This window comes from Carya illinoinensis, chromosome 15 (genome assembly GCF_018687715.1).
Source record: "Carya illinoinensis cultivar Pawnee chromosome 15, C.illinoinensisPawnee_v1, whole genome shotgun sequence".
Classification (NCBI taxonomy): Eukaryota; Viridiplantae; Streptophyta; class Magnoliopsida; order Fagales; family Juglandaceae; genus Carya; species Carya illinoinensis.
This window is the reverse complement of record NC_056766.1, coordinates 18,493,107-18,545,000: the sequence shown is the minus strand read 5'-3', so window position 1 is coordinate 18,545,000 and position 51,894 is coordinate 18,493,107. Positions and strand designations below refer to the sequence as shown.

The window sequence follows — 51,894 nt, the reverse complement described above, 5'->3', positions numbered from 1 at the left end:
TACAGCAATTTTAATGCCACAAGTATGAGCATATTGCCAAGAAAGAGCTATGATTTGAATCATGTGAGTTTCTCTTTTAATGTTCTTTTCACTAAGTATTTTCCCAGTTTGATTTAATTTCCCATATCCAGTTCTTCCTTAACCCTCACCCTGTGGCCTATCATTACAACCTTAATAAAGACCTTTTGATCTTTGATTTTGGTGTTGACTACATTAGTGGAGAGGATTTCTGAAAATTGGACTTATGGGGTTAAGTTTTAAGAGAATTCTTTTGATTTTAGTTGTTCTACTTTTATCTGAGTTTGCAGGTGGTTTGAGGTTAAATTGACTATATCACACACACACTCAAGGTCTTAGCTTTAGGTTGAAGTAAACGCCTAACTCTTGCTTGACAAATTGCAAAATTTTTGATTAATTTTCTTGCTATCTTTGATGTTAAAAGAGTAAGATACTAGAGATGAAATCTAAATTCATAAAAGCTTGGTGAGTGATGATACTTCTCTTTGGGGTCGAGTTGATATTGCCTAAACTATCATTTGTTTTTCTTTTTGTTTGAGGACAAACAAAGTTGTAAGTTTGGGGGTATTTGATGGCTTGCAAAATTTCATATTGCAGATTTTACAAGTTCGCTCGAGCGGAGGCTTTTGGCCGCTCGAGCGAATTCAGGCAGATTCAAACGCTCGACTGCCGCTCGACAGGGAGCTCAAGCGGGTTGCTGAAAAATGAAGATCGCTCGAGCGGAGACATTTGCCGCTCGAGCGAAATCAGGCAGAGTCGAACGCTCGATGTGCGCTCGATAGGACGCTCGAGCGAAATCAGGCAGAGTCGAACGCTCGACGCGCGCTCGACACCCCGCTCGAGCGAACATCGTATTTTGACAGATTTTAGGTTTTCCGCCGTGGGACCATATAAAAGGCCATTCTTCACTCTAGAGCCGCGGTTTTTGACTGGAGAACACTCTTTGGGAGAGAAAAACATAGCTAGAGGGATTCAAATCATTTGTTTTGGAGACGGAATTCCAATTTATTGCACGTACGTTGGATTCATACACGAGCACGGACGGGAGAAAGGCGTTGAATCGTTCTCTTGAGCTTTTGACGACCAGTTGAGGCTGCAAGGAGGATTTTTCAGTGTTTATTTTCTTCTTCCCATCTTCTCAGAACAATTATGGTGAATTCGTTTATGTTGAATTCCAATTCTAGCATGAGCTAAATTTTCTTCTTTCTAGGAAAACGATGTAACCTAATTCCGAACTATGCTTGTTTGTCCATGCTAATTTAATGCAATTCTCTATTTGTTTATCTGATTTATTCTGAGTTTAATGCTTCTAATTAACTGGCCATTGATTAGATGATTATTAATCTTGTGATTTGCTATCGAAAGAGGGAATCATAGGGTAGATCTTGGATATTTCAGCATAGGTAAGTATAGAGATCGAAAGACTTGTATGAACCTGTGTAGTAATTAAATCATTGGTCTTATTGCGTTCTTGATTATTTAATTTGCATACTCTTGTGTGAATTGATAAACTAGAATCAATTCCAATTGACTATCGAAAGAGGCTTTTGGATGAATTAGAGATTTGCTAATAGACAAAAGAGGTTTAAGTTAAATTAGCTGGATGAGAAAAGCATAGTGAAGAATTATGGTGAAATCGATTTCCTAGAAGGTTTCTTCCCCATTGAATTTGATCTTTGAAAGTCAGTTTTATTTTCTTTGCTTATTTCTCTTTGAGTTGATCTAAGTTTATTTGCAACTACAAAAACCTTAGCGATTCCTCTAGATAAAATTGAGATTAGTAAAATTTTGGTATTTGGCAAGAGTAAGGTACCAATCCCTGAGGACGATACTCTACTTATTACTTTACTATAAAACTACGATACTGTGCACTTGCAGTTTTGCACCGGTCAGGTTCCATCTTTCTTCTTAACAAATAAAACTGGTGCACCCCACGGCGACGTACTAGGCTGAATAAATCCCTTCTCTACTAACTCTTGCAACTGAGTCTTCAACTCTTTCAATTCAGCCGGTGCCATGCGATAAGGAGCTTTATGCACAGGAGCCGCTCCAGGTTCCAAGTCTATAACAAACTCCATCTCCCGAACAGGAGGTAGTCCGGACAAGTCATCCACAAACACATCGGGGATTTCTTCCACAACTGGAATGTCTGCCAAAGACTTCTTCTCAGACGGCGTGGACACCATCTGCACCAAGAATGCATCCGCTCCCCATGCAATCTCTCGTCTTGCCTGAATCGCCGATATAATTATCGGTTTCTCTTTTAATCTACTCCCCACAAATTCCAGACAATCACCATCTGGAAGCTGAAAGCTAATTATCCGACTTCTGCAATTAATACTCGCAGAATATCGGTATAGCCAATCCATCCCGAGGATGATATCAAAACCCAACAGCTTGAACACCACCAAATCAGCATCCAAGAATCTTCCCTCAAAATTTAACGGGCATCCCAAAGCAACCTTGTAACACCACACCATCTCACCATTGGGTAGAGCCACTACCATAGCCTTCGGCAACGGTTCCGTGACCAAGTTACACACCCGAGCAAACGTGGAAGACACAAACGATCGTGAAGCATCGGAATCAAACAAAGTACAAGCATAAAACTCATACAAACGGACTCTTCCTGAACCAAACACACAACCCATGAAATCCAAAAAAAACAACGAAGAAACCAAATGCACCAAAAATTAAATCCAACTTAAAAATTAAATTAATCCATACTTGTGATTACTCCAGCATCATGGGTCGCTGGTGCCTCATCATCCACCTCTCCGGGTGTGACAGCATAAACCCGGGCTTGGACTGCTTGTCTCGGGTTGGTTCTTCCACCGTGTCTACCTCCACGGCTTCCTTGAACTCTGACGGGGCAATCCCGAGCAATATGTCCCACTTGGCCGCACCGATAACATTGGGGTCCGCTACTCGTCCGACACTCGCCCTCATGAGCTCTATTACAAGCTCCACAAACAGGCATACGTCCTCCCATGCGAACACTTGAGGATGCTTGAGGTCGAGCCCCGGTCCGCTGAACAAACTTCTGAGGCGAACCCGAGCTGCTTCCTTCACCAGATAAACTCCGCCTCTTTTGCCCTGGAGGGGAGCCCATACTCAGATTATTTTCCCGCTCTATAAGGGTGGCCACATCCACTAACTCCTGAAAAGTGGATATCCGATGGCTGACCACCATACGGCGTATGTCATGACGCAGCCCCTCCTGGAAACGATCTGCTCGCATCTCCTCAATGGCGACAAGGTGAGGAGCAAACCGCTCAAGTTCTATGAACCTCCGGGCGTACAGCTCCATTGTCGCGCCCCCTTGGACCAGATTGGAGAACTCTCTTGCCTTTTGCTTCCTTACCGATGCAGGAAAGAAGCGGTCATTGAACTCCTTCTTGAAACGCTGCCAGGTCACCGCAGCGAAAGATCCCAGTTCAGATTCCAACAGCACCCTCTTGGTATCCCACCAATCAGAAGCGGTACCTTGCAAGAGATAGCTGGCGTAAAGTACTTGCTGTGCCTCAGTGCACCCACACACCTCAAAAGTCTTCTCCAGATCTTTGATCCATTTTCCAGCCTGAAGTGGATCCTCATTTCCAGTGAAGTGTGGAGTCCTATGCGCCAGGAAGCGCTCATAGGTGCATCCGGCTTGCACCATGCTACTGGACCCTCCTAGATACATCCAAGGCCCTCCCTGATATGGCCAGGGACCTCCTGGTTGTGGCCAATACCCTCCTTGTTGCGGACAAGGCTCTCCTGACGGTGGATAAGGCCCTCCTGATGATGGACAAGGCCCTCCTGATGGTGGCCAAGGACCCCCTTGTGGTGGCCAAGGTCCTTGTGGTGGCCAAGGCCCTGCCTGTTGAGACCTCGCACTCTGTTGCATCAACTCCGTCATCTACCGAATTGCTTCGGCTATGGAGTCATCCCTGGAGGTATTGTCCCGTGGCTCTTGAGTATTTTTCCTTGGTCTCCCTGGTCTCCCCATATTTCTGTCACAACACCACTCTTGACCCTCCTTTAAGAAAACAAATAAAACCATCATAAAACCAACAAAAACAAAACAGCACTACACAGCAAGAAACAAAAGAAACCAGCATGCCAAAACATAACTAAATAAATAAAAACAAACAAACAAGCTCACACAAATAAAACAAATAAAACAACTATACTCAACATAATTTTCAAAACACAACTTTAAAAACATTCTAGTACTACCTACGGGAAATGTGGTTTTACCCAGAGCCAAACCGCTCTGATACCACCTGTGACGCCCCCAAATCTCCACGCCCGAACAAGGGGAAATTGAGACGTCCGGATGGTGACAACCCGAGTCACCATCCCATCGACGGGTGCCGAGTGTGTGCAAGGCAACATATGTGTACAGAGAAACACGCAGCGGATAACGAAAGTCGTAACTAAGTACCAGAATTTTTCTTAACGTAATACAAGCTGTTTAAAACATACATAGATAAAATATTACAAAACACAAATACAGTTTTAACAAATATAAAACACCGCATCAGCAGCCCGGCGGAGCCGCATCCTCGGGCTCAGCCTCCTCCTCTTCGACCTCTAACTCTGCACCAAAGGCTACGGAACCAAAAATGGTACCGCAGGTAAGTAAAACCCAAACACTACCAGATAAAAACACATAAAACTCAAACAAGATGCATGATACATGCCCAATGCACAAAGCCCATAAAACACAAGTTTTCCACACACGCCAAAAACCCATTTGGCCCAAAAACACATCATTTACGAAAAAACACGCCAAAAGTCACATTTGGCCGCCAAAAGTCCATTTGGCCAAATATCTCGCCAGAAGTCCATCCGGCCCAATATCTCGCCAGAAGTCCATCTGGTCCACGCCAAAAGTCCCATTTGGCCTCACAAACCATTATCCAATTTTAACCGCGTGCACCATGACCTCCCCTAGGGGTCATCCGCACACCCTGGCTCCAGTGCCACACCGCAGAGTACTACCGCGCGTGTGACACCTAACAAGCGATGCCCAGTTCCGCGTCCCGCGCGTGCGTAGCCAAGCATCCTCTAGCCCTCGCCAGCGAAGGGCCACGGAGTCGGTGAGTAGGGCGATGCCCGGTTCCGCGCCCGGCGCGTTCGTAGCCAAGCATCCCCTAGCCCCGCTCCCGTCATCGCTCTCGACAACTCAGGGGACATCACTCAGTTTATTCCGCTCCCGAGTGACCAGAGGAGCTCCACCGAGATAATAACTCATCCCGGCTTGGGCTCGTGATACACACGCACCCGTAAAACCACTCACGCCAATACACAGGCTTTTCACACAATTCCACAAACACACGTGCATGCACCATGCAATGCCATAACAATGCATAATAAAATAAACCAACAATCATAAATCAAATAAACAGGCAACTCCGTCCTCCATCCATCCGACCCCCGAAATTCCTCGGACTCAGTCCAGAATCAACAACCAAAAACAGTAAATAATTGAATGAGCAATATATATTAAAATCTAAAAATAGGGTTTGGAAAATACTTACAGCGCTATATGGCAATTTTAGAAAACAGCAACATCACAGTGAAAATTCACTGTGGCCGTGGGTCTGAAAAACCCACTTTTGAACGGGGACAAACTAGGACACGAGATTGATAGGGGGTGGTCAAGGGATGGTTGTGAAGCTATTGGAAGTGATGAACGGCCGTGGGCGGCGGCGGAATCGCCGGAAAATGGCCGAAATACCCAAATCGGAAAGCAAGCTCGTAGGAGCTGCTCCGGTGGTCGTTGGAGGCCGGAAATGGGTGGGTTAGGACGGCAAGGGACCGGTGATGAAGTGGTGAAGAAATGGTGGCCGGAGGTGGAGCGACGGCGGCGGATCGGAGCCAAAACCGTGCGGCTTTGTTGGGCTTTTTCCGGCCAAATGGCCGGCCAGTTGGGGGTGAGCTTGGGTGGGGTGGTGCGCCGGAGGGAGGGGAAGAGAATGGGACCGGTGGGAGGCCGAGTGGTGGCTGGACGGCGGCGGTCTGAGCTGTTGAAGGGACGTCCGGCGTGAGGGAGAGGGAGGAGAGAGAGAGAGCTCGGGGGGGTGTTCGGACGCGGGGGAGGGAAAAGAAAAAGAAAAAGAAGAAAAAAAGAAAAAGAAAGGAAAAAAAAGAAAAGAAGGGAAAAAGAAAAAAAAGGAAAAAAAAAAGAGAAAAAGGAAAAAAAAGATGTGAAAAGAAATGAGGTCCAATCCTCACTCCGGGAAAACGAAACAAACCGCCGAAAAAGATTAAAAACCACAAAACATCTAAAAGAAATAAAACACAACCTCCAATAAATTAAAAACCAATTTTAAAACGCAACTAAATTAAAATAAATAACTGATATATTAATTAAAATAAAAACAATTATTTAAGCAAAAATACACTTAAAAGCGGGTCATCACATTAGGAATTATCAAACAATCACATTCTTGAACAACAATATTAGGAAAAATAAAAATCTTTACGAAGTGAAAAATCATATATTGAAATGTTTGTGAAAAACAAAAATATACTTCTATAATTTATTAATACAATCCTAATTTAGAGATTTCTTTTGACACATTAAGTTTTTATCAAAAGAAATGATATTTATAATTATTGGATATTAAGTCATGCACACTCTTTATAAAAAAAAAAAAAAAAGTAAATCTGAGATTTACATGATAAAAAAAAATTTAAACGGTAAGCCTTACTTTTTTTTCAAATGAAATATGCATGAATTATACGTTTTAAAACTGTATTTGCCATTACTCTTTTATTAATAATAGTACAATAAATTCTTCCCTCCACAAGGGCTAGTAACTAGGCTCATCAGGCTGGTTTGGATAGTGGGTTGAGTTAAAATGAAAATTTAAAATATTATTTTTTAATATTATTATTATTTCAAAATTTGAAAAAGTTGAATTGAGATTTGAAAAAGTTGAATTGTTTATTATATTTTGTGTTGGAAGATAGAAAAGTTATAATGATTAGATGAGATAAGTCGAGTTGAGTTGAGTTAGGTTAACTAACCAAACTAGTATGGCATTGTAAACTTTGAACGTAAGAGACCTTAAGAAAGCGGGAATTATGACCAAAATTCTAATGACAAGCCCAAACTATATAAATATTGTAGCTACCTTATAGCCTAAGTGTAATAAGTGCTGTTAGCATCCGTGTGACATATATGATAAGAGGAAAAATTATATATTCAAGCCAATGTATAAAGCATAATGGGTAAAGTATTTATATAATATAATTTGATTTGAAAATTAAATTTTAAAATTGGAACTTTATGAATCAAATCTTACCATTTATATGATCTCGATGATGTGTTCTACACACTTATTTCAAAATATAATAACTTATGAAGAGATCGCCTGTTAACACAAGAAATGGAGTGACCACGACCTAAGTAACATATGAACGATTTTCTAAGACATGTGATGGAATTTGCAGGATAACTAGAGGGGCATCCTCTTCTAGGAATGGGCCGAACCCCTAAGCCATAAAATCCCATAAACCCAAGATCACCGACCCATTTAGAGAAGAATCAAGGTTATAACCAGCAGACGTGTTGGCATAGAACTCTAGTCCAACCATCGTTAATAACAAGTTGATAAGATTATTGCAAACTATTCTCAACAGGATAAGGGCCTGGATTGCTTGCCTAGGATAATACTCTGGCCTAGCACAGCAGCAAGTTCAAAGTGCTAACAATTTGCAACCTAACCTGGATTGGAGGGATTAAGCCGCTAAGCAAGCCATATCACTTAAATGCTTGCTTTATATATACGAGAGGGAAGCACACACCCGAGGTAACTTCTAAGTTATTATTTTCCTAGAGATATAATATCATATGCATGTTATCCTCTCTTAACTATCGAAGGTGTCCCGCATCATCTTGAGCCCATCTTTGGTTTTCCTAGTTTAGTAGATCTTTGGACACCATTGGCAGTAGTGCGAAATATAATGTTTGGGAAAGTGGTCTCTTTATTGCATTGGTACATTTATGTAGGTGGTTTACACGAAATACTTCCTAAGGTACTCAGCATTCCATGGATGAGGCAGCTCTTTCCCTTGGGTGTCTTTAAGGCGATATAATCCCGACTTATGGCAGGCTGTTACCATGTATGGTCCTTCCCATCTCGAGCCAAGCTTTCCTTATTTTGGTGTGGTTGTTCCTATTTCTTTTAGGACCAAGTCTCCTCCCTTAAATGATCTAGGCCTCACTCTTATATTAAAGTATTGATATGTCTTTCTCTTATTAGCTATCATCCTAACTTCTACCTCATCTCTCATTTTGTCTAGCAGGTCAAGGTTCTGTTCTAGCCCTTTGTTGTTCTACTCTTCATCGAAGTGCTGGACCCTATAGCTTGGCATTCTCACTTCTATTAGTATCGCTAGCTCTCTTCCATAAGTAAGGGCAAAGGGCATTTCTCCCATTGGGGTTTTGGCGGTTGTTCTATATCCCATAAAACTCCTAGGAGTTCCTCAGCCTAGGCTCCCCTTTGATCTCATGTTTCTTCTTTAGGATACTCATTAATGCCTTCTTAGTTGCCTCGACTTGCCCATTGGCTTGAGGGTGTCCTAGAGAAGAACACTTGAACTTGTTTCCCAATCCGGCGCACCAATTTCGATAGTGGTTCGAATGGAACTACTAGCCTTTGTCCGATTGCTTTGCAGTATCCCGACTCAACATACGATAACCTTCCATAGAAATCTGGTGATACTATTTTTCACGATGGTCGCTAGGGCCTCTGTTTCCACCCACTTTGTGAAAAATCCACAGTGAAGACGAAGAACTTTACTCCTTCCTTGCCTGGGGGCATGAGTCTGATGAGATCGACCCTCCATTGTGTGAAAGGCCATGGGGACGTTATCGATGTTAATTCTTCATGCGGGATGTTGCACTAGAGCATGTAGTTGATGAATTCCTCCACGTCCTTAAGGGCGCATGGCCAATAATATCTTGCTTTCATGACTTTTTCCGCTAGGGCTCTTCCACCTGAGTAATTCTTGCACACTTCTTCGTGTATTTCTGCTATGACTTATTGCACTTTTCTCGGTGAGATGCACCTCATGAGAGGCATGGAGAAGCCTCACTTATACAACACTCGATTTATCAAGGTGCATTGGACTCTCTATTCTTCACCTTTCTAGCCTCCCATTTCTCTTCGGGAAGCTCCTCGGTGGATAGGAAATTGGTCACATCAAGTGACCATTGCAGAGTTTCTAATCTTACCTCCAAGACTTCAAGCCTAACAGTTGGGGCTCCTATCATCCTAGTGGTCACTTTTTTCGGCCTTCCAATTGTCTTTTCAAGAGATTCAGCTGATACGAAAATATCGGAAGTGATTGCGCCTTTCCCACATTTGCTACAGATACTTCTTAAGTTTTCCCCCCATTACTTGGTTGACCACCACTTAAAGTTTGCCTTTATATCGACCTCTTTGGTGCCCATGGCCTCCACCATGGCGAGTTCTACCAGCATCCAGCATGGTCTAGTAGTCTAGTTTGTTGTTAGTAGTTCTGAACTCGAAGACCATCGCATAATAACTTTCTTCGTTGTTGCTTGCTACTATGTATACGCCTACTCCCTTGCTAGTGTGACAAGAATAGTCATTGATGTAGACTTGCCAGGGCTTCCCAACAGGGGCTCTTTGTACTTTGTTAGATAAGTTGATCAACTCAACTATGAAGTCATCTAATATTTTCTCCTTTACTATTTCCTGGAGAAGATAGTCGATATCAAGCTCACTTAACTCGATCAACCAATTTACTATGCAGCCAAATGTATCTGGCTGTTGTAGTATTTTTTTTTTTTGAATAGTGCTTACCACCAATGCTTCCGAATGCCAGCATCTTTATTCTGAGGATCCTGGTTTCAGCTCCCCTCAGGGCTTGACTCGTGTAGCAGATTGGTCTCTGCACCTTTTCCTCTTCTCGAGCTAGGGCAACCTGTAACAGCCCGCTAGAAATTTAACGGTGAAATTTCTATTGGCTTTAAGAATCTCGTGAAGACCCGATAAGTTTTTACTAATCTATTAATCGTATAGTTGATGTTATTACTCACTATGGTATCAGAAGTATGTTTTTGATTATTGGAGATAGTTAGAAAGTTTTAATAGGACACATGGAAAGATTTTAGCCACCTTACTCTTCTAAGTATACTCTCCACTTTTGGAAAATAGCCTAAGCTGATTTTGTGGATATTATTGGATAAAAATAAAAATAAAAAGAAATATCTTGAGGTAATTTTCATGAATATTATTAGGTAAAAATATTTTGAGTTGATTTTTATAGATATTATTAGATAAAAATATCTTAAGTTGATTTTTGTAGATATTATTGGATAGAATATTATGAGATAATCTTTTATAGATATTTTGGGTAGGAGAAAACTACACTCAACTCTCAACTCCAGCCTTATCATCTTCCTTATCTCGTCCATAAGTAGCTCCAGCCATCACCTACAAACTTATCTTCATTTACATGTTTCTTTAAAAGAATATCAAATACTTTCTCTCGGATAGTTTTTAGGAGTTCTATTGCACACCCATTTCGAAGTTTTTGTAAGTATTTTATCATAAAGTCTCCTTCATATAAGTTGTTCCTTTTTGAGTCTAGTTTATATGGATATTTTATTTGCCTCATTTGAAGATCATTTGGTCAGTCAAATATTATATAAACTATAGAAAGGTCATTCTGAGAGATAAACTGGAGAATATGTTATAGTTTGGAGTTTTTGACCAAGCTAATGGATAGATATTGGTCCGAAATTTTTATGGAGTATTGTTAACATGTATATGTGACTATTGGTTGAGGATTTTTGCATGATTAAAGGTTTTGATGAAAGATTTTCTTAGATTTAGAAACTTAGAAACTAGAAGAAAAAAAACAGTTTCTGCTTTGAGAAAGTTTAACTTTTTGGTGGTCTAAACCTATTCTAATGACTTTAATAATTTTATTGGAGGATCCTAAGCATCTTATATACATGTTATATTATTATTTTGAAGATATTTGATATTAGTTTCAAAGATATGAAAATTTATACAAAGAGATATTCAGATAAGCCAAAGTGTGGATATTCTTGGCTAAATTTATATTTTGGTTAATTTCTAACCATGTGATCTGGAATTAGAAACTTATATATGTTTTAGGACATCTTTTTAAACCATGTGATGGTTTGGTTTGAAGATCATATATTTATAAGTCATAGATCAAGAGATTTATCAAAACTAGTTGAGGAAAAAGTTTCTGTTTTTGGACTAAGTGTAAAACCAAAAACCCCAAATGTTATTTTGTGATTTTGGTGACTTTAGTTTGATAATTTAAAGCATGGTTGATGTTAGGATGATATTATGAATATGTTAGAAGTAAGATTTGATTTTTGAAATTCTTGGAGATGTTTTGATTTAAGGTCAAAACTTGTGATTCAAGTGCTTGGATCTTTTTACAAAAAAGTTTGGTGTTAATTATTAGTTTTTTCTAAATGGATGTTTTAAGTATGGTTTTGAACTTAGGATTGGAAGATATTTGTTGCAAAATTTTGGTTTAAGCATGAGTTTTGAAGTTGGAAGGAATTGCAACAAAAATCAAGGGAAATGACCTATGGATGTTTCGGCCATAGTGTGTTTTTCATAGTTGTGTTTTGTTTTAAATTTTTCTGAGTTGATATTTAACTTTAGGACAAAATTTACATGAGGAATGTAAATTTTGGAAACTTTTGGAGTTAGTATGCAAAATCCTTAAGTTATGGGTAAAACGGTCATTTTCTCACATGTAGAGAGTAAAATGAAAATTTTACTCTTTAAGTTAGTATTTTCCATATTTTAAATTATTAGTGATTTAGTTCTAACTTTTAGAATCACTAATTACAGTTCCTCGTGATCGCACTTGAAGTTTTATAAGAAATGCAGAGATCAAGGTAAGTTAGCTTTTAACTTACTAGCAGTCTACTGTGTATGTGTGCTAAGTAAATGAACTACAGTGTATGTATGTGTGTTATCATATATGTCATGTCATGCCAAGTTATCACGTAATTGTCTATTATACAGAATTTATTCTGTCATCAATTTTTTATCTGTTACATAATATATTCTGTCATGTATTACTGTACCTTACAAGTACGTCATGCTAAGTATGCCATCTATTACATGTATGTCAAGTCATGTAATATTCACTGTTGCAAGTATGTCATGTTAAATATGTTGTCTATTATATGTTATGTCATGTTACGAAATGTTTCTATCTCAAATTGGTCTTGTATTTCAAGTTATGTTCAAGTCACGTTATGTTACGTCAGGGTTTCAGTCATTTCGTATTCTAGTCACGTTTCATCTTGATTACTTATGTATGGGATCACAGCAATTGTGGCGCATACTGTGACGCCCCCAAATTCCGTTTGGGATCGGATGGACATTTGAAGCGTCGAGACATGCAACACAAGGTTACCTGCCCCCGTTCATGACATATAAGATGCAATGTTCCTAACATGCATCTAACATTATGCAATATTCGCAGCGGATAATTTTTTTTTCTTTAGCAATACTATGCACCAAATTGAAAATATCCCAAATGCTTAAAACATACTTCATACATAAAGACCCATTGAGTAGATCACAACACTAGTCCAAAATGGTTATGACTCAAAAAATACTAAAGATGCAACTCCATTGTACAAGTAGTAATTTACTTTAACTACTATATTAACATTGACGTCGCACCGTCGCTTAGTCAATTGTGTCTAGTTGATCAGCTCCTGATTCTCCTTCAGATCCTGTAACAAGATCTACCATTCGGGGGAAATGGTAGTTAGGACTACCAAAGTGAGATTTGATTACAAATCTCAGTAAGTTAACAAAAAACTTCCACACAAGCTAATGATGCATACATGACAGTAAAAGCATAAATGCATAATCAAATTCATAAGTAATTAAAGCATAACTTGGCGTACAACATAGCATAATTGACATAACTTAAATTGAAACATGAACTGAACTTGACTTGACATGAACTTGATCTGAAACTTGACTTAACATGAAAAATACATACTCCACAGTTGTTGTGGCCCCATGTATTCTACACAAACTTGACTTAACATGAAAAATACATAACTACACAAACTTGACTTAACATGAAAAATACATACTCCACAGTTGTTGTGGCATTCTACGTGTAAATACATACTCCACAGTTGTTGTGGCCCCATGTATTCTACGTGTAAATACATACTCCACAGTTGTTGTGACCCCATGTATTTTACGAAAATTTATTCTTTAACTGCTTAAATACATACTCCACAGTTGTTGTGGCTCCATTTATTCTACGTGTCACAATTGCTGTGTCTCACGTAGTATATGCGTCACAATTGTTGTAACCCCATACATAAGTAATTAAGATGAAACGTGACTGGAATACGAAATGACTGAAGCCCTGACGTAACATAACGTGACTTGAATATAACTTGAAATACATGACCAACTTGAGATAGAAATATTTCGTAACATTGCATAACATATAATAGACAACATATTTAACATGACATACTTGCAACAGTGAATATTACATGACTTGACATACATGTAATAGATGACATACTTAGCATGACTTACTTGTAAGGTACAGTAATACATGACAGAATATATTATGTAACAGATAAAAATTGACGATAGAATAAATTCTGTATAATAGACAATTATGTGATAACTTGGCATGGCATGACATATATGATAACACACATACATACACTGTAATTCCTTTACTTAGCACACATACACAGTAGACTGCTAGTAAGTTAAAAACTAACTTACTTCGATCTTTGCGTTTCTTATAAAACTTCAAGTGCGATCACGAGGAACTGTAATTAGTGATTCTAAAAATTAGAATTAAATCACTAATAATTTGAAATATGGAAAATACTAACTTAAAGAGTAAAATTTTTATTTTACTCTCTACATGTGGGAAAACGACCGTTTTACCCATAACTTAAGGATTTTGCATACTACCTCCAAAAGTTTCCAAAATTTACATTCTTCATGTAAATTTTGTCCTAAAGTTAAATATCAACTTAGAAAAATTTAAAACAAAACACAACTATGGAAAACACATTATGGCCGAAACATCCATAGGCCATTTCCCTTAATTTTTGTTGCAATTCCTTTCAACTTCAAAACTCATGCTTAAACCAAAATTTTGCAACAAACATCTTCCAATCCTAAGTTCAAAACCATACTTAAAACATCCATTTAGAAAAAACTAATAATCAACACCAAATTTTTTTTGTAAAAAGATCCAAGCACTTGAATCACAAGTTTTGATCTTAAATCAAAACATCTCCAAGAATTTCAAAAATCAAATCTTACTTCTAACATATTCATAATATCATCCTAACGTCAACCATGCTTTAAATCATCAAACTAAAGTCACCAAAATCACAAAATAACATTTGGAGTTTTTAGTTTTACACTTAGTCCAAAAACAGAAACTTTTTCCTCAACTAGTTTTGATAAATCTCTTGATCTATGACTTATAAATATATGATCTTCAAACCAAACCATTTCATGGTTTAAAAAGATGTCCTAAAACATATATAAGCTTCTAATTCAAGACCACATGGTTAGAAATTAACCAAAACATAAATTTAGCCAAGAATATCCACACTTTGGCTTATCTGAATATCTCTTTATATAAAATTTCATATCTTTGAAACTAACATCAAATATCTTTAAAATAATAATATAACATATATATAAGATGCTTAGGATCCTCCAATAAAATTATCAAAGTCATTAGAATAGGTTTAAACCACCAAAGAGTTAAACTTTCTCAAAACAGAAACTGTTTTTCCTCTTTCAGTTTCTAAGTTTCTAAATCTAAGAAAATCTTTCATCAAAACCTTTAATCATGCAAAACTCCTCAACCAATAGTCATATATACATGTTAAAAATACTCCATAAAACTTTCAGACCAATATCTATCCATTAGCTTGGTCAAAAACTCCAAACTATAACATATTCTCCAGTTTATCTCCCAGAATGACCTTTCTATAGTTTACACAATATTTGACGGACCAAATAATCTTCAAATGTGGCAAATAAGATACCCATGTAAACTAGACTAAAAAAGGAACAACTTATATGAAGGAGACTTTATGATAAAACACTTACAAAAGCTTCTAATTGGGTGTGCAAAAGACCTCCTAAAAGCTGTCCGAGAGAGAATGTTTGATATTCTTTCAATAGAAAGTGTAAATGAAGATAATTTCGTGGGGAGAGATGGCTGGAGATACTTATGGATGAGATATGGAAGAGATGAGGCTGGAGTTGAGAGTTGAGTGTAGTTTTCTCCTACCCAAAATATCTATAAAAGATTATCTCATAATATTCTATCCAATAGTATCTACAAAAAAATCAACTTAACATATTTTTATCTAATAATATCTATAAAAATCAACTCAAAATATTTTTACCCAATAATATTCATAAAAATTACCTCAAGATATTTCTTTTTATCCAATAATATCTACAGTTTTGAACAGACGTTTTGTCCGAAAATATGAAAAAATGTTATTGCGCCATAAGACTTTAAATAATCCTACGAGTCTAATGGCACAAACCATAATACATTTTGACACTTCTAACTACCTCCAATAATCAAAAATACACTTCTGATACCATAGTAAATAATAACACTAACTATGTAGTTAGACAAAAACCTATACGATTAATGGATTCGTGAAAACTTATGGGGTTTTCACGAGGTTCGTAAAGTTAATAGAAATTTTACAATTGAATTTCTAGCGGGCTGTTACACATACACTACGTGAGACACAGCAATTGTGACACGTAGAATACATGGGGCCACAACAACTATGGAGTATGTATTTAAGCAGTTAAAGAATAAGTTTCCGTAGAATACATGAGGCCACAACAACTGTGGAGTATGTATTTACACGTAAAATACATGGCGCCACAACAACTATGGAGTATGTATTTTTCATGTTAAGTCAAGTTTGTGTAGAATACATGGGGCCACAACAACTGTGGAGTATGTATTTACACGTAGAATATATGGGGCCACAACAACTGTGGAGTATGTATTTTTCATGTTAAGTCAAGTTTATGTAGAATACATGGGGCCGCAACAACTGTGGAGTATGTATTTACACGTAGAATACATGGGACCACAACAACTATGGAGTATGTATTTTTTTATGTTAAGTCAAGTTTCAGATCAAGTTCATGTCAAGTCAAGTTCAGTTCATGTTTCAATTTAAGTTATGTCAATTATGCTATGTTGTACGCCAAGTTATACTTTAATTACTTATGAATTTGATTATGTATTTATGCTTTTACTGTCATCCATGCATCATTAGCTTGTGTGAAAGTTTTTGTTAACTTACTGAGATTTGTAATCAAATCTCACTTTGGTAGTCCCAACTATCATTCCCCCCGAATGGTAGATCTTGTTACAGGACCTGAAAGAGAATCAGGAGCTGATCAACTAGACACAGTTGTCTAAGCAACGGTGCGACGTCAATGTTAATATAGTAGTTAACGTAAATTACTACTTGTACAATGGAGTTGCATCTCTAGTACTTTTTGGATCATAACCATTTTGGACTAGTGTTGTGATCTGTTCAATGGGTCTTTATGTATGAAGTATGTTTTAAACATTTGGGATATTTTCAATTTGGTGCATAATATTGCTAAAGAAAAAAAAAATTATCCGCTGCGAATATTGCATAATGTTAGATGCATGTTAGGAACATTGCATCTTATATGTCATCAACTGGGGCAGGTAACCTTGTATTGCATGTCTCGACACTTCAAACGTCCGTCCGATCCCAAACGGAATTTGGGGGCGTCACACAACCGACACAACTTTCTGAGTAACTGACGGGTTTAAGTACATGACTCCCCCTTTGAGGATTGGAAGTAATGATCCAATTAGTGTTTTTCTTTGAGGATTGAAGATATCGAGCTAGTTTAGAAAATGATTATTGTTAACTCGAGGTTGTAATAGTAGATTTTAGGAAATGATTTTTATCTGTTCGGAAGAAATAGATCCATCGAGGTTTTGGAAACAATAGTTTAATTGTTGGTATTGAATTTGACTGAAGTTGAGACCCCATGTTCTGGAGACTTTTAGGAACGGATTATTAGTAGGTTTAAGGTCATTTTCAGTATAAAGTTTTAAGCGGTAGCTATTTGCTAATGTTAAGGGTATAAGTTAAGCAAATATAGGAATGATTCATGTTGATTTGAGGATATAAGTCGAGATGATGGAAATAGTGGTAATAGACTATCTGTGTGTTGGAATGACTATTAGTTTCGGCTAAGGACGTATGAGATCGGCACGTGATAGTGGTGAATAGATTGGAGTGTTCAGTCGAAACGTGTTACTCAATGGTATGTTGGTTGGCAGTAATTGTTATAGCTCGAGGTTATAGTGATAGGTTTTAGGATTGATTCATATCGAGTGAAGATAATAGATGATGCAGGTTTTAGAAAATGATTTTTTGTTTATTTTGAGGATAAGGTACGGATGTTGGAAATGGAAGTGATGGATCACTTATACGTTAGAATGATTATTGATCTTAGCTAAGGGTACATGAGATCCATTTATAGTGGTGGTGAGGGTGTATGGATTTCGGAGAGTACAAATCCTAGTCTCTTTTTGGCTTTGAGTTGTTTGGTAAGTTGAATGGAATGTACAATTGAAGTGGGTTACCAATTGGAGTGATGGTTGGCATTAATGGTTGAGTCTATCTTCAAGAATTAATTGTGACTTGAGGTCACACAGGAATTTAAATTGGTGAGGCTATACTTTTCTTTGGAGATTCTTAGGAGTTCAAATTTTGTGTTGATTTTGAGGATTTAGTAGTGATTCGAAGTTTTAATGGGAGATTAATCTTTTGGTCGTGCAATTTGGTTTATTGATGGTTAATTTTGGAAGTGGCTATTAGGTTACCAAGGTTGGAATAGGATGAAAATTCGGAAGGTAAAGCAGAGGCGTCGTCGATATTAGCAATTTATGGTATGAAGTTAATAACCATTGGATTTGTTGGGAGTTGTCGATGATATGTATCTCTCAAATATGTTCGGAGTTGTATGTTGTATCTGTTTGGCGCTGATGGTTGATCTTGCAAATTTCGAGGACGAAATTTGTTTTTAAGGGGGGAAGGATGTGATGACCCGCTTTTACGTGTATTTTCACAGAAGGGTTGTTTTTAATTTAATTAATATATTAGTTTATTTATTTTAAATTATTGTGTTTTAAATTGGTTTTTAATTTATTTGATGTTGTGTTTTATTTCTTTTAGTTGTTTTGTGGTTTTTAATCTCTTTTCGGCGTGTTTTCTGGAGTGAGGATTGGACCTCATTTCTTTTCACATCTTTTTCCTTTTTCTCTATTTCCTTTTCCTTTTTTCTCTTTTCTTTTTTTTTTCTTCTTCTTTCTTTTTTCCTTTTCTTTTTCTTTCTTTTCTCTTTCTTCTTCCTTTCCTTCCGTCCCGTGCGTCTTCTATCTTTTTCTCATTCCCGTTGCCGCCACTTTGACCGGCCAGTTCTCCGCCGTCCGGCCACCGTTTGATGCACCGTCACCACCATTCTCTTCCCCTTCCACCATAGATCATCCCCACCAATTTTCAGAGCCATCGGACCAGCTGTTAGCTTTTGAGAGCCACCGGAAGTCGCTGCACCTGCTCTGTTTTTATCCCTGTCGCCGGAATCTTTTTCAGCCCAGACCGCCGCCGTCCGGCCACCGTTTGGCTCGCCGCCGGTCTCGTTCGAACCCCCTCCCTCCGGCGCACCACCCCACCAAATATCTCCCCCATCCGGCCAGCCGTTAGCCACCTAGAGCCATTTCTTTCTCCACAGTTTTTCCTCCGATCCGCCGCCGTCGCTCCACCTCCGGCCACCATTTCTTCACCACTTCATCACCGGTCCCTTGCCGTCCTAACCCACCCATTTCCGGCCTCCAACGACCACCGGAATAGCTCCTACGCAGTTTCCGATTTGCACTTTCCGGCCATTTCCGGCGATTCCGCCGCCACCCACGGCCGTTCATCACTTCCAATAGCTTCACAATCATCCCTAGACCATTCCCTATCAATTTCATGTCCTAGTTTGTCCCCGTTCAAAAGTGGGTTTTTCACAACCCACGGCCACAGTGAATTTTCACTGTGACGTTGCTGTTTTTCCGCCGTTTGCAACGCCGGGTGTTTTCTAAAATTACCGTATAGCGCTGTAAGTATTTTCCAAACTCTTTTTTCAGATTTAAATATATATCGCTCATTCAATTTATTTTATCTGCTGGTTGGTTGATTCCGGACTGAGTCCGAGGAGTTTCGGGGGTCGGATGGATGGAGGACGGAGTTGCCTGTTTATTTGGTTATTGTTGTTGGATTATTTGTTATGGCATTGCATGGTGCATGCACGTGTATTTGTGATTTTGTGTGAAAAGCCTGTGTATTGGCGTAAGTGTATTACGGGTGCGTGTGTATCACGAGCCCAAGCCGGGATGGGTTATTATCTCGGTGGAGCTCCTCTGGTCACTCGGGAGCGGAATAAACTGAGTGATGTCCCCTGAGTTCTCGCTAGACGACGAGAGCGGGGGCTAGGGGTTGCTTGGCTACGAACGCGCCGGGCGCGGAACCGGGCATCGCCCTACGCACCGACTCCGTGGCCCTTCGCTGGTGAGGGCTAGAGGATGCTTGGCTACGCACGCGCGGGGCGCGGAACTGGGCATTGCTTGTTAGGTGTCACACGCGTGGTGGTACTCTGCGGTGTGGCACTGGAGCCAGGGTGTGCGGATGACCCCTAGGGGAGGTCATGGTGCACGCGGTTAAAATTGGATAATGGTTTGAGAGGCCAAATGGGACTTTTGGCGTGGTATTGGGCCAAATGGACTTTTGGCGAGATATTGGGCCAAATGTGACTTTTGGCGTGTTAGTTAGAAAGGTTGTGTGTTTTTGGGCCAAATGGGTTTTTGGCGTGTGTGGAAAACTTGTGTTTTATGGGCTTTGTGCATTGGGCATGTTTCATGCATCTTGTTTGAGTTTTATGTGTTTTTATCTGGTAGTGTTTGGGTTTTACTTACCTGCGGTACCATTCTTGGTTCCGTAGCTTTTGGTGCAGAGTTAGAGGACGAAGAGGAGGAGGCTGAGCCCGAGGATGCGGCTCCGCCGGGTTGCTGATGCTATGTTTTATATTTGTTTAAAACTGTATTTGTGTTTTTGTAATATTTTATCTATGTACGTTTTAAACAGCTTGTATTACATTAAGAAAAATTCTGGTACTTAGTTCTGACTTTCGTTATCCGCTGCGTGTTCTTTCGTGCACATTCGTTGCCTTTGCACACACTTGGCACCCGTCGATAGGATGGTGACCCGGGTTGTCACCATCCAGACGTCTCGATTTCCCCGTGTTCGGGCGTGGGGATTTGGGGGCGTCACATTACCAGTCCAAGCCTGCAAGGGTCCCCCAAGCAGCTCGGGGTGGGCCCTTAACCCCTACAGGTCGGATGCAACCACCCGCATTGAGATGAGATGTTGCTGGATTAGTATGAGAAATCCCGGTCGAAGGAAAGAGAGAGAAACACGCCAAGTAGAATAGACAAAACTGAGCAGTAATGCCAGAGGATCATGCTGGATTAAATGAAGATACTAGACATTCACACCGCATTAAATGACTAACACCAAAAGACCATGCCACATTAAAGACAGCGTGGCGGTGGAGGCTCCGGGAGAGGCCTCTCTCTTCCCTAGAACGTAGGGTATGACCTATTGACTTGAGAAGCCAAGTATAAAGGAACGACCAGAATTACGAGGTAAGGGAGATCGATTCATGATAGAAAACTGTTACTAGAATTCTGTATTTTTTTTTTGAAGCATTTTCTAGAGAAGAAAATTGACTCAGGCATCGAAGGCTTCCTGGGCCATCGAGGGGACACTCCTTTTCTTGTTGCAGGACACCGATCGAGCAAGGCCTGGATCATTGAGTAGTCTGGCCCAAAGGCGTACAAAACACAACTTTAACAGTTGGCATCATCTGTGGGATTTCCAATCCACGGAGAATGCGGGTCAAGTTGATAGGCCGGGTGGGCCATGGCTCGGAGAGCACCCATTCCGCTTTATCCTGGAAGGAGCAACATGCCACCTTGATGAGACTGCATGACCTAGTGCCCCCTCCAGGAGATCACGTCATATTAAATGAGTTCTGGCATGAGGCACCCATGGGCTAGAGGGGCAAGGCATGGGTCTCCAACCCCAATGGCAGGTGTAAAGGCCGCCCCTGAACGCCGAGTGGAGGTAACTAAAAAAATAAAAAACCTAATTTTTCTCCTATTGACTTAGGCATCAGAGGTTCTATCCAGCTGCCACCTAGTCGCTAGACCTTAGAGTGATTTTGCGTGTGCAGATAACAAGGAAGGCCTGAGTCTCTGTGGAGCCCAATCCAAAAGCGTATGAAACACGATATTAACATCTAGAATTAAGGTGACTGATTTTCTAGAAATGAAGAATCTGTAAAATATGGTAACTTTCAATAAATAGAAACTGTCAATAATTGATCCTCTTCTGTGTTACAAATAGAGAGAGAGAGAGAGAGAGAGAGAGAGAGAGATTTAGTTTCTCTCTTTTCCTTCCTACCATAAGGGAACACGGAGAGAGGAGGTGTTGGGCCTGGGAAGAAATATCTTTACTGCTGGGTTTGGTTTGTCCAGGCGTGGGTTTGTTTTTTTTAATCACTTAACAACCACATCATGGGCAACCAGAGGGTAATAGTGTGGCGCCAAATTAGCGTTTTCCTATATTAAAATGGGAAACCAACTCCAAGAAAAAAAATAAAAGAAAATAAAAATAAAAATAGAATACCAAAACAAAACATTTTTAAGATCTCTCCAAATTCAAGACATAGCGTACGGAGCAAGCATGAAGTATATATATAGCAAGGCTGGTCACATGCAAACAAAATGCAAGGTTTATAGGATTAGCAAAGAATAATAATATCTATATAATATTTTCTTCAACCAACCAATTATATGTATCATTTCATAAAAATATTAATTTTTTATTAAAAAATAATAATATTTACAATCGTAGATTGTATAAATACTGCGTAATTTTTTTTATAAAAAGTGAGTAAATACGAGATTCATACGAAAAATTAATTTTTTAATAATAGACTATACTTTTTTTCAAAACGATTGTACGGTGTTTGTGCACTTTATGATTGTGTATAACATTATTCTTTTATTTAAATTTTAAAGAGAGATGCTACTCAAAATCTCACATTACATACTTTACATATTTAATATTTTCTTATTTTATTCTTGTTAAATTAATTAAGTTGGTGTATTTATCAATGAAAAAAATATTAAAATAGAGATGGTATGGGATGTGTTAGGATGATAAGTAGAATTATTCTTGTTATAAAATAATAAAAATTTTGCTACTTATCATCCCTACATATTATATTTATTTTTTTTAATTTTTTTGAATTTATTATTTTTAAATTAATTAAATTCTTTTACTTATTATTTATATATCAAATATTTAGTTAAAAAAATATATAATATATAATGTAAAGATAATGAATAAAATTTTTAAAATGAAAGAACAGCTCAGCTGCTCCGATGCTAAAGGACGAAAAATAGCCGGCTCTCAAAATCACCAACTTCAACAGTATCATTTATATCGATGGAAAACACTAAGGTCACCACTGGTGGCTTCCATTGGGGGCCACCATTGGCCAATTTTTTTTTTTTTAATTTTTTCTTTTCCTTAATAATTAAGGAATTTTTTTTAATATTATTATAATTTTTTTTTGTATTTTTTAAAAATGTTTAAAAGTATTAAAAAATGATTTAAAAAAAAAAACAAAAAACAATTTTTTTTTTTTTTTTTTTGCCTAACGGAACCACCAACGGTGGTAGCACCATCCTATATCGATTTATAATTGAGAAGAGTACATGACCCACACTTGTTGATTTCACTGCAATGACATATGCAGTGACGATTTGAGTATGGTGATAAAAAGGAAGAAACGTGATGATAAAAGAGGGAAAAAAAAATGAAAAAAAAAGGACCTTGGGCATGGGTGTCTCCTTTGTAACTATTGTCATTCATGTACCCTTTTGTTCCTTATCCTTTCTTCTTTCTTGTTTGATTCTGGTCACTCAAAAAAAAAAAAAAAATTGTTGGTAATCCCTCCACTCAAGTTTTATTGAATATTTAAGTTGGTGGTAAGTTTTCGTAGCTCTTTGGTTCAACTCAATTGCAAAGGCACACATGTGCCAAAGGAGATAAAAAAAGACAATCTTCCCGCGTATGGATGTCCCGATTATATGTAAGACAAATTGTTGTCATCAGCAGTCCGGTAAATTATTTCTATAGACAGCTCTCCATCAAAGCATTTGGTGCATTCTGACCAAGTATTTATCTTGTTTATTATTTTATCTCATTATTGTTTATCTTAGAAAAAGTAATTCTTTATTTAGAGCTAGCTTAAAATAACACGTGCTTGATTTTTTAAGGAAAGTAAAGTACTCGCCACCCAAGCGAGCATTGCAGGAGATGAGGTGCTTGCCAGCTCAATGAGTTTCATGGAAGGCAAATTGCCGGTTACCTCAAGATGCATCACGAAAGAGCGTCATGCTTGTCACATCTACAAGTATCGTGGAGAGGGAAAAAGCTTGTCCTCCAAGTTATCACAATTGGTACTATAGATCTATCGGGCCAATATTGACACACGGAGTTGCAAAACAAAAACAAATTGACATTTGAGTATGCTCATCAGTTTTATAGATTACTAATTTTGAGGTCTACGGTTAGTGAATTTTACATCAGATATATAAATTGACGATCATGTCCAATGATTAAGTTTTTTTTTTACATAATAAAATAACTTTATAAAAATTTAAAAAGAGGCACAATTTTGTTAGCACGCCTTACTCAACAATAATATTATTTTTTCAAATTTTAAAATAAAAATAATATAAAAAAATTATATTTTAACAATATTTTAACTTTATAATATTTTTATTCAATTTTTTTTTTCATTTTTCAAGACCTAAAAAATATCATAATTTAAACTATTTCATCACTATTTACATAATTCTCAGACGATACGGGGGACAGCTCCAATCGATGAGCATTAAGTTAATACAATTTGTATTGGCCATTTAGCTATCCCAATTAAGGAACAAAAATGCTAAATCCACACATGGGGTTCCCGATAGTGATTTTTTTGACTTAGTGATTAAAAAAATATTTTCTTAATGATCTTGTAAATTGTTTTTAAATATTTAAAAGTGTTAAAAAAATACATGAAAAAAAAGAAAAAAACAAAAACAAAAATTGCAATGTTGGGATCTCCTATTTTTTTTACTTAGTGATTAAAGAAATATTTTTTTAATGATGTTGTGAATTATTTTTAAATATTTAAAAGTATTAAAAGATATATAAAAAATTAAAAAAAACAAAAAACCAAAAATTATATTGTTGAGATTCCATGCGTGGTTGTAGAGCCACATATCAAGGAATGATCGTTCCACTCCTATGCGCGCATTCCGTATTGGACGGTGCTACAGGCACCGAGCCACCGCTAGGCAAAACGAGTTTTTTTTTGGCTTTTTTTTTTCAAATCATTTTTTAATACTTTTAAATATTTTTAAAAAAATATAAAAAATTTATATTAATATTAAAAAAAATTTCTTAATCATTAAGGAAAAGGAGAAAAAACAAAAAGCCCAGCCGTGGCCCCAGTAGGAGTGTTAGGGACCTCGGTCTAGTCCCTAAACACTATGGTTCTCTAGATCCGCTTCACCCAACTATGACCGATGAGCCTATCCTTCTTGCTCGCCTTCTTACTTGAGTCTAGGCTTGAGTGATGAGATTTGGTGAATATGGATGATGGGTGTTTGTGGTTTGTGAATCGGATCTTGGTGGGATGGTATGGTGTATGGGATGATGATGGTATGGTATGGTATGATGATGGCCGAATGGTGGGATTAGGCTATGGTAGGCGCCCCTTGGGTGGTATTATGGTAATTATGGAAGTGAGGCTAGGGTTTAAGGTTTCCTAAAATATAGGAAATCTTTATGGAGGCTAGGGTTTATGGTAGGGAATATGGAGGCACTAGATCTAGTGTAGATCTAGGGCTTTATGATGAAAGGGGTTTAGATCTAGGATTATGGAAGGTATATGGATGATAATATGGTGATGGAATGATATGGAAGTGAAGGAAATATGAAGGGAATAATCCAACAAGGCTAGATCTACTTGGCAAAGTAGATCTAGTGTGTTGGGATGATGTGGGGCGTGTGATATAATGTTAAGTGCAAAAAGAGTAATGCAAATAACAGGTAAATAATAAAATTGAAATTCAATAATGGAAAAGAGAAACAAACTTGCTCATAGATTGATAGATGAAGCAACACCCGTCCACAAACGTCAAGGTGTTGAATCTCTATTTGGGATTCACACGGGTTGCACCCAAATAGCCCAAGTGTCAAGCACCGAAGGAGATCTCAAGAACAAATAAGCCAACCACAAAGAGAATTTGTCAAGAGATAATAAAAAATGGGACTAGGGTGGCCTTTATATAGGCTTACAAGGGGAGAGTCGTAATGGTGCTTGAAAAAGAAAATAAATCCTAGAAAGGAATTAATTCCTAATAACACTAGCCTAAGGAATTAATTCCTAGTTGTACTAAAACAAGGAAATAATGAAATATATAAATACTATATGATTTTATTAAAATAATAAAATGCTGATAAAATTCTGGTCGTGGGGCCCATGTGGGGCCCACGGCCTGACTGGTGCTGGCTGGTGCTGAAAATGGCCCATGGCATGGGCCATGGGCGCTGGCTGGTTAGCCATGGTCTGGCCGCATAGCTGGTGCCATGGTTGCTGGCCAGCTGGTCTGGTCCTGCTGCATGGCTGGTGCTGATGGGCAGCATGCATGGCCTTGCATGGCCTGCATGCTGGTCATGCTGCTGGCCATGCAGGTGGCCTGGCTGGTTGGCTGGCCTGCTGGGCGTATTGGCCAGGCTGGTGGCCTGGCTGGTTGGCTGGGCGTGCTGGCCAGGCAGGTGGCCTGGCCGGCTGGGCATGCTGGCCTGCCTACTGGGCGTGCTGGCCAGGCTGGTGGCTGGCTGGTCCGTGGGCTTGCCATGGCATGGGCCGTGACATGCTGATGGCTCACCATGGGGGCCGACTAGGCATGTCAGTGAGTGTATCGAGGCTTGTCCCGGGCAACTTTTCTAAAGGGTCTAACATCCCCCTCCCTTCAAGAACATCCTTGCCCTCAAGGATTAAATTTGAAAATGCCCATACCCTCTCCTCATTCTTTTCATTAGCCATCTCCATGGCAGGACAATGTGCCCCTCCTTTGCCCAACTTTGTTAACATTGATGCCTCACCCGACTTGGCCTCATTGGATGCTAAAGTTACCCATACATTCTTCTTGGACCCTAGCTTGAATTCTATGGTCCTTTTGTTGTAATCAAGCACTACCCTTCCAAGGCTCTTGAGCCATGGATTGCCCAATATAACATCAAGCTCCACCAAAGGAAGTATGTGTAAATCTGTCACTACTCTCACTCCTTACACATTCATTTTTACTTCTTTCACTAGCCCTTCACATTTCATCTTGTCCCCACTAGCCATCTTTACCTCAAATGGCTCTATAGCAATCGGATTCAACCCAACCTTGGCAACAAGGGTGGCGTTGATGAAGTTGTGTGTGGAGCCACTATCTACCAACAAAGGGACTTCTATTGTTCCTATCCATGCCATTACCCTCATGGAGGTATGTTTTTGGGTCCCTATCAAGGTATTAAGGGACAACTCGGCCTCCTCATAATTTTTGTTCACTTTGGTCTCCTCTTGGTTGTTCTCTTGGCTAGAAGATTCCACAAAATAACCATCATCCTCTTCCTTACTTCTCTCATCAACCAACATGTATACTTGCCCCGATCTACATTTGTGCCCCATGCCCCATTTTTCTCCACACTTAAAACAAAGGCCCTTCTTTATTCTATCTTGGACCTCTTCTCTTGAAAGCTTCTTCACTTCAAGTGGCTTAGATTTAGAAGCATTCCCCGTTTCCTCCTTGCCTTTCCAAGGAACATTGGTTTGCAAGGGTGTAGTAACCTTACTCCTCACTTCCTTAGATTGACGTTTCTCCATATTAGTGCTCTCTTCTAGGATCTCTACCATCCTCATAGCTTTTTGAATCTTAGAGGGTTGCTTCAACTTAACTTCCTTTGCTATCCAAGGTTTCAACCCATCCACAAATGTGCCCACAAGGGCCTCCTCGGACCACCCTCTCACAAGAGTTTGTAGTTGCCTAAACTCTTCAATGTAACTATGCACTTTACCTTCTTGCCTCAACTTGACAAGTTGGCCATGGTGGTTAATGGTAGGAGATGACCCAAATTGCATGAGGAACTCTTTTTCAAAAGTCGTCCAACCCAATCTTCTCCTCTCCTTCTCATATTGGTCCCGGATCCACCTCCACCACTTGCTTGCTTTTCCTTCCAAGTAAAAGCATGCCGTTGACACTCTCTCTCCTTGCTACTTCATAAGTGTGAAAGTAGTGATCGACCTTGTCAAGCCATTCATAAGGATCCCCACCATTGAACTTAGGAAAGTCCACATTTGGTCTCTTGGGTCCCCGGTCATAAGGCCGGTTTCCTCTTCTATCATCATGGTACTCATTATCATATCGTCGCCCATAATGCCCTCCATCTCTATCATGGTGATGACGTCTTCTCTCTTGGTGGTCTCCACGGTCGTAAGGCCTCTCTCTCCCATGAGCATATGCGGCCTCATGCTCTTCTTCTCTTTGTGGCTCTTGAAATCTCACATCTTGTGGTTCTTCTCTCATACTAGGGGATCTAGTGCGATGTAGTGAATTCATGATCCACCTCTCAACCGCCACATGGTCATTCTCAACACGACCACCTCTTCGAAACTCATCTCTTTGTGGCTCTTGCATGGACTCGGTAACACTTGTCTCAACCCCATCAACAAAGGCATCGTGCCTTGGTTCATTGGGTTGAGGTGGTGGCCCTTGGCCATGTCCTTTGGCTAGTCTCCTTTCAATTCTTTCTATGTCTTTATGCTTTTCTCTCTTCAAACTTTCAATGGCCCTTCTATTTTCTTCATTGTTCCGGTTGCTCACATTCATGGCCATCCTTGATTCGGTCAAAACAGTCATGACCTCATCAAGGACGCTATGGATCCGTGTACTTGTCCTTCTAGTGCTTCAATTCGGTCCCTATGGGAACCACTTGGCCTCTCGGGCCCCGTTGCACTTTCTTGCATGGTAAGGACTTCTCTTAATCTCCGAGCAAAGCAATGCTCACAATGAAATGGGCAAGACTATCAATGAAAAGAGGCAAGCCTTAATGAAATAGGCAAGCCTCTTAATGAGAGCACCAATTAATGTTAGGGACCTCGGTCTAGTCCCTAAACACTATGGTTCTTTAGATCCGCTTCACCCAACTACGACCGATGAGCCTATCCTTCTTGCTCGCCTTCTTACTTGAGTCTAGGCTTGAGTGATGAGATTTGGTGAATATGGATGATGGGTGTTTGTGGTTTGTGAATCGGATCTTGGTGGGATGGTATGGTATATGAGATGATGATGGTATGGTATGGTATGGTATGATGATGGCCAAATGGTGGGATTAGGCTATGGTAGGCGCCCCTTGGGTGGTATTATGGTAATTATGGAAGTGAGGCTAGGGTTTAAGGTTTCCTAAAATATAGGAAATCTTTATGGAGGCTAGGGTTTATGGTAGGGAATATGAAGGCACTAGATCTAGTGTAGATCTAGGGCTTTATGATGAAAAGGGTTTATATCTAGGATTATGGAAGGTATATGGATGATAATATGGTGATGGAATGATATGGAAGTGAAGGAAATATGAAGGGAATAATCCAACAAGGCTAGATCTACTTGGCAAAGTAGATCTAGTGTGTTGGGATGATATGGGGCGTGTGATGTGACGCCCCCAAATTCCGTTTGGGATCGGACGGACATTTGAAGCGTTGAGACATGCAACACAAGGTTACCTGCTTCCGTTCATGACATATAAGATGCAATATTCCTAACATGCATATAACAATATGCAATATTCGCAGCGGATAAATTTTTTCTTTAGCAATACTATGCACCAAATTGAAAATATCCCAAATGCTTAAAACATACTTCATACATAAAAGTCCATTGAACAACTAAGATCACAACACTAGTCCAAAATGGTTATGATCCCAAAAGTACTAGAGATGCAACTCAATCGTACAAGTAGTAATTTACGTTAATTACTATATTAACATTTAGGTCGCACCGTCGCTTAGTCAACTGTGTCTAGTTGATCAGCTCCTGATTCTCCTTCAGGTCCTGTAACAAGATCTACCATTCGGGGGGAATGGTAGTTGGGACTACCAAAGTGAGATTTGATTATAAATCTGAGTAAGTTAACAAAAAAACTTCCACACAAGCTAATAATATATGGATGACAGTAAAAGCATAAATGCATAATCAAATTCATAAGTAATTAAAGCATAACTTGGCGTACAACATAGCATAATTGACCTAACTTAAATTGAAATATGAACTGAACTTGATTTGACATGAACTTGATCTGAAACTTGACTTAGCATGAACTTGCTTTGAAACTTGAATTAACATGAAAAATACATACTCCACAGTTGTTGTGGCCCCATGTATTCTACGTGTAAATACATACTCCACAGTTGTTGTGGCCCTATATATTCTACACAAACTTGACTTAACATGAAAAATACATACTCCACAGTTGTTGTGGCCCCATGTATTCTACGTGTAAATGCATACTCCACAGTTGTTATGGCCCCATGTATTCTACAAAAACTTATTCTTTAACTGTTTAAATACATACTCCACAGTTTTTGTGACCCCATGTATTCTACGTGTCATAATTGTTGTGTCTCACGTAGTGTATGCGCCACAATTGCTGTGACTCCATACATAAGTAATCAAGATGAAACGTGACTGGAATACGAAATGACTGAAGCCCTGACGTAACATAACGTGACTTGAACATAACTTGAAATACATGACCAACTTGAGATAGAAACATTTCGTAACATGGCATAACATATAATAGACAACATATTTAACATGACATACTTGCAACAGTGAATATTACATGACTTGATATACATGTAATAGATGACATACTTAGCATGACGTACTTGTAAGGTACAGTAATACATGACAGAATATATTATGTAACAGATAAAAAATTGATGACAGAATAAATTCTGTATAATAGACAATTACATGATAACTTGGCATGGCATGACATATATGATAACACATATACATACACTGTAGTTCCTTTACTTAGCACACATACACAGTAGACTGCTAGTAAGTTAAAAGCTAACTTACCTCGATCTCCGCGTTTCTTATAAAACCTTAAGCGCGATCACGAGGAACTGTAATTAGTGATTCGAAAAGTTAGCACTAAATCACTAATAAATTGAAATATGGAAAATACTAACTTAAAGAGTAAAATTTCTATTTTACTCTCTGCATGTAGGAAAATGATCGTTTTACCCATAACTTAAGGATTTTGCATACTAACTCCAAAAGTCACCAAAATTTACATGCCTCATGTAAATTTTATCCTCAATTCATATATCAATTTAGAAAAATTTAAAACTAATCACAACTATTAAAACTCCATAGGGCCGAATTTCTCATATGCTATTTCTATTGATTTTTGTTTCCAACTTCTTTTGATCAACCTTTTGATCTATGACTTATAAATATGTGATCTTCAAACCAAACCATCACATGGTTTAAAAAGATGTCCTAAAACATATATAAGCTTCTAATTCAAGATCACATGGTTAAAAATTAACCAAAACATAAATTTAGCCAAGAACATCCACACTTTGGCTTATTTGAATATCTCTTTACATAAAATTTCATATTTTTGAAACTAACATCAAATATATTCAAAATAATAATATAACATGTATATAAGATGCTTAGGATCCTCCAATAAAATTATCAAAGTCATTGGAATAGGTTTAGACCACCAAAGAGTTAAACTTTCTCAAAACAGAAACTATTTTTCCTCTTTCAATTTCTAAGTTTCTAAATCTAAGAAAATATTTCATCAAAACATTTAATCATGCAAAAATCCTCAACCAATAGTCATATATACATGTTAACAATACTCCATAAAAATTTCGGACCAAGTATCTATCCATTAGCTTGGTCAAAAACTCCAAACTATAACATATTCTCCAGTTTATCTCTCAGAATGACCTTTCTATAGTTTACATAATATTTGATTGACCAAATGATTTTCAAATGGGACAAATAAGATATCCATGTAAACTAGACTAAAAAAGGAACAACTTATATGAAGGAGACTTTATGATAAAACACTTACAAAAGTTTCGAAATGGGTGTACAAAAGAACTTTTAAAAGCTGTCCGAGAGAAAGTGTTTGATATTCTTTTAAAGGAATGTGTAAATGAAGATAAGTTCGTGAGTGATGGCTGGAGATGCTTATGGACGAGATAAGGAAGATGATAAGGCTGGAGTTGAGAGTTGAGTGTAGTTTTCTCCTATCCAAAATATCTATAAAAGATTATCTCAAATTATTTTATCCAATAATATCTACAAAAATCAGTTTAAGATATTTTCCAAATGTGGAGTAGACTTGGAAGAGTAAGGTGGCTAAAATCTTTTCATGTGTATTTTAAATCTCTATTCTTAAGATATTTTTCAAATGTGTATTTTGCTTAGGTGTCATGATCTCATACCTTGATTTCCTTCACAATTCCATCTAATGGTTTCTCTTTGTGCCAAGTATCTAATACTATTCATTATTTGTGGTTAAGATCTTGCCAAGTGTCCAAATAAAATTTCGTTAACCTAATTTGGACATTTCACACTGTGATTTTGAAAACACTGCGCTTAGTTGTTTACTGAGGTTACTATTCACTCCAAAAATAAACGTAATAAACTTAGTACTGAAAAATCCTAAATATTCAATTAAGCCTAGTGGTGTAGACTATAATGTGTTCTGACACTTCTAACTATCTGAAATAATTAAAATTGCATTTCTGGCACCATAATGAGTGATAACATTAACTATGTTGACAGGCTAAAATCTATACGATTAGTAGATTCGTGAAAGCTTATAGAGTCTTCATGAGGTTCCTAAAATCAATAGAAATTTCACAATTTAATTTCTAGCGGGCTGTTACATGTGATATAATGTTAAGTGCAAAAAGAGTAATGCAAATAACAAGTAAATAACAAGATTGAAACTCAATAATGGAAAAGAGAAACAAACTTGCTCATAGATTGATAGATGAAGCAACACCCGTCCACAAACGTCAAGGTGTTGAATCTCTATTTGTGATTCACACGGGTTGCATCCAAATAGCTCAAGTGTCAAGCACCGAAGGAGATCTCAAGAACAAATAAGCCAACCATAAAGGGAATTTGTCAAAAGATAATGAAAAATGGGACTAGGGTGGCCTTTATATAGGCTTACAAGGGGAGAGTCCTAATGGTGCTTGAAAAAGGAAATAAATCCTAGAAATGAATTAATTCCTAGTAACACTAGCCTAAGAAATTAATTCCTAGTTGTACTAAAATAAGGAAACAATGAAATATATAAATACTAGATGATTTTATTAAAATAATAAAATGCTGATAAAATTATGGTTGTGGGGCCCATGTGGGGCCACGACCTGACTGGTGCTGGCCAGTGCTGAAAATGGCCCATGGCATGGGCCATGGGCGCTGGCTGGTTAGCCATGGTTTGGCGCATGGCTGGTGCCATGGTTGCTGGCCGGCTATTCTGGTCCTGCTGCATGGCTGGTGCTGATGGGTAGCATGCATGGCCTGGTATGGCTTGCATGCTGGTCATGCTGCTGGCCAGGCAGGTGGCCTGGCTGGCTGGCTGGCCTGCTGGGCGTGCTGGCCAGGCTGGTGGCCTGGCTGGTTTGGCTGGGCGTGTTGGCCAAGCAGGTGGCCTGGCCGGCTGGGCATGCTGGCCTACCTGCTGGGCGTGCTGGCCAGGCTGGTTGGCTGGGCGTGCTGGCCAGGCAGGTGGCCTGGTCGGTTGTGCATGCTGGCCTGCCTGCTGGGCGTGCTGGCTAGGCTGGTGGCCAGGCTGGTTGGCTGGGCGTGCTGGCTGGCCGGGCTGGGCTGGCATATCAGCCCACTAACCTAGCCAGCATGCTGGTGCATGCTATGCGGCACCAAGGGGAGGCCAACAGCCTCGCCAGCGTGCTGAAGCATGCTAGCCAAGCTGTTGGCTGGTTGGTTCGTGGGCTTGCCATGGCATGGGCCGTGGCATGCTGATGGCTCACCATGGGGGCCGACTAGGCATGTCAGTGAGTGTGTCGAGGCTTGTCCCGGGGCAATTTTTCTAGAGGGTCTAACAGGGAGCCACCAGCGGTGGGCAAAGCATTTTCCTTCCGTATTTTGTGCCATGGTGCCATGGAAAATGCTACTCCCATAGGACCATATATATTTCTTATCGAAATCCTCCACCGACTAACCTGGCTTCTGCTACCTGGAAATAGAAATAGAAAAACAAACTGAAAATGTCCAACCCTCGTCTCCTTGAACTCTCGTCTCCCTCATCTCACTCATCTCCCTCAACATTTTGAAAGCCTGAAACTGTCGAACCCAAACTGAATCGTCTCCCTCATTTCCTTGAAAGTGTGAAACCCAAACTGAAAATCAAAAAGGAACCCTCATCTCCCTCAAATTGTCGAACCCATCTTGTCAAGAACTTAGCCTGATGAACATGTGACTCTTGGGCAAGTTTTTAGTTTCGGAGTTGTTTTTTTTTTCCGTTTCTTCATTTGCATACCAAAAGAAAGTTTTAGTATTCTTGAAGTAGTGTGATCTTAATTGTGGAATTCGAATTAATGTTTTGGAGAACAAACGTGCTGCATTGACATTTATGGTTTCTACTTCAAATGGTCTCTTACTTGATTTCTTCCCAAAAAAAAAAAAAAAAAAAAAAGAAAGCCTCTCTTACTTGATCCTTTGGGTACTGCAAAAATCGCACAGTATTCTTCTCACAGTTAGATGCCATCCGATGGTAGCTATGAACTATGCATTTTTTTGCTAATTACTTATATTTATTTCATGATGGAAATTCTGGTTTGTAGAAACATTTCTGGATCATCCTTAAGAGGATTTCTTGCACCATAACTGGGGTTGTTTTGGCCAGCGGGAGGCATTCTAGACCCAGATGACAGTGCCAGAACTCGAGGTCTGCTGGTGAGGACTTCTCAGGACTGCGGGAGAGGCACGATGGGTCTGTTTTCCTTTTTTTTTTTTTTTTTTTTTTTTTTTTTTCTTTTTTCTTTTAAGCAATGAGTCTGTTTTGGATGAGAGGGACGATGGGTCTGTTTTGGTGTTTTTGTGACTATAGCATGACCCTACGATTCATTTAACTCGCAATGTATATATTAATTGACAGTCAAAATTATATTATCATACCTATTTTTTTATCCATATTAACAAGATTAAGGGCAGGTTGGGGCATGGGATGAGACACAAAGTTCTTATATAATCTTATTTGATTTTATCTCATCTTATTTCCAAATATAATTTAAATACAAAATTTTCAAACTAATCATTACAATTTTTTGAAACTAATCATTACAATTTTTGCAAACTTTCAAATAAAAAACAATTCTAACTTTTTCAAATCTCAAAACAAAAATAATATTATAAAACTATATTTTTATAATATTTTAATTTTATCATATTTTTTTATTCAACTTATTCTTTTTCCTTTCGTAAAATATAAAAAATATTCAACTCAAACTATATCACTACTATTCATAAACTATCTTACTAATAATCGTAAAATTTTTATCTTATCTCACTCTTCAAATCGACCCTAAATAAAACGTTACTAGAAACATTGGCAAGTACCCTCGCCAAGGCAATTAAAACACTCTACCAGGGCACCTAAAGACCTTGTAGGGCGAGAGTCCCTCCAAGGCCACTAAAGACCCTAACGAATCTAGCCGAATAGGGTTTTTAGTGTCTTTACGAGGTACTAGCTTAGAGCACTCATAATAGGTTTTGTAAAACTTATTTTTATATAAAATTTGAATAAAAGTAACTTAAAATTGCTTCCAACGAATCATGTATTTGGAAATTTATTTTCCATTTTGCTACATTGTTAAGCTACATGTAGCATGAACTGTACACAAATATAAAAATATTTTAATTATTTTTTCTCTTTTCGTGTACTTTGTTTCCCACAATAGTTTCTCTCTCTTTGTATTTTTCCTCCAACAAACTATTAAATAATATAATATTTAAATAATATAAAGAAAAAATAGATAAGTTGATATATAGTATATTGTAAAAATCAGTATGTAAAATATAAAAAGTAAGTTTTGGTGATGTATTTTAAAGAATAAGATAGATAAACTATTAGAAGTGCTTTTAGAAGTGTCTTTCTTATAAGTTCTCACGCAAGTTAGTTGTTTATTAGGATCTTTAGGAGTCATGGTGAGTTACTGGCCTCACAGGGTATTTGGTTTTGTGGCAAGGTCCCAGTCTAAAACCTCACTTCCAAGCTTTGACCCTAATTAGAGTCGGAGTTTAAGACTTTATTTGGATATTGAACTCAGTTAAGTTGAGCTAAGTTTTTTTTATGAATTATAGTGAGTTGTGTTGATAGAGTGAGTTATATGAGATCCATCTAAAATAAATTTAAATGTGTTTAGATGTTAATATGAGTTTAGTATTATTTATAAGAAATTGAAAAAGGTTGTGAGCTTCACTTATAAATATGTGTTGAGTTGAAAAAAGTTGTGAATCTTACGTGTAAAAAAGTTTTGAGTTAAGATGAGTTTATTAATTTAAAAATTAAATGTTTAGATGTTAGATTTAACTTAAAATTGAATTGAGTTTAACAACCTAAAAACTATCCATATTCCAACTTCGAGACAGAACTAGCTCCAGCTTCGCTCCATCTGTCGGTATCGAAAGAGAGTATTAATCCCAACATGGTCATTATGTGCCCGGCCTGGCGTGTACTTGGTCGACAAAGTCATTCTATGCCCTTGACGACGATCACTAGCGTGCTAGGGCCGTTCTGGAAACTAAACCAAGATCTTTTGGTACTCCGATTTTTTTATTTATTTTTTTAATGAGTTTCTAATTTTTATTTATTTTTAAAAATATTTAAGAGATTTTAAAAAATGTTTGGAAAAAAAAAAACTTTACAAATTCGGTGAATAATTTGGGTGATGCCCAAGATTACTGTTGCAAATAGACAACATTATTTGGCAAATAACTCATATCAACTCAGCAAAACTCGACTTTAGTTCAATTGGTTTATATGAAACAATTCGAATAAAACTTGATCTAGTATGTATAGATTTCTATAAATTTGAATAATCTTGTATTTAGTTTTTCAATAATGTTATTTTTAACTTTACAATGAGAATATGTTAAAAATTTGACAAAATACTAGGAAATCATCTTTCTAATATGATACAATATGTTTGAATGTTTTATGAATATAATCATTAATATATATATATATATATATATGTGTGTGTGTGTGTGTGTGTGTATGTAAAACTTGTATAAAAACGTCACAAGAATTTAAATTTATGCAAAGTTACAATAGAAATAGTCTATTTTGTCCAAGTTAAGTGGTTCATGAACAAGCTCGAATTCATTTGAAAAATAAATGAGTATAAAAGTGTAATTTGGCGATATGCTCAAGATTGACTTATGTTTAAAAAAAAAAAAAAAAAAAAAAATCACTGAACAAAGCAAGCTTCATTTTGAATTACTTATTCAAACTTGACTTGTTTAAAAATTTATTAAGAATAGTCAAATATTTTAAATAAAAAAAATACCATATGTAATTAAGTTAGCATAATTTGAGTGAATCTTTAAAACAAATATATATCAGTATTAACAACTTGATCTCTATAATTTGGTTGACTATCATGATTTTTATCCTTCTTATTTGGGAGGTTTGGATAATGAGTTGAGATGAGATGAGATGAAAGTTAAAAGTTGAATAAATTATTGTTAGAAAAGTATTTTTAATATTATTTTTATTTTAAGATTTGAGAACGTTGTAATGATTAAATGAGATAAGATAAGATAAATTGAAATTCTCTCTCAATCCAAACAAAACTGTTCTATGTTGGCAATGATATACTCTACGAATTTTGCTTGAGAGGAGACGAAGCTCTTTATATGTTGTACCAAAGTACTCTGTCCATTAAGACTCATAACTTCTTGAATCTTTTTTTGTATTTTTATAACAACATAAGACTTTGTATTCATTAACAGTCCCAATTACATCAAAGATTCAAACATATAATTGAATGTACAAGAAATATTGCAATAAAAAAACAGAAAGTCAAAGGAAAAGAGAAGGTAAGCTTGAATGAAAGGGTGGGAGAGGGCAAGTTGAACTACTAAATTACCATTTCTCAAACCAGTAACTGGAGAGAAACCGTGTCATTCCAAGGAACAGACAAAGTTCATCTTAGAATGAAATCAGTGAGAGTCTAAATGTTCCTTACATCCAGATCTATATTTGGATGCAGTTATGAAAGATATGATTGAGCAGGTGCTTTGCTTGAGAAGTAAGTAGCAAGATTAGTCAATCAGAGCCAACTTTGTATTTATCTCTATTATACATGATAAAGGTACCATATTGCTGCCAGAGGGAGGGAGGGAGGGGGAAGAAGTTGATAAATAAAATTTGTAACTTCTACATTCGGGTTGATCAAAAGAATGCTTCCAGTTCTTGAATGGAGAAAGAAGATTTTCCCTTTTATTAATTCTCTAATAAGAAAGTATAGAACCTCAATTTCCAAGATGATTTTATCTTGCGTTTAGGAGCATCCTTAGCACATTCTCCATCTTTGGCCTTGCTTCTGGTGATACATTTACACAACCAAGAGCAACATCCAGGACTTGAAGCATCTGACTTCTGGTGGCAAGTGATGTTCTGCTGATATTAGGGTCAAGGATGTGATCCCAATTGTCTTGCCTGACTGATTTGCTTAAGGCCCACTTGGCCAACTCAGTTCCCTCACTAACAGCTGGTTTTCCGGTCAGCAGTTCCAGGAGAATGACACCAAAACTGTAAACGTTCCCAGCCATTGTTACTCTCATCGTGTAAGCATACTCTGCCAACCACCAACAAATAACATGAGATATTTAGACACTAAAAGTGGACGTCATTAATCAAATTCAGAAAGGAATTCAATTGAAGGAAGGCATGCATGGCCAAGGAGAAGAATATGATGCCACTAAACAAAAACAAACCAATATATTATACAATTGAGATAACTTCACAAAGGATTGAAACATGCAAAAAATAACAGGCTCATGACTATTATGTGATTTTGGAAACGTCAAACATGAGGAAAAGAGTTCCTGACCTGGAGGAATATAGCCAAAAGAACCAGCAACCACAGAAAGGCTTCCAGTGCTCTTTGAGGGATTGATAACCTTGCATAGCTCGATATCTCCAATTTGAGGTTCCTTGAGGGACTTCAGCATGATGTTTCTGCTTGATAGATCAAGTAGTAGTATCGGGCCAGAGGTGCAACCTTGCAGAAAAGAAAGGCCCTGAGCGACCCCAACTGCTATGCTGTATCTGCTCGCCCAATCCAAAGCATTTTCCAGGCTACCATGAAGAACGTCAAAAAGGGTTCCCTTTGGAAAAAACTCATAAAACAGATAAGCACTGTGAACAGACAAAACATAGGCTAAAGGAGTCATCACATTTGAATTGCTCAGTTTCCCCAAAACTTCCAACTCTCGCCAGAATTTATCGTGGCTGCCGAATTGGAATATCTTGTCACTCCAATTAATCCTCTTAACAAAGTAGCTTGATCCGGATGGCATGATGGCTTTGTAATAGGTTGAAAACCTAGTCTTCAGCATAATGTTTTTTGAGTATGCAACTGCTTCCATAGCTTTGGTGAAGTCGATATTTGATCTGTGGATTCCATTTGCGGTTAATAGATTGCCTTTAACCCTGCAATATCGTCTTAAGATTGAAATAGCAAGGCCTGTGACTACCCCAGCAATGAAAAGACCAGTTGCAAACCCAATCAGAAGTGCAGTGGCAACTGATTTTCCCTTCTTGGCTGATTTTGGTGAAGTGTTTGATGTTGTAGTGTTAATAAGATGCTCATTTCCTCTTGCCTCAAGAGTAAGCCATGACGGAAACTTTGGAATAATTCCAGATAGTTGATTGTTTGAAAGTAGCAACCGTGTCAAGGATCTCATTTCAGTCAGAAACGTTGGAATTTCCCCTGTCAATCGATTGTTTGAGAGATCCAAAACTTCTAATCCTGTAAGCCGTTGAAAAGAATCTGGAATAGGTCCCACAAGGAGGTTGCTGCTGAGATTTAGAGCAATCTGCAATGTTGCCGGCATCACTGGAATCTTACCGGTAAGTTGGTTTTCTCCGAGCTGGAGTTCTAACAGAGAATTCAAACGGGAAATATCGTATGGTATCGAACCACTGAGACTGTTACCTTGTAAATTCACGTTAAAAAGGTTTCGCATGCTTGAAATCCAAGAAGGTATTGTACCGTTCAGCAAATTCCAGCTGACATTCAGTGTAGACAATTTCTGTAGTAGAGCAATTTCAACCGGGATTTCTCCAACCAGCCTGTTGGATTGAAGCTTCATAACTTGAAGACGGCTTAGATTTCCCAACTGTCCCGGTAAAGTACCAGTCAGGTTATTGCTTGCCAAATTCAACAGTGCCAACCTCAGGCAAGAACCCAAATCCGGAGGTATAAGCCCGGTCAAGTTATTGTTGTCCAGCTCTAGGTACATCAACTTCTCAAGTTTTCCAAACACCGAAGAAGGGATTGGCCCATCAAGAGAATTGCTTCCCAATCTCAACCTGACCAAACTTGGAGATATGTTTGAAGGTATCAATCCCTTTAACAAATTATAAGACAAATCTACAGACTGCAAATTTGACGGCGACAACATGTCTGTAGGAATCGACCCGCTTAACTTGTTATAACTAAGGTCTAAGTTCTTGAGGAATCTTGTAATTCCACCGGGAATTGTACCTTCCAAGTGGTTTTGATTGGCTGCAAAACGTGAAAGGGTTCTGATATTTGAAATGGCTGCTGGGATTTGCCCCCTGAAGTTATTGGAAGATAGAATCAAAACTTCCAATTTAGAGAGGTCTTTAATTCTATCAGGAACAGGGCCGGAAAGCTTATTTTCACCTAAGTCAATCAGAGTCAAATTCCGGTAACCCATTATTTGATCAATTCCACCTTGAAAGGCATTCACAGAGAGCTCAAGCTGCTCTAAAACCATGGGGTTTCCAAGATTGGTAGGGATAGGGCCATTGAAATGGTTGGCTCTAAGTTTCAAACTTTTGAGGGCAATCAATCCATCTAACTGTAAAGTAATGTTTCCACTCAATAAATTGAAAGACAGGTCCAAGGACTTCAACCCAACGAATCCTTGAAAAGTAGGCAGAGAACTATCCAACCTGTTTCTGCCAATATTCAAGAGCTCCAGCCCTCCAATCTCCCCGCAACGCTTGATGAATTCCTCCGGGATTACGGTCAGAGCGTTGTTGGAGACATCAATACTCCTCAAAGAATCTATCTGGCAAAGACGAGGCAGAAAGTCTGAGGAAGAGAGGGAAAAGCCCGAAAGAGAGATTTCTGTTATGGAAGAATTCCCAGAGCTGCAGGTAACTCCGTTCCATGAACATGGGTCTTTGCTAATGTTCCATGATAAATCTGTTTTGTTAAGGAGATTAGAAAGATCGATCATGGCGTTTCTTTGGTTTGAGGGTAGTTCAGAGAAGACCAAAGGACAGAACAAGAACATGAAAAACAAGGAGAAATGAAGTAGAGGGATGCTTTCCTCACGCTTCTTCATTCTTAGCCAAGTGCTGAGAAATCTTTCCACCGTCGATTCTCAACCACACATATGCATGGGACAAATACAGTGATTGTTTTGGTTTCAGGTGGGACGAAAACCGAAGGAGGAAGACACAGAGGAGATTGCAGAAAAAGGACAGATTTCACAAGTAATTGTAAAGAGAGAGTACTTGGGTTTTTGGGGTTAACGAAATTCGAAAGAAATAGGAAAAAGAAGAAAAATGTTGGCGTATCCATGGGGGGAGGTTGAATTGACTGGACTGCTGGACTGCAACAGCAGAAGACTAGACTAATGGGGGGAGACTCTGAGTGGTGGTGGGGTTGTCTTGGCTTAAAAGCTTAAAAATCTTCTGAGACTTTTGAGTCCAACACTCCTTCAACAAACACAGATGTCCCTTCATTCGATCTTTTTGGGGTGTGAATGCGTGTGTTTCTGCGTAAAGAGTAGTGTAAAAAGTACGCTCGACCGGGCTTGGAGTCCATTCCATGCATTAACAGCGGCAGCTTATTCAAATACGCGTAGAAGATGGATTGAGGAATTCTGGGCGACCAACTGCTCCCGTTTCCCGCTCTCTTATATTTCCTCAATCCTCTACATCAAGAAGTGACAGTACTTTGTCAGGTACCCTTCGATGTTGTGGTACATGCAATACTGATAGGTCCTTTGGGCATGACTACTGTCGCCTTTGGTTAGTTCTTCATCTCTGGTTTACCCGTTTATAAGGTTGTAAATAAACCAGTCTGTTCGATAGTCCGCTAGATACTTACTCAGTTAAACTCAAATCAAATTCGATTCGTAAAAAAAATAAAAACTCATAAGCCATAAGCCATACTAGAAAGAAAATTTTATTAATGGATTACCTCATTTAATTGATGCATATGTAAATGACATTTTTGATAAATGTAAGATGAATTTAGATTTTGGCTATTCTATTTATATTAGTCTCTATATTGAAATAGCTATTTTTTCATTATATAATAATAAAATAATATAAGATAAATTTGAATTTGACTATTCACATTAAATCTCTACATTGGATATCAATTTATTTATTATATAATAACGACTAATTAATAATTTTAAAAATATTTAAACTTTTTAGTTATAAATTTATTTTATTTTATCATATTTTACTATTCTACCAATTATATTTTATTAGTACTATTTATTTTACTATTTTATCATATTTTTCCAGATTTTATTCTACAATCAAGATAGAGGGAGAGTTACACAAATAATAAAATAAAGATTTGCTTATTGAACAGTAACTATCAAATTTGTTTTTTCTTTTACATATACTGTAGCTCAAAGTTAAAATATTTGACTATAGATAATCCATTTTAGTGGCTTTTTATCTCTAATAGTTAAAAAAGTAGCTTTATTTTTGGATATGCAATATCCGGTGAGGATGCTCTAAGTTTTCATAGCTCTTTGGTTCAACTCAATTGCAAAGGCACACATGTGCCAAAGGAGATAAAAAAAAAGAGTATCTTATATCCCGCGTATGGATGTCCCGATTATATGTAAGACAAATTGTTGTCATAAGCAGTCCGGTAAATTATTTCTATAGGCAGCTCTCCATCAAAGCATTTGGTGCATTCTGTCCAAGTATTGATCTTGTTTATTATTTTATCTCATTATTGTTCATCTTAGAAAAAGTAATGCTTTATTTAGAACTAGCTTAAAATAACAGGTGCTTGATTTTTTAAGGAAAGCAAATTACTCGCCACCAGGCGAGCATTGCGGGAGCTAAGGTGCTTGCCAGCTCAATGAGTTTCATGGAAGGCAAATTGCTAGTTACCTCAAGATGCAACACGAAAGAGCGTCATGCTTGTCACATCTACAAGTATCATGGAGAGGGAAAAAGCTTGTCCTCCAAGTTATCACAATTGGTACTGTAGATCTATCCATGGGCCAATATTGACACATGGAGTAGCACAAAAAAATAGACTGACATTTGGGTAAGCTCATTCAGTTTTATAGGGCAGTGCTAGTAACAAGTGCAATTCTCCATGTTCGGTTAGATATTTGAATGTCCGGTCAGTGTTAGTAACATTTGAGTTTGCACAATTTCGTCAGCACGCTAATGAGAAAACGCAAAACTCGTTGTTTTATCATAAGAATAGATTTTTGTATTTAGAGGGGGGATTTAAATATGTTTAAAAAATTAAAAAGCAAGGTTTTATTTTTAACTAAAAAAACAAAAGGTAAATATTACAATAAAACTATAATACATACGAGCATTTTGCTAAAACAATCATAAATATTTTAAAGAAAAACAATTTGTACAATCTTAGAGTGTGCAAGTTTATATATTTTCTTAAAAAAAAGTAGATAAAACTCATATTCACATAAAAAAAAAATCTAATTTTTAATAGCGGGCCACACTTTTCTTCAAAAGAAATACATGTAAATTGTATACCCTAAAATTTTTATATAGAGTTTTACTCGATTCAAAAGTTTGATTCAAAGTGCAATTAAAATACAAATTAAGGCAATTAGGGTTTGTTTGGAAATTGAGACAATCTCATCACATATCAAAATTTCTTATAATTTTTTTTTTTCAAACGTCACTCAAATACAAAAAATTTTTAATTTTAAATCTAATAATTACCTAATCATTACAACTTTCTTAAACTTCTAAACAAAATATAAAAAGTAATATTATTTTTTCAAATTTTAAAATAAAAATAATATAAAAAATTATATTTTAACAATATTTTAACTTTATAATATTTTTGTTCAACTTTCTTTTTCTTTCATTTTTCAAAACCTAATAAAATATCATAATTTAAACTATTTCATTACTATTCACATAATTATCAAACGATAAAGGAGATAGCTCCAATAGTTGAGCATTAAGTCAATACAATATGTATTGGCCATTTAACTATCCCAATTCCTTATGTGTGCACAAATTAAGGAATGGAAATGCTAAACCCACATATGGGGTTCTCGACAGTGGTTTTCTTTTTTCTTTTTCTTTTTTTAACTTATTGATTAAAGAATTATTTTTTTAATGATGTTGTGAATTGTTATTTTTTTTTTACCAGTCCAGCCATGCCAACCAGGCCATGGTCTATGCCGTGGGCCAACCTAGGCCACCATGGAGCAAGCCATGCCAAGAGCCATTTGGGGCCATCCAAGGCCTTGTTTGCATGGGATCACTCTAGAGTTTCCTTTTATGTTTTCACTATAAATAAGGTACTTACCTATTTCATTTGTACATTTTGACAATTTTCTTTTGGAACACCTGTGATTGTTCTTGAGGTCTATTTCGGTGCCTTTGCACTTGGACTCTTTTGGGTGTAATTTGTGAATACCAAAGAGAGGATTAACATCTTACAATTCGTAAATAGGTGTGGTCCATTTATCTATTTTTGTTTCATCACCTTGCAATTCGTGAATATGTGTTGATCATTTTATCAATCTCTTGTTTATTTTCCATTCAATCTTCATATCATCTATTTATCCATCTTTTGCATCTTTCCATTCTCTATTCAAAAATTCAAAAATACTTTTATGTTATTATATTTTCTAGTTTTTCATATATTTTTTAGCATTTTCTCACATAACAAACATATCTTAAGCCTCCATCTTTCCAAGGCCTTATTTCCATAATTCCTTAATTCTTCATTCATACAACATCCTAGATCTACCATTCCTAAGAGATCTAACAAAAATACCCATTATCACATACTTTCCATACACTTCCTGCCTACCAAACACTTTATAAGCCTCCACAGATCCAAATCTCATCATAGATCTATTCTATAAAGCCATAAAACCCTAGATCTATCATAGATCTATTCCATTAAACCATAAAACCCTAGATCTATTGCCTCCAACAATCCTAACCATAAACCCTACTTCCTATATTTTAGGAAACCCTAACCCTAGCATCCACCAATTCCTAAATCATTCCCTCAAACCCTAAAACACTTCCTACACTTTTAGATCTCTTCCTACACTTTTAGATCTCATCCTACACATTACAAACCCTAAGATCCATTCCATTTTTGACCTAGCCAAAACCCTAGACTATCCAAAACACTTCCTCCAAAATTTGCAGCACTATTCATCCATCATTCAAACCCTAGCCTTACTTCATCGTATCAACCCTAATTATCATCCAAGCATTGCCAACACGAAGGGTCATCATCAAGTTGTTCTACAACGCATCGAACACACAAATTCATCACTTAGATCACCCAAACTCATTATCATCATTACTTCCATCACTCAAACACTAAACTTTCATCAACCTAGGGACCCTCTATTGCCATGCAAGTCCAAGGCCAAGCAAGTTGGAAAGGCACAATTGGTCATCACCACAACAAGGTGAGCTCATGGACCTTAATGTTTAGGGACTAAACCGAGGTCTCTAACAGATCCCCATGTGTGGCTGTAGAGCCACTCATTAAGGAATGATTGTTCCACTCCTCTCCACACATTCCGTATTTTATGCCATGGAAAATGCTACTTCCACAGGGCCACATATATTTCTTATCGAAATCCTCCATTGACTGACTTGGCTTCTGCCACCTGGAAATATAAATAATAAAATAAACTGAAAATGTCCAACCCTCATCTTCCTGAAATCTCGTCTCCCTCATCTCACTCATCTCCCTCAACATGCTGAAAGCCTAAAACTGTCAAACCTAAATTGAATCATCTCCCCCATCTCTCTGAACGCGCGCCATCATCTCCCTGAAAGTGTCAAACCCAAACTGAAAATCGAAAAGGAACCCTTGTCTCCCTCAAAATGTCGAACCCATTTCGTCAAGAACTTAGCTTGATGAACATGTGACTCTTGGGCAATTTTTTAGTTTCAGAGTTGGTTTTTTTTTTCCATTTCTTCATTTTTTTTTACCAAAAGAAAGTTTTAGTATAGTTTCAGAGTTGTTTTTTTTTTTTCCATTTCTTCATTTTTTTACCAAAAGAAAGTTTTAGTATAGTTTCAGAGTTGTTTTTTTTTTTCCATTTCTTCTTTTGCTTACCAAAAGAAAGTTTTAGTATTCTTGAGGTAGTGTGATCTTAATTGTGGAATTCGAATTAATGTTTTGGAGAACAAACATGCTGCATTGACATTTATGGTATCTACTTCAAATAGTCTCTTGATTTCTTCCCAAAAAAAGCATCTCTTACTTACTGAAAAAATCGCGGTGTTCTTCTCACAGTCAGATCCCATCTGATGGTAGCTATGAACTATGCATCCTTATGCTAATTACTTATATTTATTTCATGCTAGAAATTCTCATTTGTAGAAACATTTTTGGATCATCCTTAAGGGGATTTCTTGCACCATAATTGTGGTGGTTTTGGCCAGCGGGAGGCATTCTAGATCCAGATGACAGTGTTGGAACTCGAGGTCAGCCGGTGAGGACTTCTTAGGACGGCAAGAGAGGCACGATGGGTCTGTTTCTTTTCTTTTTTTTCTTTTTTTTTTTTCTTTTTTAGCAAGGAGTCTATTTTGGAGGAGAGGGACGATGGGTCTATTTTCGTGTTTCTATGACTATAGCATGACTCTACGATTCATTTAACTCGCAATGTATATATTAATCTAACGGTCAAAATTATATTACCATACCTTTTTTTTTTTTTAAATCCAAGTTAACAAGATTAAGGGTAGGTTGGGGCATGGGATGAGACACAAAATTCTCATCTAATCTCATTTTATTTTATCTCAACTTATTCCCAAATATAATTCAAATACAAAATTTGAAACTACTCAGTACAACTTTTTGAAACTAATCATTACAACTTTTGCAAACTTTTAAATAAAAATAAAAAAGGATTACAACTTTTTCAAATTTTTAAACAAAATAATATTATAAAACTATATTTTTACAATATTTTAATTTTATAATATTTTTTTTATTCAACTTATTCTTTTTCATTTCTTAAAATCTAAAAAATACTTAAATTAAACTATTGTATTACTATTCATAAACTTTTTTACTATTATTTATAAAAATTTTATCTTATCTCACTATCTAAACCTACCCTCAACGAAACATTACTGGAAGCATTGATAAGTACCCTCGCCAAGGCACTTAAAACACCCTACCAGGGCACCTAAAGACTTTGTAAGGCTAGAGTCCTACCAAGGCCGCTAAAGACCCTAACGAATCTAGCCCAATAGAGTTTGTAGTGCCTTGACCGTTGACGAGGTACTAGCTTAGAGCACTAGCAATGGTTTATTTATCTTCATCTTCATCTTCAAAAGAAATACATGTAAATTGTATACCCTAAAATTTTTATATAGAGTATTACTCGATTCAAAAATTTGATTCAAAGTGCAATTAAAATACAAATTAAGGCAATTAGGGTTTGTTTGGAAAGTGAGACAATCTCATCACATATCAAAATTTTTTATAATTTTTTTTTTCAAACGTCACTTAAATACAAAAATTTTTTAATTTTAAATCTAATAATTACCTAATTATTACAACTTTCTTAAACTTCCAAAAAAAATATAAAAAGTAATATTATTTTTTCAAATTTTAAAATAAAAATAATATAAAAAATTATATTTTAACAATATTTTAACTTTATAATATTTTTGTTCAACTTTCTTTTCCTCTCATTTTTCAAAACCTAATAAAATATCATAATTTAAACTATTTCATTACTATTCACATAATTATCAAATGATAAAGGAGATAGCTCCAATTGTTGAGCATTAAGGATACAATCTGTATTGGCCATTTAACTATCCCAATTCCTTATGTGTGCACAAATTAGATATGGAAATGCTAAACCCACACATGGGGTTTTCGACAGTGGTTTTCTTTTTTCTTTTTCTTTTTTTAACTTATTGATTAAAGAATTATTTTTTTTAATGATGTTGTGAATTTTTTTTTTTTACCAGTCCAACCATGCCAACCAAGCCATGGTCTATGTCGTGGGCCAACCTAGGCCACCATGGACCAAGCTATGCCAAGAGCCATGTGGGGCCATCCAAGGCCTTGTTTGCATGGGATCACTCTAGGGTTTCCTTTTATGTTTTCACTATAAATAAGGCACTTACCTATTTCATTTGTACATTTTGACAATTTTCTTTTGGAACACTTGTGATTGTTCTTGAGATCTATTTCGGTGCCTTTGCACTTGGACTCTTTTGGGTGTAATTCGTGAATCGCAAAGAGATGATTAACACCTTACAATTCGTGAATAGGTGTGATCTATTTATCTATTTTTGTTCATCACCTTGCAATTCGTGAATATGTGTTGATCATTTTATCAATCTCTTGTTTATTTTCCATTCAATCTTCCTATCATCCATTTATCCATCTTTTGCATCTTTCCATTCTCTATTCAAAAATTGATTGAGCTGAAATATTGCATATTTTAGCTATTTAAGACCAATGTATTTTAAATTCATCATGACATTATTATTAGTTTTAAATGGAAAATTGGTTAAAATGAATAAATCAAAGTTGTGATTTTAATTGATTAAAAGCATGAATTTCTGCTTGAATTCTACCAACTATTGATTACTGTGCATTCTAGTCCATAATTTTTCTTGCTTTCCATTATCATTTGTGTTTATACCATTGTTCTCCTTGTTCTTCATGTTCATAAGGTTTCTTGAGCTATCTTTCATCTTCAAAAGATAGAAGCACTTCTTGCCAACCCATAACCATAGGGCATCCTCGGCATTAAATTCTTGGCTACAAATTTTGTCTTATTTCTTTTTATTTTCTCCCCAAAACAGATCAGATTCATCCAGCACTGTTGCAACTTCCACCAACAAGAACAGTTCAACATGCTCTTGTTTGCCGGTTTCCTCAAAACTTGAGAGCATCATCACTCACGAATGGAAGGGAAACAACTAATACTCACACAGCACACATGCAGAAAATGCAAACATGCAACAAACCAGCACATGCAGACATGCAGCGGACAGCACTCATACAAACACAGCACATGCAAAAAAATGCACACATGCAGAAAAGCATCACCAAGACAGCACATAACCTGGACGTTGCAGACAAACACAGCAGCAAAGACACTCACACACGCTGGACAAACTCACACATACAGCAAAAGAAAGAAGACCCTTCCGACAGCACTCACACATGCATGCACACATGTACACAACAGAAAGCATATAGCACGTTACAGCAGACCAGCCTCATTCGGACAGCACACAGCTGGACCCACAGCAGCTCACACATGCAAGACGGCAAATTTGTTCTTCTTTTTAGAGTAGCTGAATGTGTAGCAACAAGATCACTCGGACAGCAGAACACTCACACATGCAAACCTTTGGACAGCTGAAGTAGAAAACTCACATGTGCAGCAGCTACTACAGCAAGAGAAGAAGACTCGCACATGCAGAAAAGTGCAAAACCAGCAAAGCACTCGGACAGCACTCATGCAGAACACAATGCACATGCAAACCATTCGGACACATGCAGACCAACATGCACACATGCACATATGCAGCACCGAGGGCAGAAACAGTAGAGTTATTTTTTTCTTTTCTTTCCTTTTCATTCGGTTAGTTGGAGCAGTTGGAGATCAGCTATTTATTAGCTGGTAGCAATAGCAGCAAAAGGAAGTTTTTTTTGAATTATTTTCTTTTCATTTAGAAGACTAGCGGCAGCAGCAGAACCTAGCTAAGCTTGGAACCATTAGTTTGTTCTTTCATTTTTGCTTTCTTTTTTTGTCTAAGCTGGAAAACAGCAGAGTGGTGTTCGGCAGTTTGCTTTAACTTAAACATAGTGGTGTTTGGCACTTTGCTTTAACTTAAACATAGTGGTGTTCGGCAGTTGGTTTTAACTTAAACATAGATTGGTGTTCGGCAGTTGGTTTTAACTTAAACATAGATTGGTATTCGGCAGTTTTTGTTTTTGCCTACAATGCTTTGTTGTTTTAAGAATTTTTATTAAGTATTAAGAATTGTTTTAGAATTTTATCTCATTAATTGTAATACCTTAATTTCTTTCAAGTGTGCTAGTTGGTTTCATGCAACAAGAGAATTGTTTTAGAAGTTTTTAATCAAGTATGCTAGTTTATTTCATGAAATAAAGGAATTGTTTTAGAAGTTTTTAATTAAGTGTACTAGTTTAATTTATTGCAAGAAGGGTTTGGTAGAGAACTTTTGTTTTTGTTTTAGTTGGGTAATTTATTTGTTGTTCACTTATTTCATGTTATTTATTTTTATTGTTTCATTAAGTTTTCATTTTAATAGTGATTACAATTGCTATGGTTTAATTTGAGAATTTGTGATGAACCCTAGATTATTGATTTTGAGGCTTTTCAACTTTCAGTACATGTTTTGTCAATTACTTTCTAATTTAGTTTAATTTTTGATTTAGTTTAATTAAATTTTTGAGTTTAATCTATTAGTCCTTTACATTCCAATCCGACAATCAAAATCTAAAAACATGAATCTAGTCCATGACTAGTAACCTCTTCCATCCATTGCACATATCATCCTCTTATTTTCTCTTTGTGAAGTTTTTCACATTCTTCAACGAGTTTAATTTTAAGTAACTTTCCCTGAGGAGACGATCTAGGAATTTATTACTAATTATTACACGACATCCTCCTGCACTTGGGATAGCATTAGTGCTACTCATTTTTGAGTGAGTCAAAAATCCAAAAATACTTTTATGTTCTTATATTTTCTAGTTTTTCATATATTTTCTAGCATTTTCTCGCATAACAAACATATCCTAAGCCTCCATTTTTCCAATGCCTTATTTCCATAATTCCTTAATTCTTCATTCATACAACATCCTAGATCTACCATTCCGAAGAGATCTAACAAAAATACCCATGATCACATACTTTCCATACACTTTCCTACCTACCAAACACTTTATAAGCCTCCACAGATCGAAATCTCATCATATATCTATTCTATAAAGCCATAAAACCCTAGATCTATCATAGATCTATTCCATTAAACCATAAAACCCTAGATCTATTGCCTCCAACAATCCTAGCCATAAACCCTACTTCTTATAAGGATTTCCTATATTTTAGGAAACCCTAACCCTAGCATCCACCAATTCCTAAATCATTCCCTCAAACCCTAAAACACTTCCTACACTTTTAGATCTCATCCTACACATTACAAACCCTAAGATCCATTCCATTTTTGGCTAGCCAAAACCCTAGACTATCCAAAACACTTCCTCCAAAATTTTCAGCACTATTCATCCATCATTCAAACCCTAGCCTTACTGCACTGTATTAACCCTAATCATCATCCAAGCGTTGCCAACACCAAGGGTTATCATCAAGCCGTTCTACAACGCATCAAAAACACAAATTCATCACTTAGATCACCCAAACTTGTTATCATCATTACTTCCATCACTCAAACACTAAACTTTCATCAACCTAGGGGCCCTTTATTGCCATGCAAGTCCAAGGCCAAGCAAGTTGGAAAGGCACAATTGATCATCACCACAACAAGGCGAGCTCGTGGACCTTAATGTTTAGGGACTAAACCGAGGTCCCTAACAGATCCCCATGTGTGGCTGTAGAGCCAATCATTAAGGAATGATTGTTCCACTCCTCTCCACGCATTCCGTATTTTATGCCATGGAAAATGCTACTTCCACAGGGCCACATATATTTCTTATCGAAATCCTCCACTGACTGACCTGGCTTCTACCACCTGGAAATAGAAATAATAAAACAAACTGAAAATATCCAACCCTCATCTTCTTGAACCCTCGTCTCCCTCATCTCACTCATCTCCCTCAACATGTTGAAAGCCTGAAATTGTCAAACCCAAACTGAATCATCTCCCTGAACACGCGCCATCCTCTCCCTGAAAGTGTCAAACCCAAACTGAAAATCTAAAAGGAACCCTTGTCTCCCTCAAAATGTCGAACCCATTTCGTCAAGAACTTAGCCTGATGAACA

The 51,894-nt window shown here is 37.3% G+C and overlaps 1 protein-coding gene across 1 annotated transcript; it reads right to left on the bottom strand.

The window, feature by feature from the left end:
- Window positions 1-37,543: 37,543 nt before the first annotated feature.
- LOC122296103 (leucine-rich repeat receptor-like tyrosine-protein kinase PXC3) lies at window positions 37,544-41,523 on the bottom strand. Its single transcript, XM_043105531.1, has 2 exons — window positions 38,508-41,523; window positions 37,544-38,252 (listed from the first exon to the last, which is right to left on the bottom strand). Exons 1-2 carry the CDS (start codon window positions 40,996-40,998, stop codon window positions 37,945-37,947), a joined length of 2,799 nt encoding a protein of 932 aa, XP_042961465.1. The 5' UTR covers window positions 40,999-41,523; the 3' UTR covers window positions 37,544-37,944.
- Between the last annotated feature and the right edge of the window lie 10,371 nt (window positions 41,524-51,894).

Bases quoted from the DNA above. Each gene is read 5' to 3' on its own strand.
- LOC122296103 (XM_043105531.1), bottom strand. From the start codon at position 40,998: ATGAAGAAGCGTGAGGAAAGCATCCCTCTACTTCATTTCTCCTTGTTT. The intron at 38,253-38,507 runs GTCAGGAACTCT...GGTGGTTGGCAG, and splicing joins TTTTGGCTATATTCCTCCAG to AGTATGCTTACACGATGAGA.